The 52,265-nt window shown below is 36.3% G+C and overlaps 1 protein-coding gene, 1 long non-coding RNA gene and 1 pseudogene across 2 annotated transcripts; 2 read left to right on the top strand and 1 right to left on the bottom strand.

The window, feature by feature from the left end:
• Positions 1-377: 377 nt before the first annotated feature.
• On the bottom strand, positions 378-3,418 carry LOC146948887 (uncharacterized). Its single transcript, XR_015025363.1, has 4 exons — positions 3,081-3,418; positions 2,852-2,961; positions 2,597-2,710; positions 378-738 (listed from the first exon to the last, which is right to left on the bottom strand). It is a non-coding gene; the product is annotated as an uncharacterized LOC146948887 (long non-coding RNA).
• Positions 3,419-13,580: 10,162 nt separating this feature from the next.
• LOC146948886 (uncharacterized) lies at positions 13,581-16,180 on the top strand. The gene is made up of 2 exons (XM_085748443.1): positions 13,581-13,793; positions 14,525-16,180. Exons 1-2 carry the CDS (start codon positions 13,677-13,679, stop codon positions 16,178-16,180), a joined length of 1,773 nt encoding a protein of 590 aa, XP_085604569.1. The 5' UTR covers positions 13,581-13,676.
• Positions 16,181-17,824: 1,644 nt separating this feature from the next.
• Positions 17,825-18,673, top strand: LOC146948885 (uncharacterized; annotated as a pseudogene).
• Positions 18,674-52,265: the final 33,592 nt, after the last annotated feature.

Here is a 52,265-nt window from a genome sequence, read left to right as displayed (position 1 = left end):
ATAAGTGATTTCACATATTTTCTGTTTTCTTTCGTTTGTTTGTGTGATTTCGTCGTCTCTGACCGACTCTGTTTGTTTTGATTTCCCGCCTTTGTGCGGTGTGTTTTTTATTTCCCATCTTAGTGCGGTGTTTTTTTGATTTCCCGTCTTAGTGCGGTGTTTATTTGATTCAAGTTGAAAGATTAGCTTTGAGCAAGTGCAGATCCGATCAATGACAATGACTTTGGCGTCGTCAACGTTGCAGATCCGGAGACATGAGTATATCGGAGACTTGAATATAGTCATATTAGTCATATTTGTAGGCATAGATAATTTGCCGTTTTATGCTATTAACATGGATGATAGTCATATTTGTAGGCATAGATAATTTGCCGTTTTATGCTATTAACATGGATGATGTGAGTTTGTTCACAGATTCATCCTTTTTGTTTTTAGCGAATTTGGATTTGTATTGTATCGATGTACTCTATCAATTTGAATGAATGAATATCGTTTACTTTTGTAAAAAAAAAAAAAACAAACAAACACATTATTATTTCATAAACGTGCAGTAGAGCATTTCATTGTATCCCAGAGCACTTCTTCCAAACCTTATGCCCTTTCCCTCATAGAGTTGTCTTCCATTGCAAAAGAGTGTCCAGTCTCCTCCAAATTTGATAGACTTATATTCATCCTCAAATTCCAATTTCAACAACCAATAATGTCATGAATCGTTTAGAAGACCAATATCTTTACACTCTTTGTGGATGATGTCGTAAAAAAAATCCAGCATAAATGAAAGTCCAAGGAAAAAGAAAAATAAAAACACATTAGACATGATAGTAAAGAATATTAGCTGGTTTGCTAAAAAAAATTCTAACTTAAACTTAGATTGCTCAAATACCAGATAATCAGACGTAACATCATCAAGAGTAAACCATTTGGTTATGAAATACTTGAAGTTACATTACAGTTTTAAAATGGCTAATTTAAACTTAAACAACCAAATTGTACTTGTTTTGTCAAAAAAAGAAAGGCTTGATTGTAGTTTTGCCCCTCTATGTTTCAAGAAGTTGCGATTTTGACCCCCTAACTAAATAAACTACAAAACCGCCCCATAAGTATTGACTTTTTTGCAGTTTTGGCCCCAGGCCAATTTTGACAAAGTCAATGCACACATGGACGCCACGTGTGTATTTATTTATTTATTTTATTTATTTTTTAATTATTTTTTAATTAAAAAATAAAAAAATTATATATATTTTTATTTTTTAATAATTAAAAAATAATTAAAAAATAAATAAATACATAGGTGGCGTCCACGTCAACTTTGACTTGGTCAAAATTGGCATGGGGGGCCAAAACTGCAAAAAAGTCAATACTTAGGGGACGGTTTTGTAGTTTATTTAGTTAGGAGGCTAAAATCGCAACTTCTTAAAACATAGGGGGCCAAAACTGCAATTAAGCCAAAAAGAAATAAAATAGTTGACAATAGCAACTTCAGGTTAAATTTGCATCTACCATAAAAAAATAATCACTTACACATAAAAACTCAAATATCTAGAAGTACAGCACACATGAACGTTACTAATAACGGAATTCTTGCTATGATGGATATATCTAGAATCTAGAAGTACAACACACATGAAATCAACTAATAAAAGAATCCTTGCTACAATGGATAAATATGAGAATAAATTATAAAAATAAGTAACATGTAACATGCATCTCATAATTAAAATAGTCATCTGGTATCTATAAAAAAACAAATCAGGTATCTAGTCTTGGTGAACACAAATAGTCTTACACAGACACAAATACAAACAAAATCATTTAGGCACATACACATTAATAGGAAGAACTACAAATACAACAGGGTATGTTGTAGCAGCTGCTACTTTAGTGAATTAGTTTTCTCAAATTGGTCTAACAACAAATTTACCATATTTGCAAATAAGACAGCCAATTAAGAGACAAACAAATCATGTGAGTTGTATTAATTCGCTCTGGAGATATTACGATCACTAATACCAGCTAAATATGCAAAAAAATTATACAACAGAGAAAATAGTCCAGCCACAAAAACTACAACAAAATATACCCAAAATTGAAACTAATGATGGCTACAAACACTATCACAACCTATATAAATCATCAAAACTAACAACAGTACTATAAAGTCATGATCACAATAGAGATCACATTTATCTCTAGTTAGATGTGTAAGAGTCGTCTTTATAATGTCAACTTATAAAGAATAAAGAACTGAATACAAAATGCATAAAAACTCATATGCCATCCCATTGTAAATGCCACGGTAAGGAAATTATCATGCTTACAATAGAGTATATCAATATCACACCATAAAATTACAGAAATTGAAAACATATGTGAATAAGCTAAAGATTGAAGAATAGAAAGAAAAAAAAATGTGTTTTAAAAATGAGCAAATGATTTAATCTACATGCAAGAAGCTATCACAAATCAAATTAAGTAAAAGTAAGAAACAATAAAATAAAAAAAAAGTGAAATTTGAGAAGTAAATCAACTCAGCGACAATAAAAAACTAAACTGAAACCTAAAAAAAATGCAAGAAGTGTACCATTGTGAAACATACCATCACTGCAAGCTGCTATAGGTAATCATCACTGCAAAAATTGTCACCGTGAGATACCGCAACATTGAGCCAAAGCAGTTAATCACCAGCGCGTAAACTATCACAACAAGTTTTCTGCCAACAATATGGATTTTTTAGAAACTTCATTTCAGAAAGGAAAGAATAAAAACCAAGATAGATGGAACAATCAAAAAGATGGATTAAAGAAGCAAACAAAATGAACAGTTTTTCAATTCAAAACTTAAAACCAATTACCATAAAGATAGTCTTTGCAACGAAGAACTCTAACTGAGAAATTCAACCCAAAATAGTTTTGTAATTGTACGCTCACTCATTTTGCACGTTCACTTTCTCTGCCTCAAATTCTGAAAATAAAATGCCCAACAAAAAAGACACCACATAATTAGACAAAAGCTATAAAAAACGAAATCAAAACAACAAAAAGGAAAGAGGAAATTCTGAAATAGCTGAAGGAGAAATAAACCTGTCAAAGTGTCACCTTCTCATCAAAGCATCATTACGTTCTCCATCACTCGTTTGAACTCAATCCTAGCAGCAGTACCATCCGTAAATTAAGGGAAAAAACCAAAATTCATAAATCTAAAAGAGAAAACAAATAAGATGAAAGAAATGGCGGAGGAGACTTTATGCAATTGCTACACAGTATATATTAATCTTCAGAAAGTACTTTCCCTTAGCCTTCTTCTGAGATGAAGATTGACCACTAATATGAGCAAACAACTCAGTTTTAGCAAAATGAGCTAAAATTCACCACTTTTAGCAACATGAGCAAACAACTCTTAGCTGCAACAGAAAATTCAATCGTCCTTTTCCTTTAGTGTTCTACAATAAAGTTAACAATAAATTGTCTCAAAATCAAATTAACAACAAAATTAAGAAGAAAACTCATTACAGTAAAGTGAATAATAATAATAATAATAATAATAATAATAATAATAATAATAATACACGCACCATATTAGCATCAATAGATGCATTTTGCGCATCCAATATATCCTGAACCTTCCGTTTCTTCAATGGTTCCAATTCATTTAACCTAGCTTTCTCACGCTTACTAATCTCAGGATTAACACTTTCATCCTACATTAACATTGTAAAAATAAAAATGAATATACGTAAAATAAAATAAATTAAATAATGCTGATTCTGACTTAACTTTTACCTGATTTTCATCCTCTTCGTCAACGCCGTCATCATTGGCGGCGGGTTCATCTGGCACATCCTCATCGTCGGAGCCAGCGGAGCGAGCAATGGCTTCGAGTTCTTCTTCGTCCTCTTCTTCGATCTGATCGTTAACGTTCTCAGCCTCTTCTTCTTCGGATGATGATGAATTGGAGGCGCTAGAAGCGTGTTTTGTTGTTTTCCAGTAATGCAAACTTGTTTCAACTTTCAAGGTTAAGGGAAAAGAGAAGGTGAAAGAGAGAAGAAAAGGAGAAAATAGAGAGACAAGGAAATAAAATGAATAGAGAGAGAAAGATATTACCAAACATAATTAACTATGGAGCAGTGCATGCACAAATCCTAAAAGTTTCATCGGTTATACAATGTTAATTAATGCAGCATTTGAAAAGAGAGAAAATATGGTCATGGGAAAGAGTGCAAATATGGTCATGGAAAAGAGAGAAATTTTGAATATGCATGGAGAACACAAAAGTCACGCTGATGGATTGTGGGAGGGGAAATTAAAATACATAGTGGAATGGTGATTAGGATTAAAATATAGAGGGAGTTAATGCTTGCAAAGTGGAGGGAAAAATTAGGGTTAATGATAGCTTTAGGGGATAAGATTTAGTAAGTAAGATTGACAGGAATTAAGATTGAAGATGGTTTCTGCAGAAAATGGAAAACCCAAAATTGAAAAACCTTGTTTTGAAGAGATAAGATGTATCGTAAATAGAGGAAACAATAATTTTGGTTTGAGTCACGATGCATATTAACCTGGTAGACAGTTATAAAGCCACCTTAGTGTCCAACAATTTTCACAATACGGCCAAATTTATAGCAAACTTCATAACAAAATTCGGCTAGCCAAAATTATAGCAAACTTCATAACAAAATTAGGCTGGCCAAAATTATAGCAACATTGATAACAAAATTCGGCTGACATTAAGTAAGATGATCAATGGCTAAAATTGAATGGCGCCTAAATGTGCCAGATCCAATGGCTCAGAAAAGTGGAGGGAAAAATGGGGGGAAAATATTAGGGTTAGGGATAGCTTGGGGGGATAAGCTGAAGTAGAGATAAATATGAAATAGTTGTTTCGGAAAACAAAAAAGATAAATATGAAATAGTTCTTTCGGAAAAATAGGGCTATAGATAAATATGAAATAGTTGTTTCGGAAAATAGAAGAGATAAATATGAAATAGTTGTTTCGGAAAATAGAAGAGATAAATATGAAATAGTTGTTTTGGAAAATAGAAGAGATAAATATGAAATATGATCAATGGCTAAAATTGAATGGCACCTAAATGTGCAAGATTCAATGGCTCAGAAAAGTGGAAGGAAAAATGGGGGGAAAATATTAGGGTTAGGGTTAGCTTCAGGGGTTAAGCTTTAGTAAGTAAGATTGTCAAAAAAAAAAGGCCACAGGAAAGACATGAAATTGGTTAAAAAAAAAGTGTACAAAATATTGTAAAAAAAAAAAAAGGCATGAAATTAGTGCGATGAATTTTTCTAGTATTGTGTACAAATTATTGTCAAAAAAAAGGCAAGAGGATAGCAAAAATAAAAAAGGCAAGCGGATAGGAATGAAATTGGTGCGATGCATTTTTTTAGATGGAATTTGTTATGTTAAATTAGAGCTAACCTAATACAGCAAATGAGCGGGAAAAAATTAGGTTAAGTTGCTGCAGACTTAACAAAATTAATAAATAAGGATTATTGTTTGTTTCTTTTTATTGAGAAATCATACCATTTTGTAAGATACTATAGATAGAGGTTTGAGTATGGGGTACACAAATGATGAAATATGAGAAATACTTGTATGATCACGGACACAAATAAAAAAAATGTTTAGGTACACATATAAATGAAAAAGAATTAAAAGAAAAAATAGTTGAATGATGTGACTAAATTCTTTTTTTCTTATTTATTTTTCTCCACTTATATATGAGTGTGTTTAGACATTTTTTATTTGTGTTTGTGCCCAAGTAAGACTTACTCCTAAAATATATGCTACATTAGGGAGATGAGACAACATGTTAAGAGGTAATCTCAAACTTGAAAAATAGGCTTGCAATGTGCATGGTTTTGAAGAAGACAAGGAAGGTGATAAGAAGGAATTTTATCTATTTTCTAACTATGAAAGTTAATGATTAGTAAAACACGATTTTGCATCATCCTAATCATTTGATACCTGATGGACGAACTTGGCAAGTGCGCCAAATTGTAACTAGGATGTTGTATCGTTCTCCACATGTATTGTCGTTCAACTCAATAATTAGAAAAACTTATTTTAACGGAAAAATAGTAAAAGATGATTAGAATTGTTAGGTTTAATTGCACTGCCCAATCTGATATTAAGTTTTGAGATCAGATGATTAACGGCGACTAGGGTTTCCTAGAATCCCCCCTTCGTCCTTGAATGGAATTAACCTTTTGAGAAATTAAACAACTTATTTCGTGATCATTGGTTTAATGTGCCACGACGATATTACTCGTTCTAAGTTCCTAGGTTAACTTGTGTAGGACCAACTAGAGGCGTGTACTACACTAACAAAGGAAAAGCATATTGAGACAACACAAACTTAACCTAAAAAAGTATTAAGTCATCAGTGCCTACTTTTACGGAACAAATCAATTTACAAAGTTACTCTCGTAGTTAACCAATTGCGAAAAGCATTAAGAACAGACAACGGTTTAATTTAAATCTCAACGCAACAAAAGAAATAAACTGGAAAAAAAACTTTATTAATAAATTCCAACAAATAAGAAGGGGTTCATCAAGGAACCCTAATCAAAAGGTTTAGTTGCTCATAACAAACCCTCGACGTGTGAAACGGCCCCGATTGTGGTTTGGCGATGGTGCGGCCGTGAGAGGAAAGTGCACCACCGAAGCCGGATGTCTACATCTTGATTGTGATGATTGGATTTGAGGGAGGTGAGGGAGAGCAGCGGTGGAAGGCGGTTGAGGAGAGGTGCTGCGTTTTAAGGTTAGAGAGAGGGAAATCGGCTGCGTTTTTTCTTCCGCTAGAGTAACTAATTCAAATAAACAATAAAAAAAAATGCTTCTTCAAATGAAGAGATGAGAGTAACTTTTCAAAAAAAAATATAATTTTTAGAGGGGGAGAAAATAAGTATCAAGTGAGGAAGATAATTTTGTGACAAAAAATCTATTTTATATAGTTGTATCCAAACAATTACTTTTTCAATGAAGTGATTGTTATTGAGATAAACAAATACAAAATTAATTATGTTTTTTCATAAGATCTCTAAAAAAAATCTCTAAATTTTTTAATGTCAAAATCTTTTTTTATTCCATAATAAGCGAACAATATATTTAATTTACATTTATTAAAAGTAAGTTTTACTATGTTAATTTGTTTTTATGTCACTTGGAGTCTGTTTGATGCAATAGAACTACATTCCTATGATTTTTTTTTTCTATTTTAAGATGCAAAAGAACTACCTTCCTATAAGTTTTTCTTTTTTAGTTAATCTAATAAAAAAATGACAATTGTTTAAATATTTAGTATAAAAATAATATTCATAAAAATAAGGTGGTTTGGTTGTATAAGAATCGAAATCGATGTTTGAAGAAGATAAATTTTAATTTTAGTGTTCTAATTTGATTTTCAGATTTTATGGTTTAAGTATGACTGGAAGGAAACGGGTTGTGAACCTTATGAAGAATTGGATAATAAGAACACTAATCAGAACACAAATTAAAACTATTTGAAGATAAGATTGAATGTGAGTAGTTGTAGATGTTCTCACCTTTAATAACCATCTATTTATTCTAGAAATATTTCTAATAAAAAATATTAATAAATACATTTTACTTGTCAATAATGTAAAAAAATATATATGGATGAGACAATTATTGTCGATACTTAACAAAACAAGATTTTCACTGAGAAAGTAAAAAAGATAAAAACACTGGATTATTTCTGATTGATACAAAATAACATAACTTTGAGAAAGTTACAAAATATTTTCCACTTATAGATTATACACATGATTAATATTTATTACAAGCATACAACTTCAGAAAATTTCACATTTTCAAGATTATTTCTTTTGCATAAAAAATTTATATTTGTTTTTTGTTTCTCTTAATGTCATATTATAAAATAATATTTTTTTTACTGTACCAAAAAATACAATATTTTTCATTGTTGTAGATTATTAATTATTATAGCCTTCAGAAATATGACTATGAAAAACACTAGTTAAATGATCATTGAGTCATTAAATAATATAATTATATAATTCATACACGTGACTCGTAACAACATGTTTATCATTAACAAGATCTTTATTATTTTTATTATTATTACATTTTTTTAATCTACCATGAGTTCAATAAGAGGCAAGTTAATGGGGTCGCTCATGAGTTAGCTCAGGCAGCCCCATTAAATCCTAGCTCCCATATTATAAATGATGCACCCTCATGTATTTGGCATATTTTAGCTAATAAAATGCAATGAATTTCTTCCTTAAAAAAATACCACTTTATGTAATTAATAACAACTATTTATTAGGGACCGACCAAAACCCAGAGGACTTTGTATCTGATTGGTAATCTAGGAAAATATATGAAACATGTTGTAACTTTAATGTAAATGCTATAAATGGTCAAGACATGTGGCCTGGAGTGGAGTGTTAGGAGATGCTTCCACCTATGTTCAAAAAAGGGCCTTGAAGACCTAAGAAACTAAGAAGGAAAGAGCTTGATGAGCCTGTTAAATCTCAGGGAAAGTTTACCAGAGTTGCCACCAAGTACAAGTGCACAAGATGTGATAAGTTTGGTCACAATGCCAGAGGTTGCAAGAGTGAAACAGTTAACCCTGAAGCACAAAAGAGAAAGGTATTTGGATGTTGTGTATTTGTTATATTTTTTCTTAGTTATTTGATGATACATTTCTCAATTTATTGATTTTCACTTTGACAGAGGAAACCATAAAAAAAGAAGTAAGCAATATTCAACAAGAAAGTCGAACACAAACAGCTCAAACGGGAATAGTTCAAGATCAAACACAAACTGCTCAAAATGAGGGTCAAGAAGAGGTACTAGTTCAAGTCATACACAAGCAAGTCAAACTGGGGGCATAAGTGCAGTTCAAGGATCCACACAGGAAAGTAAAAATGAGGGCATTGGAACACTTAACCCTGAACCACAAAAGAGGAAGGTAATTGGGTTAATATATATTTTTTATTTGATTTTTACTTGAATTAATGACAATACTTGAGTTAATGTATCTTTCACTTTGTATCTTTCATTTTGACAAAGAAAACCATCAAGGAGAAGAGAGGAGGCACAAGCCAGTCAAACTGATGGCACTGGAAAAGTTCAAGGAGAGGAGGCACAAGCAATCAAAGTCATCCCATTGTCCAGCTGTATTAACAACCATAGAAATGGAGGGAAATGTGAGTAAGAGAAGGAAGATAGTGAAAACTTCAATGTGTGGAGATAAATTCAAGCATTCTGCACAGTACCATCCAGTTACAAAACCACCTTATGCTTTTATGAAAACCTACAGGAAACCAGCTACAAATGCATCCGCAACTGTCAGACCTTTACCAAATATGTCCACAACTGTCAAACCATATGCATAGGTTCACACAAATGTTGAGACTGCTAGAAACTCAACAATTGTGTGTGAACCATCTGCAACCATAAACACCAAAATCAATTCTACTCCAAACTCAAAAGTTGTTGTGAAGCCTTTTGCAATAGTCCATACAAATGTCAAGACTGCACCAAACGCACACATTGTCATTAAACCATCTGCAACCGTCAATATAACAATCAATAATGGGCCATATTCTCAAACTTTTGTCAATCTATATACCATTATGAAAACAATTATAAAACTTGTCTTGAAGCAACCTCCACCAAATCCAGCAAACCCAACATCTAAAAAGATTGATTTTTCTAAGGTGAGGAGAAGTGGTAGGAATGTTTGAAAACCAATGCTAACTTCAAAGGGTTTGGAAAAGTAGATGATGATCCAAATGATCTAAAAGGTGATGACAAGGATGTTGACAAATCTAAAAATCAACCTGCTACAAGAGTTGTTGGTGAGGCTAGACATGGATCCTGTCTAGGCCTTAAATAAAAATGACACAATCAAATATGCTTAATTGGCCTAGCCTTTAATTCATTTTGTGATGGTATTTTTGTGTTATCTGTTTTGATGTAATATGTGGCTTGGACCAAGTTGTATTTATTAGGTATGCCTAATTGGCTTTGAAGGTGAGAAAAACACAAGAAGGGGGGTTGAATTGTGTTAGCTTTTTCTTCTTTTTAAACTAATTCCAGAGTTCAGAGTCAGATCCTGAAGCAATGTTTAGAGTATAATGCAGCGGATAAAGTAAAGATAGAGAGAGAGAGAGAGAGAGAGAGAGAGAGAGAATAGAAAGACACAAGTAATTATACAGGTTCCTTCCACAATCCGGAAGTAGTCTTGTCCCCCCTTGCACTTCCAAGGAGAGTTCATTAAAATCAGAATCTGATTACAAATGCTCAAGCACACAAGCAAGAGACTTCAAATACTCAAGCACAGAAGCAAGAGATCTCCTACGCTCAAGCACAAAAGCAAGAGACTACTAAACAAACAAAATTACACAAAAAGATGTTTGGTTTGAACACTTGTTATACAATCAGTGGTGTTCACAATACAAATCAGATACAGACTCTTAAGACTTTAGAATTTCAAAGATATGAAAGTTTATAAGAAATTCTAAGTGAACTGATGTGCAACAATGTCAACAGAGTTTTTACACAAGTAAATTATTGTTGAGTCTCTACGAATCTTCAAGTCTCATTCCTTTATATAGAGGTATGAAATATGCATTGTAGAAGTGCCAGCTCATCAAAAAAGTTGTTGAAGCTTGATTATCACCAATGATATGTTGCTTGATTGGGTTAATGTCCTAGGAGGGAACAATTTGAAATCCATTCTTTGTTTGAAGAATTAACCAGCGTAGACATAGTTGTAGCAGTACCATGTGCAGACATGTAGTGGAGTAGTGGTTGTACAATTGTCCTTTTTCTGCACTGTTCAGTGGATAAGCATCCAATGCCTTCTAATTCCTCTGAAATAGTCGTTGCTCCAGACTTCTATTCCTTCTGCAAACTTGTGTCTTCAAATAACCAATTTTAACTAACTCGAGGTTCTTGACTTCAGACTCTGACAAACTTCAGACTCTGGGTGACTTCAGACTCTAATGGTCTTTAGACGCAGACTTGCAACAAAAGCTTCCTTTGCAAATTCCTTTTCTCTCATTTGTCCTTTCAGAACTAATACCTTGTTTTAAGACTTATAAAATTTTTAGTCTATGGTCCTGCACACTTGAACAAATATTAGCATATCCAATTGAACTTTTAATACCTTATTATCATCAAAAATTAAGGTGGCAAATGTTAAACACATTTTGTTCCAACAGACTTAGCCTTGAACTAATTTATATGTTTTGATTTGGCTATTGGCTTAGACTAAGTTCTATTGACATTGTATGACTTAAACCATAATGTTTCTATTTCAATGTTATTTGAATGTTCTACAAGTTATTATAGAAAATTGTTAAATTCTTACAACATCAAAAATCACTTTTCATTTAGATGATGGGTTACATAAACTTTGTTACAATCAGATTTTGTTTCATTTAAATAGAAATACAACACTAAAAACATAAATAGACACTTAAACACTACATCACTTGCATAAACCCTAAACATAAACACACTAATATAGTCATATTACAAACTGTCATTACATAACAACCAACTTAAACCCTAAACATATACACACTAACACTCATGGGCGGTTTCACCACCTGGCGACCCCGGGCACTCGTCGGGCTCAATTGATACTTTCTTCACATTAGACCCAACCATAGTCAGTAATTCCTTGCTGCTAGTGAAATTCGTGCGTACCGTTTGCCGCGTACCGTTTGTCGTTCTTTTCCATACCGAATTTGTGAAAGCGGCGATGAATATGGATGAATAGCTGTTATGCTATTCTTTTCCGACGAACCAGCGATGAATATGGATGAATAGCTTTTATGAAGTTGGAACCGGTGAAAAAATGGAGTGAAGCGGTTTTGGGTGAAACAGGGGAAGGTGAAGGTCGTTTTTAAAACCAAGGTGAAGTAGTTTTGGGGAAAGATGAAAAGAGAAAACAATTATCTACCGTTAGATGCTTTTATTTTTTAAATGAAAAAATAATAATAAATTGGTTAATGTGTTGGTACTTAATAGAGCAAATTTCTCTCCCCCACCCACGTCACCTTATAATGTAAAATATAAATTAAATTAAATTAGACCGCCTTCTCTTGTGACCCTTTATAATATTTCTTTTTTATTTAATCTTTTTGTTATAAAAAAAGTTTTATCTGATTTTATTTTTTAAGTATACCAAACTTTGTTAATAGTATAGTTATTAGTATATCAATACAATATTAATATTACGAATCCAAGTGTACCGATTCTGCATACCCCATCACGTACCGAATACTTTGTAGATTGCAAACTACGTACCACATATCGAACGAATTACGAATCTAATTATCAAGACTAAATTGCGCAACAAGATCAACAATGTGTGGTTCAATGACTTGATGATATGTTATACCGAGCGGGAGATATTTAAGTCACTTGATGATGTTGATGTTATTCGAACATTCACCACAAAGAAGTCTCGGGGAGGGCATTTACATCCTAATTTTATTTAGCACGCTATTGGTAGGTTATATTTAATCCCTTTAATTTCAAATTGTACTTTTGTTGAAAAAATTACGAACCTCTTTTATTCCGATTTATGACTATTTATATATATTATTTCACATGTGAATTTACGACAAATTTTTTGCCTAAGCTCTATAGAATTCCTGGCTCCACCACTGCTAACACTACTACATCACTTTCTTGCATAAAACATCGGAAAAAACACCCAACTAGCAACCATAATCCACTTTAGCCATTCCACTTTCTTTTTCTCAACCAACAACTTTTGCTTCCACTTATTTTTCTTCATGTCACAAATTCCTTGCATAAGATCAACATAATTACCCTTCTTTTCTTTAGACTCCACATCACGTCTTGAACCTCCTTCCTTTGACTCAACAGTCAATACGTTTGATGGCACTGCAACCATTGGCCTTGTACCAGGACCAAGCATATCATCCCAAATCAACAAATCACAGTTACATTTTTCTGCCAATTACGACTCTACCAAAATCTACGTCCCTGATTCTCACGTGTTAGCAATGTAGATCACTACAAGAAATCATCGATTTAGCTAGGAATTATACCTAGGAATCCAGCTTCCTTGCTACATAAATTGCATACCGAGGAAAGTTTCCTAGGTAAGCATATTTGACCGTTTGACCATGCTTAGCGAGGAAATGGAGGTGGTTACCGAGGAAATATTTCCTAGGTAAGCATATTTACCGTTTGACCACTTAAGATGATGCTTAGCGAGGAAATTGAGGTGGTTACTGAGGAAATATTTCCTAGGTAAACACGTGGTACAGCTTTTTGCAGGAAAAGGTAACATTGCAGCTGTGTGTTAACGTGGAACAGTGACAAAAGCCTGGCAGATTTAATTGATGTAGCAGGTGAACGTTGAGTGCACAGTTGTGTTAATTAATTGGGTTCTTCTGTATATATGTGTGTGTGTCTTTCATTTATATTTTCATTTTCAACACTTCTTTACATCTTTCAGAAAGAAAAAAAAAACACTTCTCATTGCAATTTTATTTTTAATATCTCTACTGTATTTTCCATCTCTCTCATTCAACAATTGTTTTTGCATATTTTTTTCCACATAAGGTAACTATTTTTTTAACTGATTTAAACTTTTATATTTATAAATAAAATATTAATGTAATATATGTTATATTATTTTTTTGTAGTTAATACTTGGTTCCATTTTCTAATACAAGTTGTTGTTGTTGCTGCTAGCTGCTACTTTTTCGAGCTGCATTGTTATCAGATTATATTTTTTGAGGTTAGTTTTTCTTATTTATTTAGAATTATTAGTAAAAGAAAATGTTGTAATTAGCATTAAAACTATTTGTTAATAACTAATAAAAGATGTTAGTAAAATTGTTGTTTTTTTAAGGAAGTAAAATTGCTGTTTTAGTTATTGATTAAAATATTAGTTAGTCAAAATAATGTCATGTTAGTAATTATTTTATATATTTTTGCTACAAAAGTCACGAGGAAAAAAATATTTAGTTATTTTTGCTGGTCCTTTTTTTCTTCTAGTATTTTTTATTTAATGTTAGAACAGTTAGTCCCTATAAAAATAATTAGTATTTTAAAAAAGGTAGGTTAGTAACAATGTTAATTAGAAAGAAAAAAAATAGGTTGTTACTAAGAAATATGTTAATTAGGTTGTGGTAATGAATTTTGTCGATAGCATGCGTACGTCATGCTTATTATTGTCTCGTATGACAACGAAAATAATAGAATAGTATAAAAATTCATTCTTTGAAAAATATGTTTTTGAAGGAAAAAAAATGTTATTATTATAAAAAATAATAGTCTAAATATGTTATTTTAACGATATTGTTATTAGAATAGAAATATGTATATAAGTGTTTTTTTTTTTTAAGGAATATGTATAGAAATGTTGGTTGGTAAAAAAGTTAATTCCTAAGGAATTAGATTGTTAATTAAAAAGAAATATGTTCTTATAGAAAATATAATTAATTTGAATTAATTTCAATGATGCAGAAGATGGATCAATATATTCTTCATCGAAGTTGGATGTACGATAGAAAAAGACCGGGGAAAAGGACCCTTAAAGCTCAATTTAAGGAAGGAATTCGTGAATTTGTTGCTTTCGCCATGTCGCAAGATATTTTTAGAAGTGAGGGAGGGATTAGATGTCTATGTCTTAAATGTACATGTAGGTTGATTGAGAGCCCAAAAGTTGTCATAAAACATTTAGAGGATGTTGGTTTTATGGAGGATTATTATGTGTGGAGACATCATGGTGAACAAGAGTCGGATGAGTTTGATGTTAATATGCAGACTTCAAGCAGTGGAGCAGCGCATACAGGGTGTGAAAACTTTGACCTGATGGAAGATATGGTCGGTGACGCTCTCGGGGTGAATCTGTCTTACAATGATGGCATTGAAGAGGAAATAATCCCGAATGAGAAGGCGTTGAAGTTTTACTCAATGATGAAAAAAGTAAACAAACTGTTGTTTGAAGGGTCGTCTGAGTCGAAGTTATCCATGTGTGTGAGGCTATTAGCTGGGAAGTCAAATTGGAATGTACCCAATGAATGTGCGGAGTACTTCACGAAAATGATGAGGGATTCGACTCCTCTACCAGAAAATTTACCATTAAGTTATTATGAAGCAAAGAGATTAGTGATGAAGTTGGGATTGGAAGAAAAAAATATTGATTGTTGTGTTAATGGGTGCATGTTGTTTTACGACAACGAATTTGGTAAGAATGATGGCGCGTTGGAGGAGTGTAAATTTTGCAATTCACCAAGGTATGAAGTGAGCGGCGATGATGTTGATCGTAAGAAGAAACGAGTCGCAGTCAAGTCAATGTTTTACCTGCCAATAATACCAAGTCTGAAGAGATTGTTTGCATCAACACACACGGCTGGTCATATGACGTGGCATTATTACAATAAAACTAATTCAGAGGTGATGCAGCATCCTTGTGATGGAGTGGCATGGCAGCACTTTGATGCAGTACATCCCGATTTTGTAAAAGATCCACGTAATGTGAGACTTGGATTATGCTCTGATGGATTTACTGTGTATAACACAGCGTGGGCTAAGCCTTATTCTTGCTGGCCAATAATTGTTACGCCATATAATCTTCCTCCTGAGATGTGCATGACAAAACCTTACATGTTCTTGAGTTGTATTGTACCAGGACCGTCAAACCCAACTGACAGTATTGATGTGTTTTTACAACCCTTAGTTGATGATCTGAGAAGGTTGTGGGTTGGTGAAATGACGTACGATATTGCGAAGAAGGAGAATTTCACATTGAGGGCAGCTTTAATGTGGACTATTAACGACTTTCCTGCATATGGCATGTTGTCTGGATGGTCGACTCATGGTAGATTAGCTTGTCCTCATTGTATGAAAGATACAAAGGCATTTTACTTGAAAAACGAAGGAAAGAATTCGTGGTTTGACTGTCATCATTGCTTCACACCAGAGAATCATGAATTTCGGAGGAAGAGGAATCAGTTCAGGAAAGACACAGTAGAAAAAGATGGTCCACCTCCTAAGATAACATCAAATGAAATATTCCGTAGAGTCAGCACTCTATGGAGATTTCCAGATGTTGGCCAAAGAGTCAGATACGAAGGATATGGTGAAGAGTCAGCACTCTATGGAGCCTGCTGGGCGTGAATCAAATTGGTGACGCAGGGGTATACATTTATTCTTGGATCATGGTTTTTGTTCCTTATGGGGTCCGTGTAGGTGGCTCTTTGTTGGTGTATACCTTAGCCTCATTATTTTGGTTTTGTTTGGTCTGTTCATTTGTAGGCTGTTTTTTATAGTTCCTTATCGCGAGTTGTTGGTGCTTCTCTCACCCTCTCGACGATGAATAAATTTTGCTGATTCAAAAAAAATAAAATAGTGCTTAGTTTTTGCGGCATATGCAAAGTCATTCACTTGAGGTAGTTGCTTAACTCTAAACATCACATAGTTCTTTTTGAATTTTGTGTTTACTTGTTTACAGGGCCGTCCCTAAGAATTCGGAGGCTCGGCTCTGGGAATGAAAATAGGCCAATGATAAAATCAAAACGTATTTTTTTTAAAAGAGCAATGTTCTATTTATATTTTGTAAAAGATAAATATAAGGTGTCGTATATATGCGGTACACCCAAAGGTTAAAATGACTACCGTATACATGAGGAACCCCCCACCTAACACCAAAAGCAAGAGGACCTAATTCTAATAGGCCTAAAAGGCTAAAACAAGGGGACTGAAAATGGTTGGGGGTATTAAAAAAAATTGGAGGGCAGTAGTACTAGTGGGTATTAATTTTTTTTTTTAGGCCCATGGCTGAGGGAGGCCCAGCTCTGTTGAGCTGTTTGCACCCCCTCAGGGCCGGGCCTGCTTGTTTAATGTGGCTTCTAAATTTAACTAGTTTATACTTATAATTCATTTATTATTTGTTTTTGTTGTGAATACTTGTGTATTGGAGATTTCTAACTTAAACTAGTTCATACTATATAATAATTCACTTATCAATTAATTAATTCATGAAAGGTTTATATCATTTGATAGTTTGTATGGATAAATGTGATAATATCTTTCTAATTGAAGTAATAATCTCAATTGTAAGTGAACAAGTATGTTACACTAGTTTTCACATTTTATATACGAGTGACCAATTAAAGTAGTAATATCAATTTATAATTTTTTGTTGATATCTCAATTTTTGGTTGATACCTTTGTATTCAACAAGTTTAGGGCCATTTAGCTGAAACACTGCTGCTACGGAAGTTTTATAAACCCTTTTCTCTTTCTCATTTCAAGACCAGTATGATATGGATAATGTTTTGGTTATTTGTGGACTAAATTGATGGCAGTGATATGTTTGATGCTCAATTCTTATGCTTCTTATTTCTCCATTGGACTTGACACAAAAGCAGGGGTGATGAGAGCAGGGACGAAGATGATGATGATATAGATTAACTTGTTATTGGATTGAAGTGATTATTAAGTTTATTTTCTTAAATATTTATTTTCTTTGATTCTCTCTGATTCTCTTAATTTGTAGTATACTGTATGTTTTTGTATTAAATTACAAACAACAATAGGGTGATAGGGTGCAATGATGATACATTAGAAGTGAGATATAATTTGTCGTAGTCTTTTATTGGAATTTATATCAGATACTTCCAGTATCATGACTTGAACGAATAATAGTACAAAATATAGCTTGTAACAAGTTGGCTTTTATAAAACAAGAGTGTGCATTTGCTAAGCGTCTAGCTAGTTTCAATGCTTGTAGTCTGATACTGTAAACTCCTTCATTGTATTATGACAGCTATGTCTAGGAAAGAAGATAAGGGCAAGAAGGTTGCAGAGCCTAGTAAAAAAAATCAAAGTATACAATTACAGAGGAAGTCGAGCCAATTTGGGCAAGAAGGTCACAGAGCCTTGTTATTCGTGAGCCTAGTAGTGATGGTCGACCTCCACACAGATCTCCTTCACCGACATATCCACCTCCACACACGGCTCATTCCACGGCATGTCCATCTGCCCATCGTGATACTACTCCATCTCCTAGTATACCTGGAGTTTCTCCTAGTATACCTGGAGTTTCTTTCACTTCAGTTACTACGTTTGGTGTTTTAATCCTCCACTCTATACACACTCACCAAGACATACTACCACTCCAATCTCTGCAAGGTCTCTTGCTCCATCTCCTATTATACATGGAGTTACCATGTTAGGTGTTAATCCTCCACTATACATACCAACCTCATCTCTGCAAGGCCTCCTACTCCATCTCCTAGTATAAATAGAGTTTCATTCCCTGGAGGCACTATGTCTAGTGTTACTCCTCCACTACATACACACTCACCAGGATATAGTAACACTCCTTTCTCTGCAAGACCTCCTACATTATCATCAGAACAATTAACAGATGTCCGTTTTTTAGAATCGCTTGGTATTAATGGAGGATTTATGTCAGTACCCGAGGTGCAGCAACATCAACAAGAACAAGAGCAAGAACAAGAGCAACAGCAACACTGTGAGCAAGAACATCAAAGCCAACAACAAGAAAGGGAAGCAGCACGACAAAGACGAGTGAGACGTCGCTACTATGAAGTGGTACCAAAGTTCAAAAATCATTATATACTCGAAATTAAGGGTGACTCGTAAGTATTAACAAATTAATTTGCTACTTACTTTCATTTCATACTTATTTCTTTTTTTTTAAAGTCATATATTAATTATCCATTTAAATGTTCAGGTTGGAGCCATTGAAAGAAATTGGGGATAAAGTTTTTAAAGAGTTTAAGGTAAAAAGAAATAATTAAATTTTTATTTTCTATGGGGTTGATTTAAAAAAAAGAAATTTTTAATAATTAAATCTTTAATCATTATATTTATTTTATCTATGGTTTATTTATTTTTTTGCAGAGACACTGTGTGTGGGATCCTCAATATGAATCTGATGTCGAGCGCATTTTTCATCGTTTAGCAAGTACACGTCTGTCATATATGTTATATGATGAACGGAAGAATATTGTTGAAGACGGTTCTTATCGCCCTCATTGGATGGGCGAAGAAGATTGGCGTGCCTTGTTGTCCTATTGGGCAATTGACAGATATAAAAAGCGCTCCACGGCTAATAAAAGGAATAGAGCAAGTTCTAGACAAGCTCGCCACACACAAGGTTCTGTTACTGGTGCAACCCACGCGAGACATATGGTAAAAGTATATGAACTTTGTACATGTTTTTATATATACGTATATATTTAATTAGTCAGGTTATGTAATTAATTAACTTTTTGTGATAAATTAGGCAAAAGATCTTGGAAGAGATCCCTATGTAGACGAGCTTCATCGAGAAAACCATATTATACATGGTACGGATGTCTACGTTGATGATCGCTCCTATAATACACAGGTGAATTTCTACTTTGACAGTATGTTGGGTGTTGTGTGATGTTTTTGAACTTTCATTACATTCTGCCAGGAATATTCATGTTACTATTTTTAGTTTTCTGTTTTGTTTTATTTTATTTTGCATCCGAAACCATAATAATAACCTGGCCCTGTTCAAGCTTGGTGGCTTAGTTCAAATCAATTATTCTTCTCATGTCTGTTATTTTATTAAGAATCTTATCAGTTTCAGTAAATTAGCCAAAGACGAATAGGTTATTTTGTGGGGATAGGAATATCATTGTTTCTTTACTGAGTTGCTTGATTCATAAACTGAATTTTTACTCGTCCTTTGTCTTGCAGCATTTTGTGCACGTGATGTTGATGACACTGTTCCTGGTTGATATTTTGGCATTTCTTATTATGTTTTTAACGTTATTTTTAACTTGTTTTGGAATTGATAGGTAGCTTTTAAGTGTCTCTTTGAGCATTGATAACTGTATAGGGTGGATATTTAATACAGTAATCCAAAATCTTATGACATTGTGAAGTTTATGGAATGTAATTTGCAACCAAGACTTTGGTTCCTTAATTTGCCCATCTTTCATTTTTGTTTGGTCCGACTCCTCTAACGCAAGGTGTTAGACTTCCACAATGTGGTGAACCAAGATTTGAATCCCGGTTGGGAGAGATAATCAATGAAGATATGTTCTCTTGACCAAAAAAAGAGAGATAATCTAAATAGGAAGCAATTTTGCCATTCTCTGTATCTGTCATCAATATGGCGTTATTTCTGATCTGGAATTCTAGTACTGCTGTGTAGTGTGGCTGTTCTGGTTTGGACTGTTTGTGCTGTTTAGTTTTGCAATTAAGAGTTATTAAGCAATTTCCATTTATTATTTATGTATACAGATAGCTTTCGGGAGGAGGTACGACTATTCTTGGAAGAGTCACGAGAATATTCGACCTATGAAGAATTGCTTAATGCGATCAAGCTGGAACTTTGGAGGAAGGTATCAGGACCCGGGACAACACATAAGTGGTATGGTCTTGGTTGGTACGCTCCCCTCATGGAGCATGGATCTGTAATTGATAGAAGTTTGGCAAGTGCACCAAATACTATCGAAGTAGTAAAAATATCGATCCCACGAGGACTGTTTTTAATCTCAATAATTCAACTACGTTGTACTTTAGGATGTATAAAAGTTATTTTGTTTTGCCACTAGGCAGTAGATTGGTTTGATTTCAATAAAATAATTGCTAAAAACAAATTTGGTTTTTAAGAATAAAAGAGAGATGAGTTTAGGTCTTTCGAATCATCGATGTTTCCCTAATTGGTATGTCGCACCTATTCGTATGAATGATTTTCTAGTCCCATGATAGTTAACAAAATAGTCCTAATCAATCCCTTGAGTTAGGACCCTCTTCTCAAACTACAGCCCCTAATTCCTTAGGTGGCCTAATAATCTTTGAAGGTTTAAAGCACGTTAACCTATTATCACTAATAAACGATTATCCATTCCTAGACTAACCATGTTTATTAGAACAATTCAATTAGGTCTAAGTAGAAAGCTATGGTCAATAGTCATTCATTCTCACTAAATCATGTTTATATTTGATCAGGATATAAAAAGCATTAAGAACAATTGAATTGAATAAAGACTAAATAATCATTCACAATAAATAGAGTTTCACAACATCATGTATCAATTAGGGTTAGAAAGAATCATCTCAGACCTAACCTCTAATGGATTTAGCTACTCATAATGGTGTTTACAAATAACATAATCATTAGAGGAATTAAAACATACACAAAGTGGTGGAAGGATGAAGAAATCGTCCTCCTTGGCCGTCTTGTAGTCTCAAAATCGCACTTTGCTCCCTTCAATTCGTAACCCCCTTGTTTTTGGAATAGACTTCAGCTTAAATAGGCACAGAATATCGCCCAAATCGTGTCACGTTTTAAGTGAATCGTGACACGTTTTTACCTTATGGAGCAAGAAATTGAATTAGGGTTTCACCAAATCGTGTCACGTTTTACCAATCGTGACACGTTTTTATAATGTCGAATCAATGCTTCTGATGCTTCCCAAATCGTGACACGTTTCCTTTCTTTGCATTTTCATCAGTTTTTACCTTATGGAGCAAGCAAATTCATTAATAATAAACAAGTGCAGGAATAATTACAAAAACGGGGGGTACAACCGAGTTAAACTTAACCAAAGCAAATAAAATTGTTCAAACATGAAATTAAGAGTACAAAACCAAAATGCTGAAACAAAAAATAGAAAAATAACAAAAGATGGCCATCAGTAGCCCACTCAATCCTGCATCTGGTCCTCCGGAATCCATGTGATGGGGTTCTCCTCCTCATAAGTGTCCTCCCCAAAATGATATCTAGACTGGGCGCCACCAGCAGCAAAGTCAGCTATGATCTCCTGCTCTCTAGCCTGAGCTCGACCTCTGGTGACATCAAAGTAGTGGTCCATAGCCTCCTCGGACCCATCAAAACGCTCGAATGACCCTGTCATCTTCCTCCTGTTGAGGCAGACCGCCTCAGTGAACTCCTGACCAAACCTAGGACGGTTCCAATACTCCTGATCTGACACCTCATTCATCCAGTTGGCATGGCCGAACATGTAGTCCAGCATCATAGGATGAATAGGTGCATAGGCACCCTGCTGACTGCTCCCCTCTCCAGCAACTGTCTGACTCTGTGGTGGTGGCTGAGGCTGATGTGGTGGTGGTGGTTGTGGCTGTTCTGCTGCTGCCTCAGCAACCTGAATGGCATGCATGCGCTCATGATAATCCTTGACGAAGCCATCCATATAGGTGTCAGTGATAGGCTTCATCATTGCTGCACTCAAGTCATTCCCAAACAAATCGCACTTATCCTCCTCACAAAGCCAATTGATAAGGCTCAAGTGAGGGAGTGCCTTCCTAGTACCTGAAGCAAACATATAAATATTGTTGGCAATTAACTCACCAACATTGATGGGTGCACCATCAAGAATAGCAGACAGAGTAAGCAAGCGGAGTAGCGGAATCTCTAAAGTACAAGAGGTGCCCTTCAAAGTTTGCACCACAAAAGAGGCCCACGCCTTAGCATAGGGCTTGAAGTAAGCCCTCAACAACATGTGTGACCCTCCTGTTTTTTCTTGGTTTTCGGGTGTCAAACATTGATTACGTTTGAACCTTTTTAACCTTTGATATCTCATTTTTTCTTGGGAAGGGAAAAAATAAGCAAAACCCTTGAGAATCGAGGTCCGGGAGTTGTTTTCGCTACGGGAAGGTGTTAGGCACCCATAACGACTATAGTATCCTATAGGAACTGTCTTTACTTTCTACGCGTGCGCTTTATTTTTAAATGCTATTTTGAAAGTGATATTTACACCTAAGGGTTTACTAAATGAAGAATTGGAGGGAGAAGAAAGTGTTTGAATTTTTATTTTAATTGAATTGAAGGAATTTTGATTCCTTGCCTACATACCCGTTTAAGGGATCAAATCCACTGTAGTTCTCTTCCAAAAAATGTTTTTGTTTTTGTTGGTTGATTTTAAGTTTGAAAATTGGAATTTTGAAGAATGGAGATTGAGAGGCCTTAAAGGCATGAGACTTTAAGAAAAAGTGAGGTTTGATTAGTGATTTTGAAAAAAAAAGTCAAGTATGATTAAGATTCATTGAAATTTTGATTAAGAAAATAAAAGAGAAAATCAATGGGGTTTTGGACCCCAAGGTTTATTAAGAAAATCACTTGAGTGATGTTTGTTCATGTTTTTTTTGGAAAATGATTTTTCTAAGCGTAAATCCTAGGCATTCATCTAAGCATTCAATCCTAAACATACATCTAAACATGCATATCCTAGCCATACATCTAAAGTGAGGTGTGTGCATGTGTCGGTGCTTGTGTCGGTGTACATCATTAGAGTCCATTGTCCTTTACATCATGCCTAGATACATTCTATGGTCTTGCAAGAAATTTAAAAATTGTATGAAGTAAAATACATCACCCTAAGTTTTTCACATGCTACATCTTGGCAAGAATTAAATTGCAAGAAAAATAGAGATGAATATGAGGTGAGAGGAGCTTATGGAATGCATGAAACATGAAATGAAAGTGGTTAGTGGCATAAGGTGTAATAGCATGAAAATTATAAGCAAAAGAAATACTAAAAACTTGACAAAAAGTAATGAAACTCTTAACCTAAAAGTGGCAAAATACACTTAAAATTTACCATGACATCAAGAGAAATATATGACCTATAATCCTCATATCATGACAATTTTCTAAAGGTTTTATTACAATTAATGATATGAGAATTATAAAAAACACATTCAAGTCAAGATTCATGATATATCTAGGCATATTTGCATCATTTATTCACAAACATAACTTGCAAACCAAGCAATTAAACAAAATTCACCTACATGCAGCAAAAACACATACAAACAGTAGCTAAAACTTCACAAAATCATATGGTATAGGTCACAAATTTTTATCAAGAAATTGGAATTAGAATCAAGCAATTTTCACAAGCTTTTAATTTCAAAACATCACAAAATATCAAGAAAATCAACACATTATTTTTTCCAAGTTTTAATATGCAAAAATCATCATGAAAATACCACAAAACTATCAAGAAATGTGTATGAAAATTTTCAGAATTTTTAAAGAATTTTTTGGACACAAGAACATATAAAACTTCACAATTTTTAACAAATATAATGAACAATTAACTAGAAAATACCACATATTTTTGAATCAAGATTTAACACATAACAACATCACAAAAATGTCAAGAAAATGATCAAGAACACATGGAAAATTTTATGGAATTTTTGCAAGAATTTTAGGCAAGGCAGGTGGTGTAACTAGCAAGCAAGCAAGTGTATATAGCAAAAAACAACAACAAAAACGAAAAAGGAAAGAAGCCTAGGCCCAACCCAAACCTGCATGGATCCTGGATCATCCAAACACATCAGGGACGTTGGATTGATCCAGGATCCTGAACCCTAGATCAGACGGTCAAGATACATGGTTCAGGGACGAACCAGACTGGTTCAACTGAACCGGTCTGGTTCACTTCCCTTTATAAACAAGAGAAGGCCGATCCAATTCATTTTAAACCTAACTTTTCTCTCTTCACTTATTCTTCTCTCCACTTCTCTCTGAAACCTAACTTCGCCTGAAACTGGGGAGGACGGCGGAGGAAGATGAAGATTCATCGGAATCTTCATCTTCTCCGACGAACTGATGCTAACTTTTGAATCAATTACAAAGAAATGTTCGTCTTCCTCCCTAGTTTACGGATCTACGATTATTTTTGTGAAATTGTGATGAAAACGAAGTAGATCGGACTTTGAACTTACGGTTTCTAGGGTTTTCAAATTTTTTCTAATCTTCTTGAAACTAAACCCTAATATAACCTATTTCCTTCGCTGATGATGATTATAAACTCTGTTTTCGAAAATAAACGGTGGATCTTTGAGGATTGGTGTTCCTAGGGTTTCGTTTCAAATCTTTTCGAATCTTTTCGAAGTTTTAGCTTCGATTCACCATTTATTTTCAAATTCGAGCCTTCGATGAAGATTATAAGTGAAAAACGAGAAGGTTCTTGAATATACCTGTTGAAAACTGGAGATTCGAACCAAGAGAAAGGTGAGAAAGATGTTTTAAGCCTCTTCTTCGTCTCTGATGTATATTTTTGATTCAAGCTTCGAAAATAAATCGAAGCTCCTTCGTCTTCTCACTTTTCGTCTTTTCGAACTTTTTCTGGTGTTTGATCTTCTTCGTTTTTTGCTTCGATCCTCTTCTTCTCTTCCTTCACCAAATCCTTCGTGATCGTAAACTCGTCTTTGACGATGCTTTGCTTGAATTGCGAAGGTGAAGATTCAGTGATGAAAATTTTTCTGAGAATCTTCCATGAATATGAATCAATCTTATGCAGTAATTGTTGAATTGATTTTTTTGGTGATGAAATTGGTATGAATTTGTGATGAATTGAGGTGGTTAGAGTGGTTTCTGATTCTGTTACGGTGGTTTTTGTGGTGGTTGAGAGTTTGTTACGGTGGCTAGGGTTTTGAGGAGAGAGAGAGAGAGAGAGAGTTTGTTAGGCCCTTTTGATGATGTGTCAGTGATTGAATGGTGATTCTCTGTGCATTGATGAGTTGGCCTCTATTTATAGGCCAGGTGTGATATTCTGGACCAATGTGGGACTGCCACGTATCCTTGGACTGATGACTTGGACATGGGCCTCTTTGCAATTGCCAAAAAATAATGGACTAATCTGCAAATAAAAAAAAAAGACCAAAAACAAAACCTGACACTAATGGGGACTGTTCTGCAATTATTAAAAATTAGAGGACTAAAAAGAAAAATGACAAAAAGGACTAAAATGCAAATGTTAGAAATTGAAGGACTAAAGTGCAATTTTTAGGACTTTTAGGACTAAGATGAAAAAAGTTAAAAATAAAATTGAATTAAAATTTGGTAAATGGAAAACAACGTAAAGTGAAACCAATAAAAGACACAAAACGGACTAAAACGAACCAACTACTTAAATGAGGTACTTTAAAGTAATCTCTCTCTGCCAAAATTTCGTGTGAAATGACCAAAGTGCCCCTAGGGACAAAACGACTCAAAAATGACTCAGATGCGATTTTAAAATGGGCTCTGTCATGAAATTAAAGCAAGAGTTTATTTAAACCAATTGAAAAGACTCAGAGACAATTTTTAGAATTTAAACAGAGTTTTAACACATGAAAAGACTAAAATGCCCATAGGGGCTAAACTGACTCAAAATGACTTCAAATGCAATTTTTGAAATGGATTTTGAACAAGGAATTGAAGCAAGAGCTTTATACAAGCAAAATAAAAAGACTCAAACAATTTTTAAGGGACTAAAATGAGTTTGGATACAGGAAATGACTAAAATACCCTTTTTCATGAATTTTGCAAATAACATTGAAATAAAATGCAGAGAAAGATGCAATTGATCAGAGACAAATTCAAATGACTTGAAATGCAAGAAAAGTATTTTGAATGACTTGAAATGCAAGAAAACATGGACAAATGCACAGTTGAAAAGATTTGTAAAACTAAATTGAGAAATAAAGCAGAGTAAAATGTCAGTGTGAACAATAGCAAATTGGCAATTCTTCAAGAATAATAGACATATATCAAGGATGAAAGAAAATTTTGAACGAGTATTTTTAGGTCCAAAATTAGGGTATAACACCTCCATGCCACTTCGCACCTTCCACACAAATCTGCAAAAGCAACTCTTCCCACCTATCATCATCCCAATTCTTGCACTCCTCCATTCTCATCTTCACATCACATGCCTCTAGTGGCATAATCTCCAACAACTGGTTGATTCTCTCCGGGCTATAATCAATCTCCTTCCCCCTCACATAGGACACATACTTCCTCCCCATGTACCTAGCATTGGAATAGAATTCTATCCCAATAGTCTTGTTGGCCTGCTCAAAGATCATGCTTACAAGAGACTCCCACCCTCTCTCAGTAATCACTTGGTGGAACTCGGGGTTTGATATGAGTTTTGCGAAGTCAAACCCTCTCTCTGGGATCACTCTATAGCCTCGGATGTCTTTGAAACGGTCTCTGGCAGCATTGTTGTAAAACTGGTGGTTTACGGATGGTGGTGGTGCGGTGTTAGGGTTAGCTTTAATGGGTTGTTTGCGTTTGGGGGCGGTCTTGGCCTTTTTGGATGGCTAGGATGGGGCTTGAGATTTGCCTTTGTTTCTTGTTTCAACCATGGTTAGGGTTAGTGAAGGTTAGGGTTTGTAGAAAAATGAATATTAGGGTTAGGGTTAGGGTGGAGATGATGAATATGATGAAGTTTTGGTGTTTGTTGATGATGAGGAAGGTAGATGATGATTGTTTGGTGATTGGAAGATGAAAAGATGAAGATTTATGGTAGAAAAGGGTTAGAAAATCGCAGGGTAGGGTTCTAAGAAAATTTTGGCAGAGTTTGGCTACTTTTGGAAGTGGATGGAATGAAAATCGTGTTGGGTTTATTTATAGGCTGGTGAAATCATGTCACGTTTGGCCAAAAACGTGTCATGATTTGGTTTATAACGGTTAAATTTTTGAAACTGCCAAAATTGTGTCACGTTTGGGCAAAACGTGTCACGATTGCTCATTTTTGAAAAATTTCTTGCCCAGAAATCGTGTCACGTTTTGGCCAACGTGTCACGATTTTGCTTTGTCGAATGCCACCAGTTTTAAACTTAGAAAAATTTTAGGTGCCAAAAATCGTGTCACGATTTCAGTATCGTGACACGTTTTGTGAAAATGTCGAATGGGCACCAATTTAACTTAGAAAAATTTCTGTGAAGAGCTTCAGAGGAGGCAAAATCGTGTCACGTTTTGCTCAAAAACGTGTCACGATTTGTACAGTATTGGAAAACAAAATTTTTTCTTCCTCTGTTCGTTTCAGCTAAAATCTTTTTGTGTTTTTGATTTTTGAAAGCAATAAAAATAAGAAATACTACCTGAAATCTACATGTGGGTTGCCTCCCACCAAGCGCTTCTTTACCATCACTAGCTTGACTGTCGACGACCTTTAAAGGTCCTTCTGAATAAGTCCTACCATTGCTTTCAGTAGGTCGCCACCCAGATATGGCTTAACTCTCTGCCCATTTACTTTGAAACTTCGGTCACCTTCAGGTGTCATCAACTCAACAGCTCCATGAGGTGACACACTTTTTACCACGAACGGCCCAGACCACTTTGACTTGAGCTTTCCAGGAAACAACTTCAACCTGGAATTATACAACAAAACTAGTTGCCCACAGTTAATATCCCTAGACACTAAGTTTTTGTCATGATACCTTTTAGTCCTGGCTTTATAGATGAGCGCATTTTCATACGCTCTAAGCCTCATCTCCTCAAGTTCATTAAGTTTCAAAAGTCTTTTCTTACCAGCGGCTTCTTGATCAAAATTTAAGGCCTTAATGGCCCAGTATGCTTTATGTTCTAGATCAACTGGAAGATGGCATGCCTTCCCATAGACTAACTGATAGGGTGAGAGCCCTAGATGAGTCTTAAAGGCTGTCCTATATGCCCACAGTGCGTCATCTAATTTCTTAGACCAATCTTTCCTATTTGACGCAACTGTCTTCTCTAAAATCTGTTTCAGCTGACGGTTTGAAACCTCCGCTTGACCACTTGTTTGTGGGTGATAGGGAGTTGCAACTTTGTGCCTGATGTTATACTTTTTGAGCACATTTTCAAGAAAATTATTACAAAAGTGCTTCCCCCCATCACTGATCAAGACTCTAGGTGTTCCAAACCTAGTGAAAATATTCTTCTGCGGGAAGTTAACAATAGTTTTAGCATCATTAGCGACACATGGTATCGCTTCAACCCACTTTTTGACATAATCAACACAAACAAGAATATGGAGAAAAGAGTAAGAGGAAGGGAAAGGTCTCATAAAGTCGATGCCCCAACAATCGAATGGTTCAACTTCTATGATTCCTGATAGGGGCATCTCATTCCTCTTTGAGATGTTACCTGTCCTTTGACATTTATCACACCGTGCAACAAAGTCTTGGCAATCCTTGAAAAGGGTGGGCCACCAGAATCCACTTTGCAAAATTTTTGCAGCGGTTCTTTCTCCACTATGGTGGCCCCCATAAGCTGAGTTATGGCAGTGCCACATGATACTATGAGCCTCTTCACCTGCAACACAACGTCTTATCAAACCGTCAGTGCCTACCTTAAACAGATAAGGGTCATCCCACAAGTAGTAGTTTGCATCTTTGAAGAACTTTTTCCTCTGATGATAACTCATGTCATCAGGAACTATGTTGTCGGCCTTAAAGTTTGCAATGTCAGCAAACCAGGGCCTTTCTCCAATAGCAAACAGCTGTTCATCAGGAAACTCGGCCTTGATGGCCTTCCCTTTCTTTGTCACCTCATCATTTTCCAGCCTTGAGAGGTGATCAGCTACTACATTCTCTACTCCCTTCTTGTCACGGATCTCAAGATCAAACTCTTGCAACAAGAGGATCCACCTCAACAGCCGAGGCTTCGAATCCCCCTTGGTTAAGAGATATTTTAGAGCTGCATGATCTGTAAAAACAATGACTTTGGAGCCTATTAGATAAGAACGCAATTTTTCCAATGCAAAGATTACTGCAAGCAACTCCTTTTCAGTTGTGGAATAGTTAATTTGATTTTCATTTAAAACTTTGCTTGCATAGTAAATTGCATGGAAAAATTTGTTCTTGTGTTGGCCTAGGACTGCACCAACAGCATAATCACTTGCATCACACATAAGTTCAAAAGGTAAATCCTAATCGGGTGCAATGATTATTGGTGCAGTCACCAACTTGTTTTTAATCAAAGAAAAAGCATTTAAACATTCAGCATCAAAATTAAACTCAGTTTCTTTGACCAAGAGGTTACAGAGGGGCTTGGAAATTTTTGAAAAGTCTTTTATGAAACGCCGATATAAATCGGCATGCCCCAAGAAACTTCTTACTCCCTTAACATTAACAGGTGGGGGAAGTTTTTCTATAACCTCTATCTTGGCTTGGTCCACCTCTATGCCTTTTGCACTTATTTTATGCCCCAAAACTATACCTTCGGTCACCATAAAGTGACATTTTTCCCATTTTAAAACAAGGTTAGTTTCGGTGCATCGTTTAAGGACATCATCTAGGTGAAACAAGCATTGATCAAAAGACTTACCAAACATAGAAAAGTCGTCCATAAATACCTCAATGTTCTTCTCTATCATGTCAGAGAAGATGGAGAGCATACACCTTTGAAAGGTCGCCGGTGCATTACACAGCCCAAAGGGCATCCTCCTATAAGCAAATAGACCAAATGGACAAGTGAAGGCAGTTTTCTCTTGATCTTTCGGAGCCACCGCAATCTGATTGTACCCCGAATACCCATCCAAGAAGCAATAAAAGGCTTGGCCAACCAATCTCTCAATCATTTGATCCATGAACGGTAACGGAAAGTGGTCCTTCCTTGTTGCGGTATTCAACCTCCGGTAGTCTATACACATTCTCCAACCAGTGACGGTACGGGTGGGTATCAATTCATTCTTTTCATTAGCCACCACCGTCATTCCTCCTTTCTTAGGCACCACATGAACTGGATTTACCCATGAGCTATCAGAGATAGGGTAAATCATACATGCTTCCAATAACTTAAGCATCTCTTTCTTCACCACTTCCTTCATTGTTGGGTTTAGCCTTCTTTGAGGCTGAACCACGGGTTTGTATTCAGCCTCCATGTTTTTTTAGTGCATGCAATAAGCAGGACTTATACCCTTCAAATCAGAAATGTTACACCCTAAAGCTCCTTGATTGTCCCTTAACACCCTCATCAATTTTTCTTCTTCAAAAGGTGTCAAGGTGTTGCTGATGATTGGTGGCTTAGAGGCATCTTTGGTAAGAAAACCATACTTCAAGTGAGAAGGAAGTTCTTTTAATTCTGGATTTTTCTCTTCTCCTCCACTCAAATTAGGTGCACTTGTAGAATTTTTACCAACTAATTCTTCAATTTTTACCGGTCCCAACTCTTGCTTGCTTGCCTCAAGTTGCTTGACACAATCACTCACCTCAAGATCTTCATCAGACTCACAACTCTCAATAGAATTTACAATTGCTCTTTCAAGAGGTTGTGATGGTTGAGGTTCACGAGAGTCGTCTTCTACTATTTCTTCAACAACATCAATCCGGTAAAACTTGGGGTTTTCATCTCGGTGCTTCATTGCTTCAAAGATATTGAACACCACTTGCTCATTATGGAATCTCAACATTAGCTCCCCCATCTCAACACCAATCAAAGCACGACCAGTTGCAAGGAAAGGTCTTCCTAGAATGAGTTGTATTTCTTCATCTTCAGCCATGTCTAAGATCACAAAATCTGCTGGAAACACTAGATCATTTACCTTGACTAGCACATCTTCAAGCACACCGAAAGGATAAGAGATTGACCGATCAGCTAAAGTAATGGTCATTCTGAAGGGATTTTAAGAGGGGTTTTCAAAATTTTAATCCTCTTTGCGGAAGAAATCTCATTGAAACGGATCTTGATTAAATCATTAATCACAAATCATACAGAACACATGCTTAAACACTTTAAGGATTCATGTGTTTACCTCTTGAAGTGCAGAACCTTTGTAGCAGAATAGTTTCTGATCACGAGCAAAGCAATGTACCCATGCCTCTACTCAGTCCACACGAATAGATTTCCTCCGATGACCGGTGCTAGCCAATTCCAACGGAGATTCAAAGAGAATAGGGTTTATAGAGCGGCGGCTAGGTTTCTAACTTTTAGAATTAGGTTAAGTGTTTCAACAAAAAGTTAGTAATGCTTCCGCACAAGGCTTCTATTTATAGAATCACTTGTGTGGTCAGCAAGACAAGCACTTAAGTACACCGTACCTTACGGTGCACCATATTTCACTTAAACACACCGTACCTTACAGTGGACCGCGTTTCTTTATCTTTCGTAAATTAAATAATAAAGTCATATTTAATTATTTAATTACTAATAAGTCTTACTTATTATCTTATAAATAAGTCTTACTTATTTATTTCTCTCATCTATCTGTCCTTTGTGTGTGACCCTATAGGTTCTCGTAACGTTGGCAATAATATTAAATCACATATTTAATACTATAAACAGTGAGCGGTATCTAGCAGCACATCACTGCTACCCAAGTTACGAGAATGTCATGTGATCTGACGAAACATTTCCGTGATAATGATCATGTGTATAATTACCCTTTTGCCCCCATGCCTATATTGAACACAAGGCATAGACCGTGTCATCCTTGTCTAGTTCAATATTGGGTCCGTAGACATTTCTCCTGTTATGTAGGAGGGGAAAATTCCATCTAGGTGACTCATGTCCCTCAGCATGATTCATGGAGTACCCATCAACCAACTTTATAGTCATCCTGTTACGGACAACGTTTGAATAGTGACAAAGCACTCGACTCCAACATCTAGGGTACATAATGGTTTCAGGTCGAAGGGTGGAATACACCACTATCACTATGAGAATATCTTATGACACTTTTCATAACTTTTACTATGTAGTATTCTCATGGCGGGTCAATCCAATATAAATATTACTCCTAATATTTATATCTATGTGAAGACTTGATAACTCTTTATCCATGATCTGTGAGATGTGATCATCAGTCTACCCACATAATAGTCTCTATGCTTTAATGATATCCCACTTCTCAATAAAGCTTGACTACGGATACTTTAAGAATAGTTTCCTTATATTTAATGGGGTCTCACAATTAAGTTATACTTAATGTTCCATTAAACGGACTAACTATTCTAGGGACTTTATTATTTTGAAACAAAACAAAATCAATAAAGAAATGCCTTATTATTTATATATTCACAATATATATTTATATCAATATCATGATACAAAGCCCAACCCAATCAATATAGATTGGCTATTAGGGCTTACTCCAACAATCTCCCACCAGCACTAAAAGCCAATCAAATATTAACTTAATATCTATTGGTCAAGTGTTAGCATCAAGCACACTATGGGCAAGATACTCTTCTAGCAGATAAGGAACTCTTTCCTATGTTAGTAGGTTATACTTCTTTCAATTTTCACTTTTGATCTTCTATCGAAAAGAAATTGAAGTGTCAAAGTATACATTTGGATCATTGGTGACATCAAGTTTTCATTGCTTGCAAGATTTAAACCAATTTTACCTCAGACGAGATCAATGGAATCCGCAACGCAAGAAACATATGTTTTCACTCAGTTATGAGCTAAACAATCCAAATCATATATATTTGACATCTGTAATAGAAATAACAACTATCTGAAACTTGTACTTTTACTAATTTCATAGTTGATATCCTAGCATAACATTTATTCCAAATTACGATCTGGATATACTGTACACTGATATGAAAGTCAACATCATTGTAACTCATTTACAATGTTTCTTTCATCCGTGTTCAAGAAACAATCCATAGTCCTTTAAGACATCCAAAGATATTCTTGAAGGTATTCTAGTGTCGAACAGTATAATGAATTTTGGTACATATTGAAAATAATTTTTTAACCATGTCTTACATGTGTAGATAAATTATTTTGGTGACTAGTATGTCATCCACATACTCCACCACACTAATATCAATGCTCCCACTAATCTCCTTACGTGCACAAGATTTCCTTATTAATAAAAGTTTTCATAAAACTTCATTAATAAAATAAAAATTCAACTTCGAGAAGTTTTCTCTAATTCATAAATTAATTTTATAATACATGAACCTTTCTAGCATCCTTTCGATTAATGAAATCCGACATATATGTCAAAAGCATATATAAGGTCATTCTAATTAAAGAATGCAACATTGTTATCCATCTCCTAGAATTCGTATTATACAACAATGTCAATTGGGATCGTTAGATTTAAACATTACGATGATGTAATAGTTTCGTCATGATTTGCATCATGAGTTGCATGAAACCTTCTACAATCAATCACATCTTAAAGGTATTCATAATACCATCGATGTCAGTTTTCTATAGGAAAACTCACATTCATCTTATGAGTCATACTCATTTGGATGATATAACCAATATCCATATATGGTTTGTGTACATGGATTCTTTATCAGATCTCATGGCATCTAGCAACTTCTCAAAATCAGGTCATTTACGACCTTCTGGTAAGTCAGGTACTCATCTTCCATGAGCATCATATCACCTTGTTGAGTCATGACAAAATCGTGTTTCTCATCCTAGTGATATGACATATCAGACTCATCTAGATCCTGTGCTACTCGAACTAGCGATTTACCAACAACCCTTTGTTGAATCAGTTCATGTTCCATTCTTAGAGAAACATGTATTTTGTGGTACTTGACTTAATTCAAGTTCTACATCACTCCCACTAGCTCTTGCAGAGCTATACTCCTTGAGAAGGAATACTCCAGTTTTAGCGACAAACAACTTTTGTCAAGGAAGAAGATGTAGAAATAGTATCCTCTAGTTTCCTAAGGGAACCTCCACAAGTATACATTCATTTAATTTGAAGTTTAGTTTATCTAGTAAACCATATAACCTCAAATTATCATAAAGTCAAAAATAGGTACTCTTACCTCCATATCTAATGTGGTGCCTTTATGATTACTCAATTAGAACTTGTTGTGGGTGAAGAATAACTGTAATTTCATTAATTTCAAGAGTCCTTGAGTTATAATCAAATCATTTACTAAATGATCTAGTAATGTTAGATGAAGTAATAGAAACAATATCTAGCAAATATGTTTAGTTCTCCATATACATCTCATATGTATATAAACTCAAATAAATTATGTGCCCTTTCCCCTTTGTTGGTGACCGGCATACTAATCTATTTTGAAAAGTGGGACTCACATCCTTCAAATGATATAAAATCAAATGAGTCCAATAGTCCATATCCACGGATTTTGGAAATGTGAATCACACCTGTTTGTACTAAACAGTAATGCTAATGATATACAAAAGGTTCAAATATCATTTAATCTTTTTCATATGTTATAGATCAGCTTATCAAGATCATGGAACTCAATTCCATTACTTGATTAGCACACTTGTATAGAAAACGTTATTTGGATAATCGGACAACATTTGTCTTTTATTCAACTACACAATCCTTCTCTTGTCAATACAAGATTTAGGACATAATGCTTCTATATTATATGGAATTTAATAACAATTATTTGGTTCCATATCAAGTTAAGTTTAAGTCCAAGCATAAGCTCTTATAGTAAATGAAACTATTTGTTAGGTGGACTTCACTTATAGTTAATGTTCTACTTCTTTAAAACTCTATATTTCAACAAATATAAGATTAATCATCAAGTATCATATACTTATGATGCAGAAGTAGAAATATAACTTTATATAACTATATGGGTAAATAAGAAGTCTTACTTCTTTCTTATTTTGACTCTTTCAAAACTACGAGCAATTTTGTTTTTCAACTTTTGAAATAATTGCTTCCCTATTTAGCAACCATGTTTAACCTTCCAAGGTAGAAAAACAAAGTTTGAATTTTATTCTTATCTGTTTCCATCTACTTGATAGGCTGAAACTCTTTATCTTATCTTGCAGTTATAACATTGAGGTTAATGATCATATCATTATCCATTGTCGTTACCACTATGAGATATCATATATTTCACTCAATTGACCTGATGCTTCTGATAAGCATTTTTTTCGAATTTAGATATAGAAAGTTGCTAGGAAATGGTTGCTCGAAATTATACAGTTTTTCTTATTCTTAAGAACAATTCTTAATTTTGTACCAATTCAGAAACTCCTTTCTGAAGATTTTGTTCTTCATAAGAACATTTAACAGTATAATAAAAATGTATATGCTGAAGAAATTCTAAATACAGAAAATAAATAAAATAAATGTATCATGATTTAAAAACATAATTAATTAGGTCTTTAATTAAATATGCTCCCACTATTTTACTCAAAACAAATGACCTTCAACATTTGAATCGGAAAATCTCATTGGAAGATTTTCTAGTGGGTTGAAATCCATATTTCACCTTGTTTTAAGTCAACGGGGGTTGTACTCAAAACTCAGTTATTTAGGTAGGAACTCCTTCCAATTGTATCTCATACAACTATCAAATCATTTGAGTGAATAAATCCTTACTCTAATCTATCATATAGATGTTCCCAAATATTGCTTCTAAATTTATTTTAATCTTATTAAAATTAATTTAGTTAAGTTAAACCCAAAAGAATAACACTTGGGTAAATTGGATTACCGCACTGCGACTTACTAGTATAGAATATGCGCTTCACGGAGGCAAAACCCACATATTCGATATTAGTCTTGAAGGGTGTTAAACTTTTGGAAAGCATTAAACTTAATATTTCATTTGAAGTATATATATATATATATATATATATATATATATATATATTAATCTTATTAAAAGAATCTAGTTAAGTTAGATCCAAAATAACAATCGGTAAATAGAATTACCGCACCACAACTTACTAGTATAGAAAGTGCACTTCGCGGAGGCGAAACCTACAAATTTCGATATTAGTCTTGAAGTGTGTTATACTTTTGAAATCAATTTACTTCATATTCTATTTGAAGGATATTTTTTTTTATTTATTCTAATCTCATTGACATGTGTATCTCATACACACGTCTTTAAAGATGCATGACATTCATGCTCATAGAAAGCAAGTATATAATAAAACATATTTAAAACATACATGCTAACATACATCTAAAACATGTTAAGCATACATCTCATACATGCGCTAACTAAACATACATTTCATGCATCACATACATAAAATAATAAATTAGGTAGTATGGTTATGACCTTCTAACGCGTAAGAATTAAATAAACTAGTTTATTACAATTTTTTGACCCACGAGCAAGCTTCAAAAGTTTCTCCATCGGAATCATCTTTTGGCGTCGTCTTCTCTTCAACTTGAGCATTTACATTATTTTCACACTTAAATAAAATAATTAAAGTAAAGGACGACACGCAGGTCTGTTTTATCTTGGTTTTCGGGTGTCAAACATTGATTACGTTTGAACCTTTTTAACCGGTGATATCTTATTTTTTCTTGGGAAGGGAAAAAGTAAGCAAAACCCTTGAGAATCGAGGTCCGGGAATTGTTTTCGCTACGGGAAGGTGTTAGGCACCCATAACGACTATAGTATCCTATAGGAACCGTCTTTAATTTCTACGCGCGCGCTTTATTTTTAAATGCTATTTTGAAAGTGATATTAAGCCTAAAGGTGTTCTAAGTGAAGAATTGGAGGGAGAAGAATGTGTTTGAATTTTTATTTTATTTGAATTGAAGGAATTTTGTTCCTTGCCTACGTACCCGTTTAAGGGATCAAATCCACCGTAGTTCTCTTCCAAAAATGTTTTTGTGTTTGTTGGTTGATTTTAAGTTTGAAAATTGGAATTTTGAAGAATGGAGATTGAGAGGCCTCAAGGGCATAAGATTGTGAAATTGTGAGGTTTGATTAGTGATTTGCAAGAGAGAGTCAAAGTATGATTAAGATTCATTAAGATTTGATTAAGAAAATAAAAGGGAAAATTTCAATGGGATTTTGATCCCAAGGTTTATTTAGAAAATGGTTTGAGTGATGTTGTTCATTTTTTTTTTTGGAAAATTGATTTTTCTAAGTATAAAGCCTAAACATTCATCTAAACATGCAATCCTAAACATACATCTAAACATGCATATCCTAGCCATACATCTAAACCTATCTATGTGATGTGTGTGCATGTGTCGGTGCTTGTGTCGGTGTACATCATTAGAGTCCATTGTCCTTATTACATCATTGGCCTAGATACATTCTATGGTCTTGCAAGAAATTTAAAGGCATAAAGCAAAATATTACAATTACAAGATTCCTAAGTCTTTACATTCCAAACTTTGCATGAACTTTAAAGTGTAGAAAAATGAAAGGATGAAGATGTGAGATGGGGGATGAAATGCTCATGATGTGTGAAATACAATAGAGGAAATTGTTAGTAATATAAGGCATAGGGAGATAGAGATATAGGTAAGTAAGATGGCACTAACAAAGTGGCAAAACTTAGCAAAACAAGTAGTAAAATATGCCTAAAAATTCACCACAATAACAAGGCAAACACATGACCTATAATCCTCACATATTGACCACTTTACAAAGTATTTTAGTTCAGGTCTAACACAAGAATTGTGAGGGAATATCAAGCCAAGCCTTATGGCACATTTTAAGCATGTTTTACACTTTATTTTCACAAGAGTTCTACCATTACTTGCAAAACAAGGTACTCATAATTGGACACACAAAACTGTAAAAAAACAAACACATATCCAGAGATAAACACATCACAAAGCCACATATCAAGTATCAATATCACATAACAAGGTATCATGGTCAAAACATAGCAAGATTTCACAAAAATTAACAAGAAAAGTAAACAAGTAACAAGAATTAATACACCTATTTTTTGTCAAATTTTATCATGCAAAAATACCATAAAACACTGAAGAAAATATCAAGAGCTCATGGAAAAGTTTTAGGAGTTTTTTAAAGATTTTTGGATGAAACAGAGGTGCAAATAGCAATGTGCAGTGTAGAAAATAGCAAAAAAACAAGTAAAAACGAAAGTCTGCAAAAGAACAAGGTCCAGGCCCAGGGGAATGTGGATCCTGGATCATCCAAACGTATCAGGGACGTTGGATTGATCCAGATCCTAAAAACCTAGATCAGACGGTGAACATCCAGGGTTCAGGAGCGAACCAGACCGGTTTGAATGAACCGGTTCGGTTCACTCTAGTATAAAGGTAAGGGGGACCGGTCTGAATCATTTCTAACCCTAATTTTCTCTCTCTTCACTTCAGACTCCCTCATCTCCTCTCGTCTTCTCTCATCCTTTCCAAATTCTCCCATCCTCATGTTTTCATGTTTTTCACTCGTTCTTTCATGACTTTCGAGTTGTAAACCATGAATCAAACCATAAACTAGCACAGATCGGACCCAAAACGTTTCGATCTTTGTTATTTTTGAAGGATGTTGCTCAAATTGTTTCGAACTTGTCATTTTTTGCAGAAAATATGCTTAAAACGCTTCGATCTTGATATTTTATGAAGAAAAGTGTTCGAAACGACTTGAACTTGTGGTCTTCTGAAACAAATGTTTGAATCGTTCCGATCTTGATGTTTTTGAACAACGATGTTCGAAACGTTTCGATCTGCACTTGATTCGAACGGATTTGATCTCAAACCTTCACAAATTCGAAACGTTTCGGATTTCTGAAGCTTTCTTGGAACTGAAACCCTAATCTGATTCGTTTTCTATGCTAATGATGAATTTACACTCTGAATTAAAAAGTAAACGGTGAATCTTTATGATTTTGTGTTTTCGGGTTTCAGTTTTCAACTCGTTCGAATTTTTCAAGCTTTTCATTTGGATTCACCGTTTATTTTTTAATACGAAGCTTCGATGATGAATATGAGAAGGTTTTTCGTATTTTTACCTGAATTTGCTTGGAGATTCGAACAAGTGGATCCTTGCGAGCTTTTGATTCCTCTGGTAAGCTTCGAAACCGAAAATAAATCGGTGTTTGGTCTTCTTCTTCTTCGAACTGGTCTGATTTCGCTTCAATTTCTCTTCTTCTCTCTCTCAAATCTTCTTGTGATCGTCTTTAGACTTGAATTGCAAGAAGACGAAAGAAAATAGTTCGATGATGATGATTTTCGTGGAAAATCTCTGAGAACAAACCTAATTCAAAAGGATTTTGTTGATATGAATGCTTCGGTTTTGATTTTCTAGCAATTCATATTGATTTTGTATGTTTGATGATGAATTTTGCGAAAACTGGTACGAATTTGAGAGTTTGTGCGGTGGTTTTTGATTATGTTGTGGTGGTTTTTGAGTTTGTTACGGTGGTGGCTTGATTCAGTTACGGTGGTGACTTGGGAGAGAGAAATTCTGTTAGAGTTTTCCGATGATGATGTGTCACTGAGTGATTGATGAAATCTGACTTTGACTTGAGTTGGCAAGGCTTTATAGGTGCCAAGTGTTCCCTCTGCTCAATAGAATAGTGCCACGTGCCCTTGGACTGAACTTGGGCCAAAATGAAATAAGGACTAACCTGCAATTTGTAAGACTTAAAGGACTTTCCTGAAAAAGAAAATGTTAAGGACCAATCTGCAATTTGTTGAAATTAAAGGACTGGACTGTAATTGACTCAAAAGGACTTAAAGCAAAGGATGACTTGAAGGACTAAAAATTAAAAATGAAAAAACCTTAGAAATGACATAAAAGGACTAAAGTGCAATTTCTAACAATTTAGGGACTGAAATGAAAATAATAATAAAATTGGAATAAAATTGGTAAATTGGAAAAAACGTAAAGTGAAACCAATAAAAGACACCAAATGGACTAAAACGAACCAATGGCTTAAATGAGGTACTTTAAAGTAACCTCTCTCTGCCGAAATTTCGTGTGAAATGACCAAAATGCCCCTGGGGCTAAAACAACTAAAAATGACTCAGATGTAAATTTTAAAATGGATTTTTAACAGAGAATTGAAGCAAAGGTTTATTTAAACCAATTGAAAGACTCAGAGACAAATTTTAACATTACAACAGGGTTTTAACACATGAAAAGACTAAAATGCCCCTAGGGGCTAAATTGACTCAGAATGACTTCAAGTGCAATCTTAAAATGGACTTTGACTCAGGATTGAAATGAGGACTTATTCAAACTATTTGAAAGGACTCAAACAAATTTTTAAAAGATTGAGAGAAATTTTAACACCAGAAATGACTAAAATGCCCTTCTATGTGAATTTTGCAAATAAAATGCAGAGAAAGACGTAATTGATCAGAGACAGTTCAAATGGCTTGTAATGCAAGAAAAGAAGAATTGAGTTAGTATTTTTAGGTCCAAAATTAGGGTATAACAGCTGCCCCTATTTAAGTTTCTTTGTCCGGAGAGTCAAGAGACGAAGTCTTTGATTTGACGGGACGAAGATACTTAAATATTAACATTTGCACTGCTTTTGGACATAAAAATACGCTCTCAGATTTTCAAAAATATGAATGCCATGCAATACTTTGATTATGAATGCAAGACAACCAACTGGAGTCCATGGAACATGTCATGTCACTGGGGATTCAGGTGGACATTGACAGGGTGGACAGACCAGGGGATAGAAAATAAGGTACAAGTTGTTCTTTGGGTCGAACTAGCCACTTGACCAAGGAATACAAAACAAGAGATAGGTACAAGTTGTTCTTGGGATCAAACTTGACACTTGACCGGAAACATAGACATATAGGCAGACACAAGCTGTTCTTTGGATCGAACTTGACACTTGATTGAAGATACAAACAGATAGACAGGTACAAACTGTTCTTTGGATCGAACTGGCTGTTTGGTTGGAGACATAGACAAAAGGATAGATACAAACTGTTCTTTGGATCGAACTTGCCGTTGGATCATCACCACATCATGTAAGTGAGTGCAAACTGTTCTTTAGATTGAACTCGTCGTTTGACTGATAACGAAGCATAAGCTGGGTACAAACTGTTCTTTGGATTGAACTTGTCGTTTGTCCGGAAATATAGGTATATAAGCAGGTACAAGTTGTTCTTTGGATCGAACTAGTCACTTGACCGATAACAAGATACAAATTGGAAGCCTGATTTGACAAGATACCAATTGAGGGTAAATTGTCATTGACTTGATTTGAGGGTAGACATGACCATTTTTGTTGGCCCAAAAGCAAATTGAGAGTGGATTAGCATTGATACAGACATTGAATTGAAAGTTTGAGATTGAAAGAGAGATTGAGAATTGAGATTGAGCAGAGACATAGACATAGACATTGGATTGGAGAGTTGCAATTGACATTGAGATTGGAGAGTTGCAATTGACATTGAGATTGGATTGGAATTGAATTGAAAATTGAAATTGAAATTGACATTGACATTGAGATTGGATTGAAATTGGAGATCAAGTTGAAATTGAAATTGAGATTGCTTCGAATTGAGATTGAATTGAGTTGAAATTGAAATTGCTTCGAATTAGAATTGGATTGAATTGAAATTGAGATTTGAGAGTTGAGATTGCATCGAATTCGACAGTTGAAATTGAATTGAATTTGACAGTTGGAATTGAAATTGTGATTGAAGTTGAGTCTGACAGTTGAAATTTGGATTGGAATTGCAATTGAAATTGGATTGAAATTGGAAATTAGATTGAACTTGACAGTTGAGATTTGGATATGCAACATGCATGTATGGTATAACAAGATTTTTGAATGTATGAGCACATAAAATGCATGATTATGCATGTATGAATGCTTGAAATGCATGATTGGTTTGTAATTTGGCAGAGAAGTTTCGCAGAGATAGACAAAACATTGGAAGATTGGGCACGTAGTGGCTCGTGCTGCAACATATTCACAGGGGAAAACCTCTTTGGTGAGACCGTCGTTGAAAGACGTATCAAAACCATGGCTGAGGGCAATAAAACTTGTAGAGGAAGTAGCCTTGGAAGATTCTTGGATACAGGTCGCCGTTGCTAGGCGTGTCAGTGCTGGGTAAACATTGGATTTTCACATCTGTGGTCAATGCTTTTCAATACTTCATTCTTTCATTTTTCAATCCCATTTTTGCCTGAACCGCCCTTTCGGGTTTTCGATTCACCGGGGAATAAGATTCTTTTCATTGCCCCATTTTTGCCTGAATTGCCTTCATAGGTTGTCAATCAGCGGGGTGCTCATTTTTGCCTAAGCCGCCCTTTCGGGTTTTCAACTTAGCGAGCTTTTCATTTTCATTTTTTCATTTTTTCATTTTCATTCTGTTCTTCCATTCTTGCCATTGACCACAGACCATCCTAGGGAGTAACCTGCTTGTAACATGTATTGAAATAGACATTGACATTCATTTATTCATGCATGTTTCATTGAAATGTACCCTGTTGCTCAGGTTTGCTTTCAAAATAGACGGAAAAAGATTTTTCAATTTTCAAAAATGTTTGTTTCAGACAGTGACATTATCAAATAGAAAGGAATTATTCTGTATATAGCATTGAAAATAGAAAGAAGAATAGAGTTTCAAACAAAAGCACAAGCTCAAATTGATGTAGAAGAGTGAGAATTAGCCAAAGGCATAACTTCACGGATTTACAAAGCTTGGAAAATGGTAATTTTATTGGTTGGTGATACATTGAACACGATGATCGCTACATTTCATAGAAATTTTGAATTCACAAGTACAGAAGCTTCTAATGAAGATGATCATTGACAGTTGCAGATGCCCCAAGGGGTGATGGCGATTTGCCAGATATAGTTACTTGTCTTTTATTGACCTCATTTTTGCATGAACCGCCCTTTCGGGTTTTCGGCTCATCGAGGCACCCATTCTTGCCTGAGTTGCGTACAATCTCAGCGAGCTCTTTCATATTCATTTTTTTTGTCCCTAACTTTTGCCTGGATCGCCCTTTCGGGTTTTCGATCCACCGGGAAGCGTATTTTTTCCTAGGCCGCCCTTTCGGGTTTTCGACCTACCACGCTGTTCTTTTCTTTCTAGACAACTATATCGGCATTAACAGGATTTGGAAGCTCAACACCATCCATGTGTGTAAGAATCAAAGCACCACCAGAGAAAGCCTTCTTGACAACATAAGGACCTTCATAGTTAGGTGTCCACTTGCCCCTGGGGTCGGGTTGCTGACTTATCCTTCTTTTCAATACAAGTTCGCCTTCCTTGAATTCTCGAGGTCGGACTTTCTTGTCAAAAGCATTCTTCATTCGCACTTGATACAACTGTCCATGAGTCATAGCATCCATACGTTTCTCTTCAATCAGATTCAATTGATCATACCGACTTTGACACCATTCAGCCTCAGTTAATTTTGCTTCCATGATCACTCGAAGAGATGGAATCTCCACTTCCAGAGGGAGAACTGCTTCCATACCATATACCAGAGAGAAGGGAGTTGCCCCGGTTGAACTGCGCACCGTAGTACGGTAACCATGCAAGGCAAAAGGTAGCATCTCATGCCAGTCTTTGTAAGTAGTGACCATCTTCTGAACGATCTTTTTGATGTTCTTGTTAGCGGCCTCAACTGCACCATTCATCTGAGGTCTATAAGGAGAAGAGTTGTGATGTTCAATCTTGAATTCTTCACATAAAGCTTGCATCATGCTATTGTTCAGATTGGAACCATTGTCAGTGATGATCTTGTTGGGGACACCATATCGACAGATGATGTTATTCTTGATAAACTTGACAACCACTTGCTTGGTCACATTTGTATAGGAAGCAGCTTCAACCCACTTGGTGAAATAGTCAATTGCCACTAGAATGAAACGATGTCCATTGGAAGCTTTTGGCTCAATTCTTCCGATCATGTCAATGCCCCACATAGAGAAAGGCCATGGGGAAGATATAACATTGAGAGCGTGTGGAGGCACATGAATCTTATCAGCATAAATTTGACATTTGTGGCATCTCTTAGCATGTTTGTGGCAGTCACGCTCCATAGTTATCCAGTAATAGCCGGCTCTTAACAGTTTTCTTGACATGGTGTGACCCGAGGCATGGGTCCCGAAGGTACCGTCATGTACATCATGCATCAATTTCTCAGCTTCTTGTTTGTCAACACATCTCAACAAGACCATGTCATAGTTCCTCCTGTATAGGATTTCTCCGTCCAGAAGGAATTTACTAGCCCATCGTCTCAAAGTCTTTTTATCCCTGTTGGAAGCACCAGGTGGATATTCACGATTCTGCAAGAATTGTTTGATGTTGTAATACCAAGGTTTTTTATCATCCACATCTTCATCAGCCCGATCTGGTATATTTTCAATAGTAAACACATGAGCGGGTCTATCAAGACGTTGTACTTGGATTACGGGCACATCATTCCAGTGATTGACACGAAACATGGAAGACAAAGTAGCAAGAGCATCAGCCATCTGATTTTCATCCCGAGGGATGTGGTGCAGCTCAACCTTTGTAAAGTATGTCAACAGACGTCTTGCATAGTCACGGTATGGGATCAGCTTCTCATGATGAGTCTCCCATTCACCCTTTATCTGATTACTAACAAGTGCAGAATCTCCATAGATGTCAAGGTGCTTAATCCTCAGGTCAAGGGCTTCTTCAATGCCCAAGATGCATGCTTCATATTCAGCTATGTTGTTTGTACATTCAAAGGTTATTCGAGCGGTGAAAGGAATGTGGTGCCCCTGCGGAGTTACAATGATGGCTCCAATTCCTTTACCATAAGCATTGACAGCACCGTCAAACACCAATCCCCATTTGCTATTGGGATCCGGCCCTTCATTGATCAGTGGTTCCTCACAGTCTTTCGCTTTCAGATACATAATCTCTTCATCAGGGAAATCAAACTTAATTGGCTGGTAATCATCAAGAGGTTGACAAGCAAGATGCTCAGCAAGGACACTTCCTTTGATTGCTTTCTGAGCTTTGTACACAATATCATATTCAGACAACAACATTTGCCAACGCGCAATCTTTCCAGTAACAGCAGGCTTTTCAAAGATGTACTTGATTGGATCCATTCGGGATATCAACCAAGTTGTATGATTCACCATATAATGACGCAGGCGTTTGGCAGCCCAAGCTAAAGCACAACAGGTCTTTTCAAGCATCGTATACCGAGTCTCACAGTCGGTGAACTTCTTGCTCAGATAGTAGATAGCATGCTCTTTCTTACCAGTCTCATCTTGCTGACCGAGAACACAACCCACTGAATCATCTAACACTGATAGATACATAATCAAAGGCCTTCCTTCCACTGGTGGGACAAGGATAGGTGGCTCTAACAGGTATTCTTTAATGCTATCAAAAGCTTCCTGACATTCATCATTCCATACAACAGGCTGGTTCTTTCTGAGCAATTTGAAAATTGGACCACAAGTAGTAGTCATGTGGGATATAAATCTTGAAATATAATTCAGGCGTCCGAGGAAACCTCTGACTTGTTTTTCAGTTTGAGGGGCTGGCATCTCTCTGATGGCTCGGACTTTGTCGGGATCAACTTCAATGCCTCTTTGGCTGACAATGAAGCCTAGCAACTTTCCAGATCGTACACCGAATGTGCACTTGTTAGGATTCAACCGCAGCTTGTACTTTCTTAGTCTTTCAAACATCTTCTTCAAATACACAACATGCTGCTCTTCATCACTTGATTTCACAATCATATCATCAACATATACTTCAATCTCTTTGTGAATCATATCATGAAACAGAGTTGTCATACCTCTTTGATAGGTAGCACCAGCATTTATCAAGCCAAACAGCATCACTTTATAACAGAACGTTCCCCATGGAGTGATGAAGGACGTCTTTTCTCTATCTTCAGGTGACATCCGTATCTGATTATAGCCAGAGAAACCATCCATGAAGGAGAACACCTTGGATTGAGCAGTACTGTCAACAAGCACATCAATATGAGGCAATGGGAAGTTATCTTTTGGACTGGCTTTGTTCATATCTCTGTAATCAACACACATTCGAACTTTCCCATCTTTCTTTGGTACTGGTACAATGTTGGCAATCCACTCAGGATATTCAACTGTCATGAGGAAACCCGCATCAATTTGCTTTTGCACCTCTGCCTTGATCTTAAGAGCCATGTCTGGACGAGACCTTCTCAATTTCTGTTTGACAGGAGGGCATTCAGGTCATGTCGGTATCCGATGTTCCACAATCTTGGGATCTAGACCCGACATATCTTCATAGGACCATGCAAAGACATCTGGATAATCATGGAGAAGCTGAGTAATCTTCCTTTTCACTTCTGGCTCAAGTGCAGCACCAATCTTGATCTCTTACTTGTTTTCTTCAGTACCCAGGTTGATAAGCTCAATCTCTTCCTGGTGAGGCTGAATGGCTCTTCTTTCTTGCTCAAGCAGTCGAGTGATCTCATACGGTATCTCTTCATCATCCTCCTCATCTTCAGCTTCATATACAGGGAATTCAAAATTTGGAGGAACCATAGGGTCACTGTGTTCAACGGGTTTATTATGGTTCAATCTGCATAATATGATTGGGATGATTTTAGAAAAAATGTTTCATGCAGATTTTTGAAATTAATAAGAAAATACAGATGTTTTGGTTTTTTCTGGCATTACCATTATTTCCAAGAAAAAGGCACTAAAAAGTAAAAAACAAAGAGTCGTGGAAAAGACGACAACTTTTATTGATAACGGCAATGCCGAAACAAACATGCCCTTACAATGATATCACTTTCGCCTTGGGCAGAGCGAAAGGACTGTTATTTTGAAAACAAAGAAAAACATGAGCAACAAGACACATTACATGGAAGCATGCATGACTAAAGTAACATCAATGGCCTCCCAATTTCTCACAGTGCCTCCTGGTATAACAAATGTAGGCACGTAACTACTTTCAGCAGCATCTTCAGCAATAGCATTAATAAACCCAGCACTGTAGAAAGTTCCTGTTGAAACAGCAGATGTTGGGGAGAATCCAAGGCCTTCTTTACGCTTGTTCTCCAAGATCTGAATCACTTTGCCCCAGCCGGCAGCTTGCCCTTCTTGAACAACCTTCCAGGCATCCTTCAATGAAGCCATATTGGCACTAGCCCTCCGGGGTTCTGCACCCTCAACAGTCAAGCCTTGAAATGACGTCCCTTCAGCGGACCCTGCTTCAACACAAGAGAAAGATGACACTTGGCTAACCAGATATGCTTCTTCACCATGCACAGTGACAATCTTACCGTTCTTCACAAACTTAAGCTTTTGATGCAAAGTAGAAGTTACTGCTCCAGCGTCGTGAATCCACGGTCTTCCGAGGAGACAACTGTAAGAGGCATTGATGTCCATGACCTGGAAAGTAATCTGGAACATTTCAGGACCAATGGTAATTGGCAAGTCTACTTCCCCAAGAACATCTTTGCGGGATCCATCGAAAGCCTTAACCAGATAGCTACTTCCCCTTAAGGAGATTCCGTGATGACTCAACTGCCTTAGTGTAGATTCCGGCATTACATTTAAGGATGATCCAGTGTCCACCAACACATTGGATATCATGTCAGACTTGCAGTGCACCGATATATGTAGAGCCAGGTTGTGGTGTTTCCCTGCTTCGGGGTGCTCATCATCACCAAACCCCAAGTTATTACAAGCAGTAATGTTACCCACTATTCCATTGAACTGATCCACGGAGACTTAATGATCAACATATGCTTGTTCCAGTACTTTCATCAACACTTTCCTGTGAGCCTCTGAGCTCATGAGCAGAGACAAGATGGATATCTTTGACGGGGTTTGCAGCAGCTGGTCAACAATCTTATAGTCACTCTTTTTTATAAGCCTCAGAATTTCGTCCAGATTAGACTCTTCAATAGACTGGCCTGATGGGCCGGTGTTCTTGTCAACATGAGGAGCAACTGGTGGAGTTATGGTGGCAATAGGTGTAACCACCTTCTTTTGGAACAAGGGTGGACGGACTTTTCCGCTTCTCAGAGCTGTAATTTCACTGGCAACGTTATCAACCGTGGCTGGGGACACCAGAGGCACCTCTACTCCATTATCAATCATGGTTGCATTGTACTTGTAAGGGATTGCTTTTGTAGAGGCATAAGATACTGGACCAGGTAGCCTGATCACTAAGGGTTCAACATTCCTTGTCTTAGATACACTTTCAGCGGGAGAATCATGAAACACTGGCACAATCACACATACATCACTGGCAATCAAGTGCTTGTTATCCATCAGGCTCTGTATATCATCTTGCACCACACAACAGCCCATAGGATTTTGAAGACATTCTGAACAGGAAGCATGATCATGATTGAACAAAGAAGCCTGACAAAGCTTGACATGTAGTGGTACCAAGGGAGTAACGATATTGCGGACATCCAACATGGGATCCTCTTGAGGAACGGGGATTCTTTCGAAAGCCTCGATCATGTTAACAGCAGCATGGTTTGGAAGTGGATTGTCAAGAACATGCGGAACACTGTTTTCAAAAGTCAACCGTCCTTTTTCTATCAGGTCTTTCACAATATATTTCAGAGAAAATCAACTTTCAACATCATGGCCTTGAGCGCCCTGATGGAATTCACATGTAAGATCCTGTCGGAACCTGGGAGGCAAAGGATTAGGCGGAGGCTTGTCCGGTCTAGTGACGCAGTGTCCCTTAGCAAGTAGGGTTGGGAGCAGCTCAGCATACCGCATTGGTATTGGTGGAAAAGAAGGTCTGGGTCGGGGACCCTGTTGTTGCTGTTGTTGCTGTTGAGCAGGAGGCTGTGGTTGTACTTGTTGAGCAATGGCATTAACGGGCACTGGTGATTGACCCGGTGGCAGAGGATATTGCTGGTAGAATGGCGGGAAGAAAGGATGTTGAGAGTACTGCATGTATTGATAAGGCAAGGGTAATTGTGTAGCAGCTGCAGATGGGTTACCAGATACCATCCCTACTTCGGATTCTTTCCTCTTGTGGTGGCCATTACCGTACTTCTTTGGTGCACTGGTTGAAGATTCACCCTTTTCAAGGACAATGATACCCTCTCTGACAGCCTCCTCTAGACGAGTTCCCATGGTAACCATGTCGGAGAAGTTGTTTGGAGCAGAGACTATCATTCTTTCCTTATATTCCTTCTTCAGAGTCTTCAGGAATGTCTGTGTTAATTCTTCCTCATCAAGTCGAGGAGAAACGCGGGCAGCTGCCCCTCTCCATCTCTGAGCATATTCACGGAAGGTTTCATCTGACTTCTGAGACAAAGACTTAAGAGAGTCCCTATTTGGCTTCAAGCGAGTGTTGAATTCATACTGACTTTCAAAAGCAGCAGCGAGTTCCTCAAAAGTATGGATGTTGTCTTTGCTCAAACTAGTGTACCAATCTGCTACATCATCTGTCAAGCTACTCTGGAAGCAGTGGATCATCAGTGCGTCATTATCTGCATAATTTGCCATCTTTCGGACGTACCGGATGACATGGTTGTGTGGACAGGAAGTTCCATTGTATTTGTCAAATTCTGGCTCTTTGAATTTCTTAGGAACCTCAAATCGGGATACCAAGCATAGATCACGAGCTTTAGCAGGAACACCATTGTTTCCCCGGCTAGCCTTGACCTCACGGAGTTCTCCAGCCAACTCCCTTAACTGCCTCTTCATAGCTTCCATTACAGGGTCTTGTCCACGCGGAGTGTCGACATCAATCACCTGCTGCATAGTGTGGACAATAGGGTCGGTAACAACAGTAGTCACTTGAGGCATAGCAGTGGATACGGGAATCTGTCCTTGACCAGCAAAACCAGAGACACCAGCAGCAGTATTAGGAGAGTAGCAGGCTGAGAGCCCATAAGGACGCCCGTTGGGCATAACAAACTGAGCATCAGTAGCCACAGTAGACAGTGGGATAGAGGGAATCACTTCAGTAAAGACTGGAACAGATGTGGCTGGTTGTTCTTGTGCAGCCATCATGGTGGACATAGCGTCATGAGCCTTAGCCAAGTCTTCTTTCATAGCAGCCAATTCGGCACGGAGCTGAGCATTTTCTTCTTCAAAGTTAGCCATAATTCTTCTCTTGTGAAATCTTGTTTGATGAATTCTATCTGGTTGGTAAACTTTGCGAGCACGAGCCACTTTTCAGACTGCGGCGGACAAAACCAGGAGGCAATGAGCACGAGAGAAGTCTTTTGTGACCAATGAATGCATATGATGCATGAAATGTGTTAATGTACATGCAAAAAGACTCTTTTTATGTGTTATCGAAGGGTTTTAGACAAATTAGAAATTTGCAAACATTACTACACAACAATTAACATGAACGAGAAACAAATAACCAACATATAGTTTTACAAGACGATTCAAGGGATAGACTTTGAAATGTAAAACAACATAAACAACTGGAAACAACAACAGGAAATGGAAGTCCTCAAGCATAGGAAGTGGAAGCATCATCCTCAGACTCAGACTCATAGCTGCAGTATCGTGCGTAGAAGTCACGGGCACCCCTAGTCCTCTTAGAGTCTCTCATAAGCAACCTATCTTTCTTTTCAATCTCTCTTTTAGCTTTAGCTAGCTCTTTCTTTAGTGTCAGGACCTCATGAGTCTGCTGCTCATCCTTTCCATCCAAAGTCATGATCAAGTTCTCAGCCTCATAGTATCTAGCCCTCCACTGATGCTTCTCCCGACTCTCCATAGCTAGATGCTCCTGATACATCTCCTGGGTAGGTGGGAGTAGAGGCAAAGGCATGGTAGGAATAGATGCAGACACATATCTCATAGAGGGGTAAGGCATACCAATCTCCTCAGCTTGGTTTATCACCCACTGTGTATAGGCCTCATGAGCAATACCGGACCTTACACCCATATGCTTCACCTCTTTCTTTCGAAGTTTAGACCAAGCTTCCATGAAATCCTCTCTTATTCCCGTGGGAGCATTGGAGTAGTGAAAGAAGTAAGGAGCTGTAGCAAGATTGATGGGCTTATCTTTCATCGGGAAACCGAATTGTCGTAAAGCGAGCTCCGGGTTATAGTTGATTCCACCCCGGGTACCAAGAAGAGGTACATTAAGAAACTTTCCACCACCAAAGATAATTTCCTTGACTCTAGAAGCGGGAGTGAGCCAAACCACTTCATTAGGAGTGAGAACCATAATCCTCTGTGAAATAGACCAATTCTCCGGATTGTCGTGGAAAGACTCCGGAAGGTGTGAAATAAACCACTTATAGAGAAGAGGTACACAACAAAGAATATATCCACGACCTTTGCCGGAACGATTGTGAATAGCATGGTACGTGTCAGCTAGCAAGGTAGGAACCGGATTCTTAGAGTGGAAGATCATAATGGCATTCATGTCCACGAAGTCATCAAGATTCGGAAAGAGAATAAGCCCATAGATGAGGAGTGCAAGAATAGCCTCGAGAGTGTCTTGACAAGTGGTTTTGAGGTTGGCTTTCTCAAGAAGATACTTTGAAGTGAACCCTCGGATACGTGCCTTAGTGACAAGATTCTTGGAAACATCGGAGGTTGTAAGATGGAGATCTTTAGCAATAACCAAAGAAGTAGGAGGATTCTCAAGTCCCGCAAAGGGCACCCCTTTAGCAATAGCTAGACCCATCAAGTGAGCATAAGCCTCTAGAGTAGGCACCAACTGAAAGTCCGGAAAGGTAAAGCACCGATACTTCTGATCATAGAATTGCACTAGAGTGTGCACAAGCTTCTCATCCACATTAGTCTGCAGAATAGAAAGCAAAGCCCCGTAACGATGTCGGAAACCAGTCGGATCCTCAATCTTGAGTGCCAAATCTCTCAAACTAGCCAAATCCA

This window comes from Medicago sativa, chromosome 2 (assembly GCF_051527215.1).
Source record: "Medicago sativa cultivar Bolivia chromosome 2, Bolivia_mono, whole genome shotgun sequence".
Taxonomy (NCBI): Eukaryota; Viridiplantae; Streptophyta; class Magnoliopsida; order Fabales; family Fabaceae; genus Medicago; species Medicago sativa.
Note: the sequence above shows the minus strand (reverse complement) of the source record. Positions and strands in the feature narration are given on the sequence as shown.

Coding starts and splice junctions, on each gene's coding strand:
- LOC146948886 (XM_085748443.1), top strand. CDS start 13,677: ATGTTATATTATTTTTTTGTAGTTAATACTTGGTTCCATTTTCTAATA. Junction 13,794..14,524: donor ATCAGATTATATTTTTTGAG/GTTAGTTTTTCT, acceptor TCAATGATGCAG/AAGATGGATCAATATATTCT.